General features: G+C 43.5%; 2 protein-coding genes, 1 long non-coding RNA gene and 1 pseudogene across 27 annotated transcripts in view; 1 reads left to right on the top strand and 3 right to left on the bottom strand.

The window, feature by feature from the left end:
* Positions 1-9699, bottom strand: part of Sp100 (SP100 nuclear antigen) — a 95884-nt gene extending 86185 nt beyond the window's left edge. For 19 of the 22 annotated variants that reach the window (XR_007349522.1, XR_007349521.1, XM_015481508.2 and 16 more), the window contains exon 1: positions 9552-9688. Coding sequence is in view for 18 of the 22 variants with exons in the window: in XM_015481508.2 (XP_015336994.1) it covers positions 9552-9583 (32 nt within the window). In the remaining 4 variants the exon portion in view is untranslated. Of the gene's footprint in view, positions 1-181; positions 281-8354; positions 8422-9551 lie in introns of all 22 variants that reach the window. The other 3 variants (XM_048808710.1, XM_048808717.1, XM_015481510.2) reach the window with 3 other exon arrangements.
* Positions 9700-9854: 155 nt separating this feature from the next.
* On the top strand, positions 9855-12783 carry LOC107138775. The gene is made up of 3 exons (XR_001503040.2): positions 9855-10400; positions 10704-10787; positions 11835-12783. It is a non-coding gene; the product is annotated as an uncharacterized LOC107138775 (long non-coding RNA).
* Positions 12784-18435: 5652 nt separating this feature from the next.
* On the bottom strand, positions 18436-68476 carry LOC107138419 (nuclear body protein SP140-like protein). 4 transcript variants are annotated; one of them, XM_048808704.1, is made up of 25 exons: positions 67091-68471; positions 66040-66208; positions 64194-64277; positions 63007-63087; positions 59564-59644; positions 58659-58739; positions 57356-57436; positions 56059-56139; positions 54889-54969; positions 47367-47453; positions 46834-46950; positions 45987-46040; positions 35790-35855; positions 33739-33858; positions 31009-31080; positions 29699-29803; positions 28315-28457; positions 27071-27118; positions 24250-24285; positions 23570-23605; positions 21327-21442; positions 20508-20613; positions 20139-20216; positions 19762-19905; positions 18436-18854 (listed from the first exon to the last, which is right to left on the bottom strand). In XM_048808704.1, exons 1-25 carry the CDS (start codon positions 67244-67246, stop codon positions 18756-18758), a joined length of 2322 nt encoding a protein of 773 aa, XP_048664661.1. In that variant the 5' UTR covers positions 67247-68471; the 3' UTR covers positions 18436-18755. The 4 variants fall into 4 exon arrangements, with proteins under 4 accessions (XP_048664661.1, XP_048664663.1, XP_048664662.1 ...); XM_048808706.1 differs by lacking the exon at positions 63007-63087 and having other exon boundaries at positions 67091-68476; XM_048808705.1 differs by lacking the exon at positions 57356-57436 and having other exon boundaries at positions 67091-68465.
* Positions 47460-62446, bottom strand: LOC125618282 (annotated as a pseudogene).
* Positions 68477-71479: the final 3003 nt, after the last annotated feature.

The following is a 71479-nucleotide window of genomic DNA, read 5'->3' as shown; positions in this document are numbered from 1 at the left end:
AATATCCCTGCAGTAATAGAGGCTTTTAGGGGACACTTCATATCCACACCATAACAGTCCACCCCAGCCCCCAAAAGCGCATATCCATATCACAATGCAAAAATGCATTTAGTCCACCTCTAAGAGTACCAGAGTCTTAGCAGTTCCAGTGTTTCCCAGAAGTCCAAGTCCAAGGTCTCACCTGAGACTCAAGGCAAATTCTCAGTTGTGAACCCGTGTGAAAGTCAAAAGCAAGTTGCATATATCCAATGTCCAGTGGCATGAAGTAAACATCACCATTCTAAAAGGGAGGAATAGAGGCATAGGAAGAAGAAATGAGGCCAAAGCAAGACCAAAACCCAGATGGAGAAACAGGTCCCCTAATTCCACCCATAATTCCTTGAACAGCACCTAGGACACTTGGCTTTGAGATGCTATTTCCAAAAGGCTTGGGCAAGCCAGGCCCAGTGGTATATGCCTGTAATCCCAGTGGCTTTGGAGGCTAAGGCAGGAGGATTATAAGTACAAAGTTAGCCTCAGCAACTTAGTGAGGCCCTAAGCAACTTGGAGAGACCTTGTCTCTAAATAAAATATAAAAAGGGCTGGGGATATGGCTCAGTGGTTAAGCGTCCTGAGTTGGAGCCCTAGTACCAAAAGGAAAAAAAAAAAGAAGGCTTGGGCAGCCCTGCCCTTTTGGCCTTGCCAGATGCAGCCCACATGGCCTTTCTTTTAGCCTGGCTCTCTGACCCTGCTGCACTTTGTCCTCCCAGGCCTTCCTTTGAATTCTCAGTGGACACCTTCATGACCCCGTCACTGTAGCAGTCTGAATTCCTGTAGAACCAACACCATGTGGATGACACCAAGGTCTGCTGCCAGCTCACATAAAATCTGGACCCCCAGAATCACAACTGCAGTGACCTCTGAGTCCCTGTGCAGTGCAGCATGGTGAGACAACTTCCTAGGGCCCCCTGCGTGAGTAGAATGCCCATGATCACAAAGGAATGTCCCCTTCGGCCCCTTGACCCTGAAATCCTTGTGGTCTTACCAATTCCTGAAAATACCCTCAAGGCATGTTTTCCTTTGTCTCTGCAAAGTATTTAGAATTTCTTTGGGGGGGTTAATCTCTTGAATAAGCACACTTTCCTTAACCCAGCTTTACTTTGTTTTGGCCAAAATGTGAGGTTTTTTAAAATATCATTTATCTCTGCTTTCTGCTTCTAATTCTTACAGTAAACCTGGCCCAAAACTGCCAGCAATATTCATGCCACTGACGGTGCTGCCTCTGCCAGATTAATTAGTCCAACACCTTTAAATGTGGCTTTCCCAAAGTTTCAGGACATGGGCAAAGTGTAGGCAAGTTCTTTGCCAGAATACCTCATGAGTGGCCTCTAGTCCCATTCCCAGTGGAGTCCTCATTTTTCTCTGAACCTCACAAACCCAGTCTGCATTCCTGTTGCATTCTGGTCTTTTGAGCTCCAGCAGAATTGCCCATGAAGCTCCACCTATCACATTCTATAGCTTCCCCATCTGCAACTAGAAACTTTTAAAATCCCTTCCACAAACCAGCAGCAATGTTTCTGAGTCACATGGTCAAGTTGCTCACAACAACGACCCTACTTCTGAGTACCAACTTCTGTTTTGGTTTGCTTTTGCATCCCTGGGATCCAAATACCTGGCAAGGGAGGTTTTCAAGATGGCGGAAGAGAGGAGGTTACTGCTCCATGAAGTGAAACCAAGAAAACCAACAGGCAACGTCTTAGCAAGGTGGGCGAACACAAAAAAGCAGGGGGACTTTACTGGAATTTAAAACTGAACATTCAAAGCAGATCAGCCCTCAGGAGTCTGGCTATAATAAAATAAGGAAGAAATCCCCAGTGGCACAGCTGCTGCCACAGCCGGGCTGGAAGCTCCAGCCGGAGCAGTCCCTCTTTGAGAACAGTGGAGGGATAAGGGAATGAAGGGGGTTAGGTGGGTTCCAGGTGGCTAAGGGAACAAAGCACCAGGCAGCCCACCATGTGAAAGAACAACCAATCAATCAGGCGCCGACAGACAGCAGTGATAACCACCTGTCAATCAGCGGGGTCTCCTGACCAATCCTGGAAGGACATGGATCTCAGCAAGATTCCCCATCCAACCCCAGGAGGACAAGGAACTCTAAAAACCTCCCTTTCCTGTCCCAAGCCCTCCCTTCCTGACCTAAGCCCAATAACATTCCAATATGGCTGAGCCTGTGCACGATTCCCCTGGACCCATTCTGATGGACTGGAGGGTCTCCCCGGGGAACGAATCTCAATAAAGCCTTGTTCAGCTGCTTTTAACCTGCCTCCTTTTGATCACCAGTGCCTGACCTTACAAAAGGAACCTGCATTTTGGGGAGGCCCAGGGCATATCTGGGTATGGAGCATTTAGAGATCAAGGACATTGCTGGTAAACCTGAAAGATGCACTGCATGATATCTGTGTGTAGAGAAGCCACCATCTCTCCAGGCAGCATGCAGGAGACTAAGGAAGGAACTATTTTGCAGCTGCTGTGTGTGGGGCCAGCAACTGAGGGGGCCGATTCCAGGCAAAAACAAGTTTGACCCAAAATACAGGCCCAGTAAACACACACTGCATGACACGGAGTGTGCTTACGTGCCCAGGAGAAAATCAAATGTGGAGACAGGTTTACACAGGGCACAACTGGTCGTGGAATCCCACCTGGCTCTCTCTTCCCCTCTAATCAAACTGCTTGCAAGACCAGCTGGGAAAGACCCATCTGGCTGGAAGGGCGGGTCAGGAGAAATTGTTTGGAGAATGAATCCGAGAACAGGAAATGTGGGGTCTACAGGTAACTTAGGGGGACTAAGAATTGGGTTCCCCACCACATGAGTAGATCTCAGGGGATCCCTGGGGACATCTTTCAGTGTGAACCAGCAATCACTGAGCCCTGGTGGGGCACTGATTTAAAATCTCCAGCCCAATTGGCATTCAGCCAAGAGCCTGGAGCCCACCTAAGCCTAAGCCCTACCTCCAGGAATTCTGCCTTATGGGATTACCTCTCCCACTCCAGCACCCAGAGGGCGGAGCATCACCCTCCAGAAGACCCCTCCTAACACTGCTGAGAAGAGAAGGTGGGAATCATCTGGACTCCAAAGGAAAGAATTCTTTAACTCTCCATCAAGATTCTTTTCTTTTGTTTCTTTTCTTTTAGTTCTTTTTTCACTAAGAACTGTTTAATTGTGACCTTAATGGTACATGGACATTTATACAGTCTCCTATTTTTTATTCTTATCATCTGTAGCATTTTCAAAGACAGTTATTTTGCATGGATTAGTTTTTTGTGAACTAGGATGGTTTATTAGTAAATTTTAGTTTTGTTTTGTATTCTTTTATTTTTAATTTTTTTTTAAATTTGCTTTATAAGTATAGATTTAATCCTGTTTCCTTTGATTCTCTCTTTTCTTCTGCTAACAGCCAATCTCTATTGTTCTTTCACTCTTCCTTTAATCTTTCAGTTCTTCTTCTCCCCTCCTTCCTCATGATCACCACATCCTGTATCACTTCTGTTCTCTCTCTGTCCACCATCTGAAAATGTAAACCCTTTTGCAAACTTGTTGTTTTTATTATAGGCAATAACTGATCGTATCATTTCTGTTTACTGAGATAATTAACATTGTAGACATCATCGTTGGAACTATTTGGTTTAATGCTTTATATTGTTTGCAGTGGTTGTTGTATTACTTGTCTCCCCCTAAACAGTGAGGTACTCGAAAACTTCAGGGACACTATAAAGTCCACAGAGTATAAACTCTACTGCCTCAGATCTGTGCTGTTAGATGGGTAGATACACAAACAACATGAAAAAGCTAGGGAACAAATATCCCCAAGCAAACCAAGTTTCTCCAATAACAGAATCCAACCACGCCACAGTGGAAGAAGTAGCAGAGAAGGAGTTCAGAATGTACATGATTAAACTGATCTGAGAAGTAAAGGATGATGTAAGAAAGCAAACACAGGTAGCAGAAGATCACTTCAATAAAGAGAGAGTCTGAAAAAAAAAAGAAATTCTTGAAATGAAGGAAACAATAAGCCAAGTTAAAAATTCAATAGAAAGCATTACCAGCAGACTAGACCACTTGGAAGACAGAACCTCAGGCAAACAGAGTTGGCCACAGAGAGAAGATATAAAGAAACCATGATCACAACTTCCAAGATCTATGGGATAATATGAAAAGACCAAATAAGATTTATCAGAACACTTGAAGGTAAACCAAAGGAGTGCACAATCTTTTCAATGAAATAATATCAGAAAATTCCCCAAATCTAAAGAATATAATGGAAAATCAAACACAAGAGATTAATAGGATCAAAATTACTACAGATGTACATCAAGCACACTATAATGAAAATGCCCAGCATACAGAATAAGGGTAGAATTTTAAAGGCTGTGAGAGAAAAACATCAGATTACATTCAGGGGGAAACCAATATGGATCTCAGCTGATTTCTCAACCCACACCCTCAAAGCCAAGAGATCCTGGAATAATATCTACCAAGCTCTGAAAGAAAATGGATGCCAACCAAGAATCCTACATCCAGCAAAATTAAGCTTCAAATTTGAAGATGAAATAAAAAACTTTCATGATAAAGAAAAATTAAAAGAAATTTCAACCAGAAAGCCTGCAATTCAGAATGTTCTCAATAAAATATTCCATGAAGATGAAAGGGGAAAAAAAAGTGAAAAACCAATGATGGAAGGAACTACACTAAAGGAACAGTCAATCAAAGGAGAAACTAAGTCAAATTAAAAACTAGAAATAAAAGCCAGGTGTAGTGGCACACACCTGTAATCCCAGTGGCTCAGGAGGCTGAGGCAGGAGAATCATGAATGCAAAGTCAGCCTCAGTAAAATCAAGGTGCTAAGCAACTCAGTGTGACTCTGTCTCTAAATAAAATACAAAATAGAGCTGGGAATATGGCTTAGTAGTCGAGTGCCTCTAAATTCAATCCCTGGTACCCCCCATACACACCAAAAAAATACAAATAAAGACAAAATGATGGAGAACACAAATCATATCTCAACAATAATCTTAAACATTAATGGCCTAAACTCATCAATCAAAAGACAAAGGCTGGAAAATGGATTAAAAAACAAGACCCAACAATATGTTGTCTCCAAGAGACTCACCTCATAGGCAAAGACATCCACAGACTAAAGGTGAAAGGATAGGAAAAAACATAGCACTCATATGGATTGTGTAAACAAGCAGGGGGTTCTATCCTCATATCAGATAAAATGGACTTCAAGCCAAAGTTAATTAGAAGGGACAAAGAAAGACATTTCATACTGCTTAAGGGAATTATACATCAACAAGACATAATAATCATAAATATTTATGCTCCAAACAATGGAGCATCTACAATACGTCAAACAAAGCCTTCTTAAATTCAAGAATCAAATAGACCACAACACAATAATACTGGGTGACTTTAACACATCTCTCTCGCTACTGGATGGATCTTCCAAACAAAAGCTAAACAAACAAACTATAGAAATAAAAAATACAATCAATGATTTAGACTTAACAGACATATATAGAATATTTCATCCATCAATGACTGCATACACTTTCTTCTCAGAAGCACACAAATCCTTCTTTGAATAGACCGTGTTATGTAAGCTATCACATATGTTGGCTTACAACTGTAATATTACCTTAATATATTTTTAGCATCTGTAGGGTTATTTTGACAGCTCTCTTTCCATTGATATTAATTTTTGTGTTCTTGCTTTTTTCTTCAACAGACTTGATTTTTATCAAATTTTAGCTGTATTTTTTCTTCTCTATTTCATATATTTCTGCTCCTACTATTATTTTTCCCCTCCTACTACTTAATTTGAAAATAATTTTCTATTCTAGCTTCTTTCTGACACAAGCATTATAAATGTTCATCTGAGTACTGGTTCATCCCAGAGATCCTGGTGTCTTAAGCTTTTATTATCACTTCAAAGCACTCTTTATTTACTTTACTTGTACTTTCTTCCTTGACCTCAGAGGTATTTATGAGTGCACTATTTAATTTTGAAATAGTTGATGTGGGGATGGGGTTCTATATAGCTTAAGGTGATTGATTTCTAATGTAATCATGCAGGAAACACAGTCTTCATGATTTCAGATTTTAAAAAAACAATGGAAATGTTTATTATATTGGTTATATTGGTTACATACATGTCAAAACTGATCAAATTGCATACTTCAAAAATACGCATTTTATTGTTCTTCAATTTTACCTCAATAAAACTATGGGGGAAAAAAAGATTGGACTTGTAGCTCAGTGGTAGAGCATTTGCCTAGCATGCGTGAGGCCCTGGGTTCAGACCCCCGTACTGCAAAAAATAAGCACAATCCCATTATGACATCTAAGTAAAAACAATTAATTCCTTAAAATCTTCAAGTATCTGGTTATCCAAACAAGGCCCATATCTTTCAAACGGTTGATGTGTTCTTTAATTTTTTAGGTGTGGAAGTGGGGAAGTACTGGGATGGAACTCACTGCATTACATCTCTAGCTCGCCTTAAAAATTAAAAAATTAAGAAACCTGACAAGAAGAACTTAGAAGAGGAAAGGTTTACATGGACAGAGTCGTAGTGCATGGTCAGCCGACTTCACCGCTCAGGTTCCAGGTGAGGCAGCGCATCATGGGGAAGGGCCTAGTGGAGGAAAGCTGCTCATGGTGGCGCAGGAAGTGGGGAGGGAAAAGGGACTACAGGAAGACCAGCCCATCCAGGACGCACCCCCAGGGACCCACCTCCCTCAGCCACACCCCGCTTGCCTATGGTTTTCACATCAGTCCATTTGAACCAGGGTGGATGGATTGGGTTAAAGGTCTCACAATCGAATCATTTCATCTCTGAATATTCCTGCATTAACAGACAGTTCTGGGGGGACACCTCATATCCAAACCATAACCACCCTCCTGCCTACATGGCCACTTGGCGATCACTCCATGGTGTCCTCAGAAAAACAGGTGAGAATCAAAACAGAAACTTCAAACTGAAGCTCAGGTGGGGAAACAATTCAGTCTCAGATAAGACAGGAAATGTGAAAAAAAATATTCAATCCAATTATATCTGAGCAAGCACGACATTTGGGTGAGCAACTTGGGGCAAATATCAGCGAGAGGCCTACCAAACCACAGCCAGCACCCGAAAAATGAACAAGCGCAGAATGCAAGATTCAGGCAGGATCAGTCTGGAACAATGACTCAGAAGACCAGGAGAACATCCCCCCAAGGGCTTGACACCCCACAAAAACCCAAGCAAAGCAGCGTCGTGTAGAGGGGTGATGGATTTAAAGGACCCAGCTAAAAGTGCGGCTTGTAGTGCTATGGGAAAAAATTAAGATCCTCTCCAAACACACACACACACACACACACACACACACACACACAGTTTGTTTGGTTTTTTAAAATTAGAAATTACAAGAAATAAACCTACTAAAAATTGAGTAATTGTCATGGAGGAAAAGCTGAAGGTGACCACTAGAAACATGAAGTAAAAGAATCAGAGAGAGGAAAGTATCCAGCAGCCTTTGGGCTGAGAAGGCTGAAGTTACTCCAGTGGAATATAATTTTGCATAAAATTGAAAAGGAAAAAATTGTCAAAAATGTTCGAAAAGGAACTTTCTCTTTTTATTTTCTTTTGCCCCTAAAAGTAGACTCTAATATGCAGCCAAAAAAGAACACAAGAACCATCATGATACACTGAGAGTGCTCATGGAATCAATCCATCAGTAACTTCCCACACCACTTTATTTATATCTTATGAAATCAATGCCATCATAGGTTGCACCTTAAAATGTAAGTTTTAGTAAGACGAAAGCCACCACGCACAAAGTTAGGACAAGGAAGCTACATTTATACTTTTCCAGGATATCCAGCTAAATCTCCCATATCATGAAACAAAGGACAGACACCCAAATAATACTGGCAAAGAAAATGAACCTGCAAGAGGAGAGGGAATCTAACAGCCGACAAACGAGAGAAACTGAGCCACCTCCTACCTAATCAGGAAAATACAAATGAAAAAACGCGCACCTCCTCATCCGTCACTTTGACAAAGTCTGGCTGGGTGTGGGGAGGTGGCTCGTCTCATCTGCTGTTAGTAGGAGAATACATTCATATTCAGCCTCTTACAAAGGCAATTTAGCTGAGCCTATAAACGAGTACACATTGATTCCCTTTGCCTCAATGATTCCACATTTTTGGGTTTTGATACAATTATGTAGAATTCCAACATAAAGTATATAATCATTATCACAGCCTCTTAGAAAAGTGAACAATTGAAATAACCTAAATGTCCATCAGAAGGGGATGGTTTAAATATTATGGTACCTAGGGCTGGGGATGTGGCTCAAGCGGTAGCGCGATCGCCTGGCATGCGTGCGGCCCGGGTTCGATCCTCAGCACCACATACAAACACAGATGTGTCCGCCGAAAAACCAAAATATAAATATTAAAATTCTCTCTCTCTCTCTCTCTCTCTTTAAAAAAAAATATTATGGTACCTATATCAATCTCGTGGAATAGCATTAAGCTGCTTTAAAAAACAAAGTTCATGTACATGTTTTAAGGTGAAAAGATCTCTAAGATTTCCACTTTTAAAATAAGTGGCAATATAAAATGCTGAAAAAATGTACAGTATCATCTCATTTATTATAAAATGCATTTATGATAACAAGTTATATAGACAAATGCACAGAAAAGAGAAGACGAGACCAGACTTCTCACAGACCTGGGACTGGAAGCTGAAAGTGAGTGAGAAGGGAATTTTTTCCCATTGTATACTTCTATGCTGTTTGAAATTTTATGAGCAAGGTTGTATAGTGTATTCCTTTTGTAGACATAAAAAAAAATTAAGTCTTGTTATTTTTGAGCCCACTACAGAGGAAAAGATAGAATTTCTATTGTTTTTCTTGTCAGAGGTAGGACCTACCCAGAAACAGAAAACTAAAGTGAAAATAAAACTCGGCCTGCACTAGCTTTTCTCCTCATGGGCCCTTTCTCTCTTTTTTTTTCCTTTGATCAGGATAAACAGAGAAAGACATCAGACCCCGTCAGCACAGGGACAGCCCCGGATCTGACAAAGCTGGTCCCCTGCAGGTGCTGGACCATAGCACCCCAGGCTTGCTCGAAAAGATGCCAGATGTTTACCCTGGAGCTTGTGTTGCCCCACCTACCCTCTTTGAAGTGACCTGTGAAAGGTGGAGGGAGGTGGGGGAGGACTGGGAGCATTCAGAGGTCATGGGAAATGGCCAATCCCTGCTGGGAGGGACAGAGTCCCCGCCACTGAGAAGCAACTGCAAAACAAGAAACTCGTGAGTTCGTGTGCTTCCTGGTGAGCTGCACTCACATCGACAGCCGTCCTGCTCCTTTAAAAAAATCCCTCTTCCTCTTTCTTAGCTCTTACTTCATCTAGTGCAGACCTTGCTCCCGTGGAGCAGGACTGAGCCACAGTACCGCCTTAGACCCCGGCTGAACTCAAGCAGCACACGGCCAGAGACAGAAGTCCAAGGGAGAAGAGAGACTCACCTGGTGCTCGGGTCGCCAGCCCCGTCTGCCATCCTCCTGCCCTGGACCTGCCTGGGTCTGGGAGGGTGACCCCTTGTCCCTCAGTCTCCCCCGCCTGTGTCCAGTGTGGCTGCCCGACCCTGAGCAGGAAGTGGGCCCTTGGATTGACTCACCAAACAGCGCTCCGCCCCGTTGGGGAAAAGAGAAGTGAAAGTATTTGTTCGACCTCTGATGGGCCACTGCCAAGCTAGTCCTCCCTCCTCCCTCGGCCCACGGGCTCCCAGCTCTCCTGAAGTGTAGCAGGAGGATGAAGGCCTGCAGGGCAGGGAAGGGGGCCCCAGGGACAAGCAGGGCCACTCCCAGGTGTCCCCTCTGTCTGTCTCTAGATGATAGTCCTTATCAATTGTGTCCCCTTCATGACTAAGCACGCCTGTGCCTGTGCCTGTGCCTGTGCCCGTGGCTGTTCCTTACAACCAGCGACTTAGTGAGTCCCAGCGTGTCTACGGCAGATGCTTCTTCCAGGAGGGAAAGCTGGAAACTTCTCTCGGGCCAATGGGGGAGACTGGACTAAACGCAGGAAGGTCCTGACGTTCAGACCAGAGCTGGAGAGAGCTGACGTGCTCAGCCTTACAAAGGAGGCCGAATACTCTTCGCATTCCTAGACATCAGTCAGAGGCAGGGGAGGTCTCTCCAAGCCCCTGGGGGCCACATGCTGAGCCAGGTTAGGGCTAAGGCTGACATTTTAGGTGCAAGGGTATAAGGTGCCTTGACCGTGAGCTGCTACACATCAGCAAGGGCTGAGGAAGAGACGCTGTGTATCAAAGAAGTCACTGGACCTCTCAGTGGAGGAGGATGGAGGAAGGAGCCCAGGTGGTCTAGAAGTGAAAGGGCAGGAGGACCCAATGGGGGGATCTCTGCCTCCCAGTTATGCTTGTTTGGCTGGGGCACGGTCAGGGATGCAGCCAGCAGCCAGGGTGTGCAGACTCCAGGGCCAGGATGGGATGGGCAAAGGGCAGAGGACTCAGGGGCTGGAAGTGGCCAGAGCTCGAAAGTGATAGTTTCATACCACGGTCCACCGAACCCGACTCCTTCTGGTGGTGAGCAAGGGTGCCTGACACTGTGGGGGGAGGACGGAGGTTCCTACCGTTGATCCACTTATCTTTCTTTCCCCAGAAGAGTGAGCACCAAACTGATGGGGCGGATTCCAGGCACTGATGAGGACATCTTTTCCAGTGGGCAGGGCCACTGTGCCTACAGGTACATACTCGTGCCAACAGGTACAGACACCGCCACCCCACATGCGCTTTCTCTCTGGGGCAGAGGGGCTGGTAAGCTGAGCCTCATTGGGCGCAGGTGTCCTCTGTCCGGTCTCTAGGAGTCAGGGTGGGCCACACGAGCCCTGGCACAGACTTCACCAGCCTGTCCTGGCGAATCCCCCGGCCATCCCCGTGTAGTAGGCTGGCCAGAGCCAGTGCAGAGCTGGGCGCTGACGTGAACATGCCAGGCCTTCTCTGCGTCTGCTCGAGATCCAGGAGCCTGGAAGCCAGGGAGCAGGAGAGCAGCAATTGAGGAGGACCCCGGGCAGGGGAGTGACAGAGAGATGGCTTTGGGAGCTTCTCCAAGAAGAGCTGGGACCTCCGAAACAGGGGATGGGAGGCTGATTCCCCAGCCTGGACACCCCTTGGGGACAAGAGATCTATCTCTGAGACAAGGAGTCAGCATCCCAGCCTGGAGTTTGAGGGCAGGATGCAACCCCAGCAGCTGTGGCCACTGGGACACAAGTTTGGAGAGTCTGGCCTCCCTCCTGTGGGTGGGCACATGGAGAGTGAGTGCGGGGGCCTCCCGAGTCTCCTTCTGGGAGGCAGCTCATGGATCAGCACGACACACCTGCCCCCTCCCTTCTTCTGGGGCAGATTCTTTGACTAGAGCTTGGTGGGTGGGAGTGTCCCCTTGTCGAGCCTCTCCATAGCCATCCACCTGCAGAGACTGGGGCTCTATTAACACCCCCAAGCTGGGTGCACAAGGACAGGGTCCAGCGTGGGGCTAGGGCCATGTGGTTGACTGGAGCAGCTTGAGACCGTGTAGATAAGTCCAATTCTGAGATTCGATTTGGGGAATCACTTTATTACCACACACCTAAGAACGTCCCCAATTCCACTTTCATCAGGAATGAAGGAGGTTTGTTGACCTCCTTTTTGCCCATCTCTCAATTGGGTTAGAACTCAGGTGGGGGAAAAGTATGGCATGTGGGGGGCCTCCTGCCCCTAAATATGTTTAGCCCATGGTCTGTGTCTCTCCCCCCAGTTCTCTCCTACCTGAGCCCCACATGGGTGAAGAGTCTGAGGATCAGAACCCCTTGCAACTATGTCACCATGATGCAATTATCCCCCTGGCTTAGTGGGTACTCGGCAGCTTTTAAAGACTGTGGTGAGACTGAGCCTCACTCCTTCCCCACCCTGCCCTTTGCTTGACAGAACTTCAGCGATGGGCTAAGGGGTGTAGAGCTTTGGTCACTCCAACCCGCAAAGTTTGCAAGATGCAAGAGGGATGATTAGAGGTGGAAAGGATTATTTCTATGGAAGAAGAGAATGTATGGGGAAGGGATGGATAGGAAGAGAGAGAGACCATTGCAGAAGAGGAACGGGTTGAGGGTGAGGGGTTCTGAGGAGTGAAGAAGGGAAGGGAAGCACTGGAGAATGTGGGAGGTCCATCTGGCCACCTTCTGAAGGTCTGGGGTCCAGCCACGAGAAACACCTCCACAGAAGCCCTCAGTCCTTGTGCGGCATAAGGGAGGAGGTTGGCCCAGCCACATCTCCAGTCCCCACCTGCGATCTGCATCATCACCCGCGGCCCTTCAGTTTATCCTCTGTTGTAGCCACAAGTGAACAAGGACCGCTGTATCCTGTTCCCTGATTACTGGTGGCAGATCTGGATCCCCAGAGTCCAGTGACACTACTCTTGCTTCTTTCCTATGGTCCCCAGGCAGCAAGGGTGGGCACAGACTGACCATGTGCAGCAGAGTCCCTCTCCCATCAGCCCACAGCCCACCTTACTCCTGGACTTGGCTCCAGCCAAGTCTACACTTCTCTCTAGTGGCCTAACTCAGTATTACAGTCTCCTTACACCTAGGTTCTTTTGTCCTTTGTTGGAAACAGAAATCAAAAATCTTTCTCTTTTCAAAAACAACCCAAATGCCTTGATATTTGTAGTAGAAGCTCTGTTATTTCATTCTAAATAAAGGTGAACCAACTAAGAGATTGAGTTCGGGAAGTTTTAATATTTGACAGTTCATGAGCATATCTGGGCTTGTGGTCTAGCAGAGACCTCCTGATTCAAATCCCGAGGGAGGTGCTGCCATCTGGGCCATCCATCCTTGAGGGAGACCTCTGTCTTCCCAGAAAGCTGAATCCCACCTGGGAGCACCAGGGTGGCCCTTCCTTCTCCACCTCCCTGGAGGCTGAAGCCCTCAAACCTGCCCACCTCCCTCCCCTGAGGCCCCCGCAGCATAATCCTGAGGTCCTTTCCAAACATGTAGATCTTGTCATTTAAAATGTGTTTAAAACATTCAATAAGCTGCAAAAACAGATGGCGCAGAATGAGCTTTTAAAGGAAGGCCTGAGAGGTTCTAGGAGTGGGTTACGCTGAGAAGTTCAGGAAATGCCTTGCCCAGTCCTGCCTCAAGCACCCTGGTCTCCCTTGGGGTGGCCCTCACCTTCCTCTACCATTCAGTGTCCTCTGACTCCTGAAGGGACGGAAGCAAAACGTCTTAGCTTCACCCAACTCTTGCTAACTTAGGGTCCTACCTCTCTGACTGAAAAACAGCAACCTGCTTCAGAGTTCATAATTTTTTATATCCTGGGGATTCCCCGGGGCAGCTTGCTGTGGTCGTGGGCACCAGTGAACACTCACTGCCAACACTCGGCGATCTGGATCAGGATGGCTGCGTGCTGTAGCACCCGACAAGAAGGAACTAGGGCTGCCAGAACTGGAGGAGGAGGCCGTTGGGCTGCACAACCCCTTGAATAAAAGTGAAGCCTTTTACAAAACGGCCATTGCTAATGTTTCTGCGAATCCCTCCAAACGTCCATTACTAAGAGTGGTGAGCCAGAATGACCTCTGGACTTATCGGATCCTGGGGGAGCCAGGTGAGGCGTGCGTGGTCAGAGATGGCCTCCACCAAGCACACGGAAGGAGCCCACTGGTAGCTGCCTTCCACTTGTTCCAGCTCGTAAGTGGGTGCTTTTATTCAAGTGGGGGGCATGTGGTAGGGACCTCAGTGTTGCTGAACAGAATAAAAGATGTGGTGGAGAAGGGAAGGGTAGCTTCATGAAGACTTAGTGGTTAGGGGGCAGGAAATGAACTGTCCTAAGGAGACTCGATCACGGAAGAGGATCAATCCAACTGTCCCTGCATAGAGGACTTGGCATCCTAAGAATATTTATCCTAAGTGTATTTCTAATAAGCGCTGATGTATACCTGCTGTCAGCATCTAGGGGAGATGTACGGGGAAGAGACGGAGGTGGCCTTACCCACGGAAGCACTTGCTAGAAAATGTGGTGGGCGGGAGCTGGCCAAGTTGGAATACCTGGGAACCGGTGTCCAGGGTCACAAAAATTCCACAGAGTATAGATTTGCACAGAGCATAAATTGGCCTTTATATCCGACCAACCATCACAGTTCTGGTTTAGGGAAACTCCAAAATAAAGCATAACGAGCTCTCCCGAAGGCCACAGAGGTCTCTAAACTACTGTACTGTTCCCCTGCCTGGTGCACGTGCTTCTCACAGGTACAACACTGCACTTGTGAAGCAGGTGGGCACCCAAAAGGGCCCCAGCACAGGCCAACCACTGGGTCTAGACAGGTCATGAAGTGGACCTGGGAACACAGGAGGGTGGCCCAAGGGCTCTAGCAGGTCATTGATGCCCTGCTGTGCTGAGCATCCTTGTCTCACATGGCAACTAGGCTTATCAGGTAAAGGCAGGCTCCAAAGCCAACAGGTGGAAGAGCTCCTCGGGAGCAGGTGGCCTCCAGGGTCTGCTGGTACTGTGGCTTTGGGGGGAAATGCTTGGCACAGTTGTGTTAGTTCTCAAAACAACGACATTCAAGTTGCAAACTCACCCATCTCACTTGCTACACACCCATTTTCTTGGAGTACTAAGGAAAAAAACAGTAAGTTCTCTGTCATCACGTGCCAGTTCTCAACCTCTAACCAGCTCAGGATGGCTGGCGGGCTCAGTTTACTTGGTGACTTGCTTCCTCCAGAGAGAATGGAGACCCGTCTGCCCTTTCCCACACATACCGCCTATGGCCTGTGGCTCCCTCTCCTATGGATAAATCTGGGAGGTTTTGAGCCCGTTGAATGTGGGGTCACGGTAAATGAGCGGCCCATGTGTATCCAAGGACTTGGGGTTGAGTATGACGACAATATGATATCCCTGAAAGTTGCCTACAAGAACCAAGTATTGGGAGTTGGGTTCTTACCACTGAGCTGTTTTGGCAGGAGGGGCCTGGATTTACCATTTATTGTTCAGACAATGTACAATGCAGGAACCCAAGGACTATTTCTTGTCTTTCCTGAATAAACACAAAGTAAATAAAGACAACCAGTTGGAATCTACAGAACTCAGGCCACACGTCTACATGCTACCTACATGTGCCTCGGGCTCAGTCTCATTCTCACAGACCCAGAGAGGATGAATCTAGAACACACAGACCTTGTCTGAAGCAGTGTACACTCTTCCAGTCCCATATACCATGAGGTTCAGGGCAAAATGTGAATGAAGAGATCAGGAGAGAAATTTCTAATTTTGATGTAATATAGAAACAGGTGGTTTCGTGTCAGATGAAACATTGTAGACCAGAGAATCTGAACGTGCCTATTATTGAAAGGTCTGGCAGCTCTGATTAGTTCATTGTTCTGTAGCCCCCAACCCCTCCCACCCCACCCCCCGTGTCCCATCAGCATCTACACTGACTGGATGGGTAGCTAATTGCCATCTCTTGCTTGAACCAAAACAGGAACTCTATTTTAGCAGGTGATTCTGGTGGTTAGGCTCAAACTACACTCTTGGTCTGTAGTGGAAAAAGCTCAGCCCCAGATCTGACAGATTTCAGTTTGTCACAGGTATCAGCCACAGACTAGGGAAGGGTTTACACACACATTTTCTATGACCCTCTCTTTTTGGACATTTTCCCCTCACTTCCCAGAAAGCCTGGTTACTCTGGGCTCTTCCCCTGGCTCTTCCAAGCAGAAAGAAGAGCTTCCTAACAAAGTTTTAGGCCACCAAGCAAGAGTGTGGCTGTTCTTAGAGGAAGAGGAAGTGGATTCACTACAGGCTGCTTCCTTCGAGTTTCGACTTCCCCCCAGAGTTTCGATTTCTCCCCAAAGCCCGCCTGCTTGTGTTCACCTTTCAGAAGCCTCAGGCAGCTGGTTTTTGAGTAGTGTCCAGAGTTTCTAGCTAGTTTGGAACTTTGGAGGGGAAATCCTAGCATGCTTCAAATCCTTGAGTCCCTAAAACTTACCTACATGTCATGTCTCTGAGTCTTGGTAAGGTTTACCTCTCACACCCACAGTACCTGTGATTTACCCAAGGCATTCAGAATACTCAATACTTCTTGCTCATCAGATCCATGACCACACTGTGATCCGTACAGTGGGCCAATGTAATGTGTTGCAGCAGCCAGAGGAGCTCTACTGTTACAGAAAGCAGGAGAATTTCTTTGCCCTAGTACAAGTATACTGTTGTCTGACCCACGTAACTGTTGTGTCCTGATGACACATTCAGGAGCTGGGAAAATGACTGCCGGCTGGATTCAGTACACCCATTCTGAGATGGACATTACCTGACACCCATACACTCTAACAAGGGGGCCAGGATGGCTCTGTGTCCCCAGATATTTGCATCAACTCCAACCCTGTGTTCAACAACTCTTGAAATATCTGTGTGTTTTTCTTTCCCTGACATGTGGTTATTTGAACAAATGGCCATAGATCCCTTTGGGGAAGAACTGAGGGAATCCTACTACTTACCCTCTCAAGGTTCTTTCTTCTGAAAACTTGCCCTCACTTTTATTGGAAATGAGCCTCATGAGAACTGGCTAAACTGAGGTAGCTATCTATCATCTTGTGCTCCTCTATTTCAAATCACTTTTGATGATGTATATGAAGTGGTATTCTCATTGGCTGAGGAACACAGTCACTTCCCAGATGAGTCTTTCCATTGTAGAGTAGGGTCACGCTAGCATGTCAATGTCCCTCGGCTTTTGTTCCCCAGAGCCTGCCACAGCAGTTTGGGCATCTCTACCTTCCACTTCATTTAATATGTACCACAGTTATTCTAAGCCTGAAATAGCCACCTGGGGCATACAGAATCACTACCATCATCCCCTGCCAGGTTGATTAAAGTCTGTGGCACAGAAGAGCTCTCCTGTATCAACAATTCCCCCTTATTTAGTTTTACATCTTACCTTTCTTGATCCAGGATCTACTACCAATCTCCTAGCTCCTGTTGGTAATGTTGGCCAACCTCCATCTCCTTTGAAATATAAACCCTCTTTCAACTTGCAGCCCCACCCATAGTTTGTCCAGTTGGGTCATGCAGAGAGGCCTCTGCATGCTTAAAGTCTTCATTTAAGCAAGATGGGAATGGGTGTAGTTCCCTCTTCCAACAAGGGGAAGGGGGATTCTTTTTCATGACCAGTGGTTCAGAGGGTATAGTCGTTCAAAATTCTCATGTACATTTACCTTGATAGCCCCATTTTGAGTTTCAGGGCCTTGAATTTGGCATAGAGACCACCTGAGCTTGGAATCCAGTCCTTTTTGGAGTTCTGCCATTCTTAAAACCAGGACCTGAAACAGGCCTTCCTTCCTGTCTGCCTTCCAGATGCAAATATAAGGGCCTCTTGGCTTTAGGTTGGCGATTAATAGATCTAAACCTGATATTTATGCTTATCAATATATTAGCAGTAGCCACCAAACCCAACATTTCTTATAGTTACCTTTTCTCCCTTCTTAAATGCCAAATTGTATCAGCTAGTGTGCCTCTTTTCCTGTAGCTCATCTGGCTTTCTACAGTAGAAAGTCTGGCAACTGTCCTGTTATAACATCCCAGGGACTACCAATATCCACCTATCATGGGGCTGGGGGTGTGGCTCAAGCAGTAGCGCGCTCGCCTGGCATGCGTGCGGCCCGGGTTCGATCCTCAGCACCAGATACAAAAAACAAAGATGTTGTGTCCGCCGAAAACTAAAAAAGAAATATTAATAAATACTCTCTCTCTCTTAAAAAAAATGTTAAAAAAATATTCACCTATCACCATTTTGCTAGACAGTGATCCACCTCCAGGATCATGTTCTTAAGAGTTTGTTTTCTGGGACCACTACTTAGGGTGGGTCCCTGCTGTGGTTTGGATCTGGAATGTCCCGAAAAGTGCATGCTTTGAAGGCTTGGCCCACAATGAAGCAATGTTCAGAGGGAATCACTTTGGAGAAGTGACTGGATCGCGAGGGCTCTGATCTCATCAGAGGATTAGTCAGTCGGTAACTGAATGGACTGCTGAGAGTGGGGGCAATTGTAGGCAGCAGAGTCTGTTGGAGGAAGCAGGTCCTGGGGGTATGGCTTAGAAGGCTATTCCTTGTTCCTGGCCCTGTTCTCTTTCCTCCTTCTCTCTCTGCTTCTGAGTTGCCACGAGCTGAGCAGCCTTCCTCGGCCATGTTCTTCCATCATGATGTTCTGCCTCACCTCAGGCCTGGAGCAGTGGAGTCCGCTGACCATAAACAGAAATCTCTGAAACTGCAACCAAAAGAAATCTCTCCTCCTCTAAGTTGTTTTTCTCAGGCATTTGTCACAATGATCAAGAAAAAAAAAAATTAACACAGTCCCCTAGAAGCAGAGTCTGAGATGAAGTATCTTAAGGTATTGGTTTATTGTGAAGCTCTCTCAGGAGAAGAGGAGCGAGGGAAGAAACATAACAAAGCGAGAAAGGTGAGGTCAGCTGGAAACTAGTTTCAGCCTGGTTCCGTGGGATCAGTAGCCACGGTGTCCCTGGTTCTACCTTAAGGCAAGGGAACCAGCTCTCAGGCTGGGAGGTGCCACCCCGGCTGAAGCTGGCTTTCTTTGGTACAGGGATGCTAGACTTAGTAAACGGTGTTCACTGCAGCAGAGGGTGGGGGATCTTGCCAGAAAAATAAATTGTACCAGAACACCAAGAGCAGTTACTGCACCAGTCAACTATTTTCATTTGTTTCCTGAATAGTGAACAGTCCCTTCAAATTCTTCTCGAATTCAGTCTCCAGTCTAATTCCCATTTGGCCACACTCACGGTACTGGAAAAAAATAATAAAGACAAAAACGAAAATCTCATTTTCCGTGTTGTTAGACATCTGGCCATTGAGAATGATCAGGACACTTGTTAAACATTCTGAGGCACACTAACCAGTTCAAACTTGAAAACTCATATAGCTAGGAGCAACTTCTGTGTTCTGCTAGCATAATTAGAAAGAAATGTGAAATCATTGCCATGTTGGGGGACCATTACTTATTTGACTTTGGTTGTTTATTAGAGTTCAGTAAGAGTTAGAAAACTGATCTATGTTAATAGAAGTCATGTGTGAGGTGAGATCAATGATCTCTTCCTTCCTCATCACTTCTATTCCTCTATTGGGGAGTCCCTGTTAACTGTATGGTCCTTGAACATATATAGGAGCCTTGAGTTTGGGATTTCTGAAAGTTTTAAGGAAGCTTGGGGGAAGATAAGAAGCACAAACTGACTTGAATATAAATTCTCTTTCTGGGCTGGGGTTGTGGCTCAGTGATAGAGTGCACACCTAGCACGTTCAGGACCATGGGTTCGATCCTCAGCAACACATAAAAATAATAAATTAAAATAAAGATATTCTGTTCAATTACAACTAAAAAATAAATATAAAAAATAAATAAATTCTCTTTCTGTGTGTATGGGAAAGGGAGGACTTGACTGTTCTCTCTGTGCTCTTGTTGGAGGGATGGCAAATGAGCGCTTGACAGCATGGGGCTTTCTTTGGTTACAGGGACATCTTCTGATTCACTGTTAGCTAAGTCTTAAACTAAAAGAATCACTCATTTCCAGAGCCTTGCTTGTGCAGGCTTGTTAGAGGAAGACAAGGGAAACTAAACTTCCCAGGTGCCAGAAAATGAGGGGTAGAAGCAGCCAATGGGAGAAAACAGAAAGGGAAGCAAGAGCGCGTTCCTTACCTTGTATGAGGCCCTGTGGTTCTGAAAGATGAGGCGTATGTCCTGCACAAACCCCTTCACTTGGGAGTAACCCTGTTTATTCAGCCTTTTCTTGATTTTGTCTAACCACATAGGTTCCTTCAGACTTTGACAAGTCTCCCTCATCTGCTGACAAATACACCAAGTTACTTAAGTCTTAAACTGGAAGAATCTGTGAGAGCTACTAGCACAGTTTAGTGTTTGACCTGCTATGGATTCTCATAAAATCCAATAGAGAGACAGACAACGTAAAGACAACGGGCTGCTGTCCCACTCCCAGGGACTGAGACCACAGATCCCATTTCAGAGTCCCCTCGTAGCCTGGTGGCCTGTGATCGAGGCTCTCTGCTGTTACTTACCCGATAATAACGTGGATTCTTGGCAAAAATGGAGCTCTCAGAACAGCAATAGACCTTCAAGAGGAGGAACTCACATTTCTACAAGAGAAGTAGGCTGTCAATGAAAAGCAGCTTGAAAAGAAGAAATCCATATGCTCACCCCACAGAAATGAGCATGACTCATGCCCCCCAGCTTCAGGAAGATTCTCCAAACATGTGTAATGGCCAAGTTATTCTTTCTGTAAACATGTTCTGGTGTGATATCAGCATAACAGAAGTGTGGATCGGAAGAGAAAGCTCCCTCTGAGATCCACTTCTCTGACCCCAGGCCTGTTGGTGTTTCTCACAAGAGAAGGGAAATGAGAAGGCTTGGGGATTCCACGGACTCACCAACTGTTCCTCGGGCTGCATCTGCCTCTCTAGGATCTCAGACTCCTGATGACTCTCTTGACTGTCTAAGGAGCCCATCCTGCAGAAAATGCAACTCCAAGGGATCCTGAGAGATTGTGCATAAAGTGAGCAGAGAACACGGCCCCTGGAAATAGCTACTGTTCCTATAGCTGCATGTCCTCCTTTAAGGAATAGCTGATACGCTAGTTAGAGAGCACACTCCCAGAGAGTGCAAGATCCCCACATGGGATCTTGAGCTGTCCACTCTGTTTCCATCTGTGGCAGAAACAGGATGTCAGTCCTTGGAAATTAGTGTCATATTGACTATTAGGATCTCCTTTCCCCCACTGGGAATACAAGGAGTCCTGCCGACGAGGCTCAAGTATAAGAAACGGGGCTTTAACTCCTGGTGATCTGGGGTCCATCAGCCCATTAAAGCGTAATGAAAAGTGGGAACCAGTTGTGTTTATTTCTTTCCTGACTAAGCACATAAAAAAAAAAAAAAAAAACCTGTCATTTCCCATTTCCAATCCATGGACATAAGTCCCTGCTGCAAAACTTTGAAGAAAGGACAATTATAGTATGTAGGCTAAGGACCCCAGTCACCAGTCTCTGCATCCCCAAAGAGGTATCGCTGGTCGCACAGAGAGTATTGATATTGCAGCATCTTTCAATAGCCCCCTGAATCATGCTGTTGGATCCTGGTTGCTAAGATCTCTGCTCACTCCCCATCGAGACCCAAGAGGAACACTGCAGGGCAAGTGTGCATGGCAGGGGGAAGGACTCCTAGCAGGAGAGAGAGAAGGAATCACATCTCACTCCTCAATCTTTGCTGGTGGAATGTGACAGTCCCTATGGAAGGCTCTGGAGCAAGTGTCACAGCAGAACAGCAGTCCCCTACGCCGACACACCTCACACACTTCCGAGTTTCCCATCTAGAAGAGAAAACAACAACCACGTCACTGGGATTGGCAAGACCCTGCGCAAAGCCACTGCTATGGGAACCCAGAACACAAGCCTCTGGGCAAACTTGCATGGACCCATTTGCTTCTCCCTGGGATAGTAAGTGCTTGGAGTGGAGAGTTCAGACAAGACATCTTCTGTTAAAGTTCAGGAAGAGGAGACCACGTGCCATACCAGAAAACATTTCCTCTCAAAACCAGAGATATAACACAGAAAGACCAACAGCAAAACAACGTGATGATTTTGAGGGAATCAGAATAATTTTATTACTAGCCTGCAGACAAAAGTTCCTAAAATAAATGTTGAATCCATTTGCTTATACAACATTGCTGAAATTGGCTCATCAAAGTGTGATTTACTAAAAGTTTATATATGAGGGAATAAACTTTTGAAATATCACTGCATCCCATAGCCTTGGCTGTAAGCTCCCAATGAGCTGAAGGAAAGGCCTGGGGAGGCTTTGGGCTGTGGGTTCTGACTATGGAAAGTAATCAAAGATGAAAAGGTGCTGACTAATAATCCTTTTTAGGTTTGTCTTGAGCTTTGGGATGAAAACACTTGTTAGGTGAATTGGGATCTTGGTCATTTATTTGATCTTAAAAATGGTCATATATGAGAAAATACTGGGCCCCTAAGGCTCCTGCTTGATGTCATGGGGGATTCTTATGCAGATCTGCAATTGGAGACTGAAACTGCTCAGACACGGAGCCTTGGACCCATTCTTCTCGTTAGTGCAGACTCATGGATTACCAGCATCACTGTCAAGAAATTGATGCCTCCTCTCCCCAAACAACAAGGAAATAATGGAGGCAACAAGTGTTTCAGAATCTTGCAATCATAATCCTTTTAACAAGATATTTGATTCCTTGACAGTCCATGGGAATCCTCAGTGGAGAGTACATAAACTACCAACGTCCTGGTCCCAACACCAGAGACCAAGTCATGTGGTCTGGGTTGAGGCATCAGCATTACTGTTCCTCTTTAAGTCATAGAACAAGTATTTCTGTGCAGCAGAATCATCTGAAGCCTTTGAACAAGTCCTAGTCCAAACTAGTTCAGAATCAGAATTTCCTCTGGGGGCGGGATCCAGGCAACAATGCTTTTTACACCTTTTCAGGTGATTCTGGTGTCAAATTTGAGATTCAGCCTGAGCCAAGTCTGGTTATTGAGGCCTGGAGATGTATATGTCAGGGTTGTTCGGCCTTAATATCTATCCCAGGAAACATTAACAGGGGAGAGGATACCTTTGCTTGGGTATGACCTAATCCTTTGTCTACATCTATCCCCAAGAAGCCACACAAATACTGGACTCCAGGGCTGTTTTGACTATTGAAGACGCCCTCTGTAGAACAAGGTAAAAACCAGTGTGAATAAGATCTAAATCTGGTTGGAGAATTGCTGTGGAGGTGTGTGTAAAACTACTTTGCTATGCCTCTTCTGCTGAGTGTCATGAATGGAAGACACTCTTTGCAAGTATTGACCCATAATTGAGTGAAAGCTAACATGGCCTAAAATCTGCATCTCATTGCCATGAAAGGAATCTAGATATGATTTAGCTCAAAGAGAGGAGTCATCCATGATTTCAGCAGACCCCAAAGCAGGAAGCCATATGGCAAACAGGGCCCATGGAATCAGAATGGTTTGTACATTATTAAGCACCAGCCAAACAGTTTGAATAAACTATGATTTGCTAAGTGGTGATGGTTTCAGTGTTAGCCAGCTCAGCCTCCTAATGGCTCCCTTGAGACTGGCTACAGTCTTTCTTTCCCTCCCTCCCTCCCTCCCTCCTTCCCTTCCTTCCTTCCTTCCTTCCTTCCTTCCTTCCTTCCTTCCTTTTCTTTTTGGTACTAGGGATTGAATCCAAGGGCACTTAACCACTAAGCCATCCCCAGCCCTGTTTTCTGTTTTATTTAGAGACAAGGTCTCACTGAGTTGCTTAGGGCATCACTAAGTTGCTGAGGCTGCTTTGAACTCACAAACCTCCTGCCTCAACCTCCTGAGCCACTGGCACTACAGGTGGGCACCACTGTGCTGGGTGTTCTGTGTGCATTTCTATGCAGGACTAAGAACTATGTAAGACTAAGGATGTTAGTACTTACATTAGGTTCAACATTGTTGTGAGTCTGTGGTGTTGTCTGTTGAAAGAAAAATATTCAGTGGCTACGTTGCATGTGATGTTTGAATCTATCACTTATTTAAACAATCATGTTTCAAGGGATTCAAGTAACAGTTATTTTAAAAATAAATTAATTAGGAAGTCAGTGGGTTGGGTTGGCTTCAGGACTTTAAGTTTCCACAGCTTGAACTCGCCAGTTGGGCCCAGCCTGTCCCCTCAGGGTGGTGCTGAAGACCATCTTGAGCTCCGCCTGCATCTGGGTGGACGTCACATATTTTCCTTACCACCCTTTCCATCCCCACTGACTTCTTTAAAGTGCTGTTTTCCTCTCAAATTTGCTGTATACCCCTCATCTTCAGGCCATTCCTGACCATCCCTACTTCAATTCTGCCTCTAGATCTCTGCTTCCCATACCCACTTGGAGGGGGGACGAGGCACGGGAAGTTTTCCACTGAAATATAAGGAAAGGGTACTTTCAGTGGAGACACCCAGTCTCAGACCCATGTCCCTGTCTTGGGGGACACACCTGATATTCTTTGTTCATTGCACACAGCAACATACTACAGTGAGTGAGTGCACTTCAGGGAAAAGCAGTCATGACACAGGAAATGTGCTTGGAAAAAGGTCCGCGGTCTGGGGATGCAGCTGGGAGTTAGTACTTACATCCGGGGCAACATTGTTGTGAGTCTGTGGTGTTGTCTGTTGAAAGAAAAATATTCGGTGACTACGTTGCATGAGATATTTGAGTCTATCACTTATTTAAACAATCATGGTTCAAGAGATTCAAGTAACAGTCATTTAAAAAATAAATTAATTAGGAAGTCAGTGGGTTAGGTTGGCTCAGGACTTTAAGTTTCCACATAAAAATGAGGAGCCCAATGTAAACAGTAAGGAGAAACTAGTGACTTTAGCAATTAAAAAAAAAAAAAAAAACTACCCAGCTAATCTTTAACCAGGGTCTTTCCATTCTAACCAATTAAACGTATCTTCTCTGTCTTACTTCCACCTTAGCCCATGAAAGTCGCCTGCTCACACTGGTGCATTGGAGCTCAGTGGTGTTCTTACCTGAGTGCTGCCCAACTCATGACCCCTTCATTGCTCAAATAAGCTCATCAAATTTATTTTGTCTATAAAGATTTTTCTCTCAACACAATAGGCCTTTTATTTCATACCTTTTTATGTTGACCTATGTATCTATCAGGAGAACAAGAAGTGCCAAAGAGCTCTGTGTGCCAATGCACATTCCCTTACCCAGCTCTTCGATTCAAAGTGGGCCTTCGTGTTGCCAAGAAGGGACCCAGGACCTGGTTTCCACAGACTGAATTGGAGAAATTTTACCTGTCCTGTTGCTTCAAGGGGTTCCCAGCCATTTTCCTTCAACTTGGCTGCCCAGGATCTGCCAGCCCACCCACAGGAGCTGCAGCGAGAATCAGTCTGAGGACTTAGCAGTCACAGCCCTCAATAACCACAGGGCTATTCTGGAATATTCCTGGAATCCAAGGAAGCCCACAGAGAACTCTCCTACTTTCTGAAGCTCTCCTAGGGATTATTCCTAAAGATAAAATATATAAAAAGTCCCCAGGACTGAAGTTCTTCTCCCTGAATGTCCCCCTCCTTGCTCCTCTATCCAAATCCCAAGAAGATGTCAGCTGGCTGACTGAATTTTCAGAGAAAATTCTAGATTTGTTTACATTGCCTTTAAACATCCAGTACAACGAGCTGGCATTCTTCCCTTTGGAGATATGTGCAAACTCAACTCTTACCTCTATCCCAGGATGGAGAGACCATAGACAAGTGGGACCTCAGGGACAATACCCTCAGAGGTGGCCATGTCACTGTCCACCTTTGACCAGCTTATTATTATTCCATTTTTACAATGAATTGACACAATCCTTAAGGTCAGGAATACAGTTTCAATCTTCTCTAGTGACCACTGGACACTTAGGATGTGTTCATTAATTATGTGTCATGTACTGGAAAGTTTTCTCCTGGTGCTAATGGTGACACTGAAGTTTTCAGGAGCCAAGTGGCTCTGAAAGCAAGGGACACTCCAAGAGGCCCTGAAGACCTATGGAAGTAGAAATGGATCCTGGGATCTGCCACTTTGGAGAGCATCTGCTCTCACCAACAAGGAGACACAATATATAGAGGCAACTGCAGCTTGTAGGCCAAGAATTGCACTCATGATAGGGCAGATTCTGTTGGTTGGAAATTTCCAGCTCATTCTCATAATGTGGTCTGAGTTACTCTTGACACCTTGGGAAAGTTAGAGCCACTTGTCTTTAAAGCACTCACCAAGTAGGCAAAAAGTAGTTTCCTTTTAGGAAACCCACTGGATGAAATATTCCAGGGGCTGAGAGTTCAAACCAGTGAGACCACTGATATTGCAAAGGCTGAGATCTCAAATTCTAACATGAAGTCCAGAGGTCAGTGATGTGACCTGTCTTAGAAGTCTGTGAATGTCTTGAGTGGCTCTTTCTACCTACAGTATATAAGAAGGGCACTTCTCCCCTTCGCCTCCTCTTTCTCAGGTTATCATTCATACTCAGTGTTGGAAAAACTGTTGCCTTGCCCTGATTCTACACCACACTCAACCTATTTGTTTGTTGCCTTCTTTCATAGAAGGACAAACCGCTTCTCACAAATAAAAGTTTGCATGCACAATCCTTCTGATGGAGCAAAAGTGGTGGTGTCCAGTTCAGCACATCTTGTATAAATGTACCTACCTTCCAAGACCTCCCTCTCCAACAACACTGTCCTTATTTATGAAAGGCAAATAATTTTCCCTTGAGAAAGATTTCTATGTGCCTATGTATATATTTAGTTGGAAAGTGGAAGAGGATGTGAAGGACCAGAAAAGGAATATGCTTTTGGTTGTATTACTCATAAAATGATATGTAATTTCACATAGGTCCCATGAAAACCTATTAATTCAAGCTTAACAAAATGACTGTGAGCAGAAGAAATAGCTCAGTTGGTAGCATGCTTGCCTCACATGCACAAGGCCCTGAGTTCAACCCCCAGCACTATAAAACAAAACTGACTATGAGCAAACTTTTGCTCCATCAAATTTTATTATAACTAGAGAAACTCTTGGCTTGAGTTGAAGATGACTCTATCACATGATTATGAGACGTTTTTATGTATTCCACAATTATGTTTGCCTTTTCAACTTTGATGCCCTTAAAACAATTGCAGTATTGCTAACACACTTCCATGAGGTCTATTTTGATGGCTCTCTATCATCTCCACTTCTCATGGATTAACAAAGAAGACCTAGCTTTATATACAGCATTGTACTCAAAAGTCACAACTCTGAAGGTGCATGTCCCCCCCATCCAAAATGAAAGAAAGAAAAAATAAAGGAAGGGGTGGAGGAGGTGTAAGATTAGTTATGATTACCCACTTGAGATGCCATAAATAAGACACTGTACAAGTAAAGTCATATGTGGTGAGAACTTGTAGAAAGTTATATAATGATCACCTTTTTTTTCCTGTGATATATTCTTGGAGGATGAGGTAGAAATCCTTCCTGCAAGATAAAAAGATTCAACTATATGGTTACTCTGGGTTTCTGTTTTGTGAGCCTGCATAGCCAACCTCCTCCCAAATATTTCTGCCTGCATGCTCTACTGCCAGTTGAGATTCAAGGTGTCTGAATGAGAATCTTTCTTTTCTCACTTGCCTCTTCCAGATTTCAACAAATGGTAGTTGGAAAGTCACCTGTAGAACCTTCTCCCTTTCTCTTGTCCTCTTTTCTAAGTCTCTGAGAGGCTTTCCTCAGACAGCCTTTACCTATTTCCATTCCCACAGGACGCTCAAGTTTGAATTCCTACACTAGGACTCTCCAGGCAACACACAATTATTGCCCAATATCTATTGGAACCTCTAATAGATATTGGGCATGCAAAGATGACACATGTATAACTCTGGAGAGGTCTAGAGAAGAAAAACAAACTCAAGGAAGTACAAATCTAAAATAACTGGAGAGGAATCTTAGTGGTGGGCTCAGAGAGCCCTGGGAAGGGATGATGAGGGGCTGGGACATTTAGGGAGGGGTGACACATTTTAACTGAGCATTCTGTGTTTGATATAGATTGCTGAGTGCAGAGACAGGGAAGCTGTTTCAAAGCAACATGGCTATGTAACACACTGTTTTAGGGGACTGAGGTGTAGCCCAAAGGTAGAGTGCATGCTTAGCATGCACGAGGCCCTGGGCTCAACCCCAGCACCCAAAATAAGACAAAACTGTTTTAAATGTTATTTCCAACAACAAAGATTTTGCCGATTCTATGTTGACTAAATTATGAATTAGAACCAATTAGCATAGTATTAGAACCCTCCACAAATGATCCCCAAAATATGTCTTATTGCATACAACTCATCAATCTAAATCCACAGTGCTATTTCAGTAATGCCTTTCTCTGGAGTGTCTTCTTGCATTGTTTGACTGTAGACTTTTTTTTTTTTTAAACGCAGAAAGTTTCTGCATTTACTCTAATTGGAATGGCCACCCCCCTCTAAGGTTCTGCATCTACCCTTTGCAACATTCATGTGCTGTACTCTCCTGGAGTTACAAATGTGGGACCCCTGGCTTTGAGTCAAAGGAAAAGTGCAGAGGCATCAGGGCTGTATCTATAACTCACAAACATTTGATGATGAAATAGTGACCTAATTATTAAGATGCAACAAGAGGGGTACATCTCTTGCCCTTTGTGAACGGAATACCTGCAGCAGCCATAGCAGGGGCCGCCCGCCACAGTACACACTCTGTTTCCAGTACTTTGATCTTGCGTAGCCTCCTTTGATTTCAAATTCACGGGGCGTGAGCCAGTCTCCAGTCTCACTCTGTATACACTTTATGGAGATTCCTGTAAGACCAGAGAAAGTTGATCCCTATTTATGTTTGTCCCCAAAGCTTAGACTACAGCCTCCCACCATCCAAATTGGGCTCATGGTCAATAGCAGAAGTCCCACCTCTCAGATTTCAGGGGACCCAAATCCAGCCCGAAAGTTCCCTGAAAGGAGATTTCTGGCAGGGTGTGTACATTTCTTTGATCTTCGCATGAAGACAGTAACAATTACCATGAAAAGCAAGCTTTTAAAAATATCTAGGAATCACCTACAAGAGGAAAAGCAAGCAATTCCTAAGAATGAGAGGATTTCAATTTGTTGTCGGGTTCTAGAGATAGAGAACATTGATTTGTATGCTCTAAATAGTGAACTGAATTCTATGTGAATGATATTTCAGTAAAGCTGTTTTAAAAATTAACACCCAAAGACCCATATTAAGAGAGGTCTGAGCAGTGTAACTCCACATCATATACAATCGCAAGGATGGAGGTTATACTCCGTGTGGTAGAATTCGTCAAAATACGTTCTCTGTCATGTATAACTAAAAAGGACAAATTTAAAAATATTTTAAAAGGAGAGGTCTGAGATGAAGTCCATCATCATGAACTATTTTTGAAAGGCCTTAGAAACTATGGTCATAAAATATGTTGTGTCAATTCTACTCATTAATTCTTACAGCAATACTAGGATGCAGGTTTTTAAAATCATTTTCCCCTTTCGTAGATAAAAAATTTCAGGCTCAGCAAGACCTCCTTCTCTCATGAGAATGAAACAGGGGCTGTGGATATAGCTCAGTTGGTAGAGTGCTTCAGCCTTGCATGCACAAGGCCCTGGGTTCGATCCCCAGAGCTGCTGAAACAGGAACTCAGGTTTCCTGATCCAAACCTAAATCCTGTGATCCTACCAGGTTAAGCATCCCACCCTGTGATGAAGATCCAGCAGGGGAGAGGGTATAAAGGTAGAGGCTGAGGTCTATCTCCAGCTATAAGTAAGATATTTTATTTCCCACCTCTGGATGGGATTTCCTGCACTTATCTTTGGTTCTTTGGGTATTACTATGGACAAGCCCACGTGAGAGCATCTAATATCTGTGATTTCTCGGTGTAAAAGTATCATCTTAAGAATTCCTTCCTCCTTCTCTCAAGTCAAACTAGAGACTCAGCTCCTTGAATGTTGAGTGATTCACATGACTGATTCCCTTCCTTCCTGGGAATCCTTCAGATAGTAGTCACAAATTAAAGAAGACAGTGAAACCCACCTTTTTTCAATTTCTCCTTATATAAAATTCCTTTCAGCTCACCACAGCTCACAGGAAGTAATGGAGCACAAAAATCCACAGGTTCATTTCTGACCTTTCTTGAACCTGCAAGAGAAGGGTCTTATCCCAGTTCACTTTCCAATTGCACATGCCCCCCTCCTCCCTTATTGAGGTCATTCCTGTAACGGCAGGAGGTACTTAAGGAAATTCAGCCCCACAAATCTCAAGAGTTTTTAACATCTTTTTCCAAGTGGTATTATGGATAGATAATAATGAAATGTCTCCCTTGATTTCACACAAACTGAAATGCTTTAGCAGAGAAACCAGGCTTCAATAAAACTGTTTTGATTCTCAATCTAGTGAGCTCCACCGACTCTTACATGAGCATAAAATACACAGTTACTGTCACTGTTCTGGTGAGGTCTCCAGCATTGCAGTTTTGCCACAGGTGGGAGCCAGAGACAGAGCCAGGGATGGTCGTCCCACTTCCCCATCTGAGCACCGACCAGGCAAGCAGAGGGAGGAGGAGGATGGAGATGGTGTCTGCTTCCTATTGTTCTCTGCTTTACTTATACTTCATTTTCCCCTTTCTCTATAGGTTAGGAGGGAGCTCAGGGAGTTCTAGAATGATTTGAAAATTATAGAGGGGAGGGAAATGGAGACCTGATTCCACAGAAGTGGGGAAGAAAAGTCTTGAAACAAATTCCGGGAGGATGAAGAGCTAATCTAGCTTCTGACCAATGTGGCGGAGGCATGATGGAGGGAGGGAGCGGTGTTTGGTCCTAAGACTGAATCTGGGACAGGTAGATGTCCAATCAGGACTGAAAGGTTCTGTGAAGGATGGCTGGCCCAATTTCCCCTTTCAATTAACAGAGGAGAAAACTGAGGCAAAAGACGTCAAGTGTTATACCCAAGTGCTCACAGTCAAAGGACAAGAAAACCCTAGGACAAGTCCTCTGACCACCATGTTGGCCACCTTGGTGTGCAGTCACAGACTGTTCCCTTGATATGGCCTAACTATTTGCACCCTTGAACGTTATCTGTTCAATGAAGGCAGCACTGCAGTAGCCCTGGGCCCCTGGAGTCTGGTTTCAGACATGGCATAGAGTTGCTCATTTTTCTCCCAAATACATTGACTAAATGGGACACATTTCTCAGTAGTTACCATTGCTACATGAAGTCATGAAGCAACTGGGGAAACAGGTTTATTTAAAAAAAAAAAGAAAAGAAAAGAAAAAAAAAGCAGAGTAAAGACCTGGAAATCAGATATTTAGCCATTGAAAATATATTGTATTCTTCTCCTTCTTTACCTCTTGATCTTCTTTGCCATGCGCCTCTAGCTTTCTGAGTTAGGTGGATTCTAGATCTGCCTCTCTTTCTCTCTGAGAAAACAGAAAAATATAATCACCACACTGAATATGTTGGCACTTTTTAAAAACTGCACTTAAATGTAGCTTCCCCAAAACCAAGAATTAAATGGCTAATCTTAGGCTCATCTTATGTTTCATTTTCATATCCCTACATCAATAAAAAACTAATTGAAATCAGTATTTCACTTGTATCTCAGGAAGCAGTGTGTTGAGCCTTAGTACATAACATTTATTCTACTATTTAATATTTTTATTCTACTAATTTGTTTAATTTTTGCAATAAATAAAGGTGATGATGATAAAGGTGAGATAAAGGTGATGATGATTAGAGAGAATATTAGAAAATATTCAAGAAAATTGAGACGAAACTAAAAGTTTAAGTGAAGACATTGTAAGTTTCTCTTAGTGGAGAGAAAAGAACAAATCCAGTTCAGTGAGTACAGGAAAATCTTTTGAGGTGTTCCAGGTGAGATACTTGCTTGTATATCAACTTGAATGAAGGTATCTGCACATTTGTTCTGAAAGTGACCATAAAGGGAACCAAAGGCTTTGTTCACTGGGGTTTGGACAGAGATATTTGGATCTGAGAAACTAACCAGGAGAAGACTAGCCAAGAAAATTGAGTCTTCTGAAAATTGTTTCAAATAGTAATTATAGCCTGACTTGGAAAGTGCTTCAGAAAGAATATACTTCCATTTACAAGTTAACTGGCTGTGGATGGGAATCTCAATATTTTCCATCACTCAAATTGTGTTTTATCTGCTAAAGAAGCAATACAATTTTTTTTTCCTTTCTTATATCCAAAGTTTACCACTCACGGACCACCATCTAGTGGTGCTAGTTGAAGTTATGCAGACCCCATGAGAAAAAACTCTCCTGACTATGCAGTCTTAAGTGCTGTCAACTCTCCCATGTTAGGCTGCAAAATTAAAAGGACCTTCATTTTATTCAAACCCAAAGTGTTCCTGGTACTTGGTAATATAATTCCACTTTCTGTTCTTCAGACTGAACAATTACTGTTATTTAAATCCATAATGGTCTGTGGGACAAATATTGGTAATTGGGCAACCTTATCCCAAGACCAAACAACTTTCATCCTTACAAACTATAACTCCATTAATATTTAATCAAAATACTGGGAGCTCAAACAAGAGTTCTAGGAGAGTTGGAAAAACTCATGGAAGAAAGTAGGGTATCAGCAGCCGAGGGCTAAGGAAAACTAATAAAATGATGGAAATGTAATCCTCAGGGAGAATATTATCTGCTTGCTCTCTCTTGCTTCCTCTCTCTGGCCAGCACATTCACCAGTCTCTCCCAGGGGCTCTCCTCTCCCCTCTCACCCAAGACACCAGTAGGACTCTGGATAGCAAGGACATCTCTGGGTGTTCCTTCCACCCCCTCCTCCTCTGAGGATCCACACTCAGAGCCCAATGAGAAGAGATTCAGACGTCTTATTCTTGCTTCTCTTTCTCCTCCTATATTCCAGCTAGGCTTGACATTACAGCTCTGACCACACCCTCAGACAGTCTGACAAAGACAGAGTTCTTTCTTGCTTTCTATCTATCTCTGTCTGGTTACATCTTTTCTGAGACCAGTAGCCATATTGTGTTTACCTTCATCAAACTTGTTTACGCCTAATACTTGTAGGAGAGAAAAAGCAAACATATTGAAGTCTACTCTAGCCCTTGGATCCTTTGGTATAAGGAGATTTGAAGCTTACATCCAGCTATCCCATAATATGGCACTATTGTGTTTTCTCTCAAAACAGAGTGGCTGAGCTAGGCAAGATTCAACTTATTGTGCTCTTAGGTTAAAATACCCATTTAATAATACTAAAATCCCATCACAAATTCTCTTAAATACAATATGGTCAGAATATAATTTTAAATTATCATAAAATGATTGTTATGGATGGTATTGATTAAACTCTAGAATTAAGTGTGACACAGTTGTCAATTTCCTCCTTTTTTTCTCAAAACTTTAGTAGACATCCCAATAGTTGGGAACAATTCAATAAGTGCCAAGTAGGGTGACCCACTGTCCTTATCTGCCCAGGACTAAGAAAATGCCCAGGACACAGGAGTTTCAGGGGAAAAACTAGAAAATCCAGGCAGCCAGGGTGAGTTGGTCACTCTAGTTCCAAGCACCCATATCCCAAGAAAATGCACCAGGTCATCTGCACAGTGTTGGCAGAACTGGTTGTGCCAAGTCACGTCCAGGTGGCAGAAGAAAGGCTGCATTTCTTTTGAAAGAAGTCAATTGTGGTGCCTGATGCCTCCGGGTCCCTCAAAGGGGAGCTGATGAAAGCATCTTCACTCCATTTCCAATGGCATTCCATGGCTGTGCGTGTCAAGCAAGACCCTTCCTCACTCATCTCTCCTGTCCTCCTGCTCCCCAATCCTGGATGGGCCCAAGCCAGCAGCTATTGAATAGGGGTAGAGTTTAGAGAGAACAAGAGAAGATGGCGACCACGCCACCCCTGCTTTACAATCAAAGAGGAAGAAAGGTTAGGCGGTGGGCAGATGAGAATATAAACACAAACAGTGTGCAACTCTGGTTCCAAGCGAGTTTGCTTTTGAGATTTCACTGCTCTCAAATCAACTAAGAAATTTGACTAGTAAAAAATGAAGGATTTAGATTCCTCGAAACTGTAGCAAAATCTGTACTGACCTGCAATGCGGAGGTAAGGTGCTACCACTTTCGTCCTACCCCTGATCCTGGCAGGGCCTGGCAGATTCATTGTCACTGCCTCTTTGCTGGAGGCCTTGTGGTCATTAGCTGTGCTGTTGCCTGTGGACAGACATGGGAAAGGGAGAGTTGGGCAGAACCACAGGTGACAGGTGGGAACAAAAAGAAGCGAGGGTGTCCTGGGTTTGCTTTGGACCCTTTACTCCACATGCTCAGACAAGCAAGTGAATGCCAAGCAAAGTCCAGCAGGGGTCCAGGGCGTTTTCTCTCTTAGGAGGGTCCACTGTTAAATGACACGCAAGATTTGTTTTTTGTTTTTTTTTTCTTTAATTTTTGGTACAAGGGATTGAACTCAGGGGCGCTCGACCACTGAGCCACACCCCATCCCTATTTTGTATTTTATTTAGAGACAGGTCTCACTGAGTTGCTTAGCACCTCACTTTTGCTGACACTGGCTTTGAACTCATGATCCTCCTGCCTCCGCCTCCTGAGCTGCTGGGATTATAGGCATGCGCCACTGCACCTGGCAATGTGCAAGATCTAATCATGCTTTGGAAAGAAGTCTCCTAGAATTTGTCTACATGCACATAGACTTAAGTGAAATGTTATAATGGCTTAGTCCAAATAATTTATCATTTTGAAAATACCCATTTATAAAATGGATGCAACCATTTTTTTCTTTTCAAACAAAAATGTACACATCCACCTATAGGGGAGCCATATAATTGTCAAAAACATAAGATATATATAGTTTGGTGAAAATTTTAATCCTTAATAGGATTTTTAAAATCTACTATTTCAAAATTGACAGTCATTCGGAAAACAAGGGTTAGCCTTCATCGTCTAGGAGAAAGGAATTCCTTAGACCTTTTATAAAATAAGATCTGGGGGCTGGATATTGTGGCTCATGTCTGAAATACCAGAAACTTGGAGGCTGTAAGTTTAAGGCCAGTCTCAACAACTTAATGAGACCCTCAAGCAACTTAGTGAGAACTTGTCTCAAAAAAAAAAAAAGTAAAAAGGGCTCAGTAGTAAAGAAGCACCCCTGCATTCAATCCGATGTAACAAAAAACAATCCAACAAACAAAAAACCTTCAAAATAATAAGATTTTAGGGAACTGATTATAAATAATATATACATTAAAGAAATTTAGAAAATAAAATTGTATGAAACATTACTATGTAGAGATAGTCACAACTAACTTGTTCAAAAATATTCTCTTTGCATGTATTACTTTTTAAAAATTTTAAAAATATTTATTTTTTAGTTGTAGTTGGACACAATACCTTTATTTTGTTTATTTATTTTTATGCGGTACTGAGGATCAAACCCAGGGCCTCACTCATGCTAGGCGAGCACTCTATTGCTGAGCCACTACTTTTTAAATAACGTTTTTGCATTACAAAAGCTGAACATGTTAAATATTTTAATATATACACATACATTTTAAAACTAGAAATAAAAATATAAATACCTTTATTCCATTGACCAAGTGTAACCAATGCATATAGTTTTATGGTTGAACTACCACTGATTTTTCTATATGTCCACATCTATGTCCCTATATACAGATAAATATATATGTACAGATCTGAATTTATAGACATTTAAATACATACTTTCATAAATATATATGTTTACATACATGTATTTTTTATAATGCCCATACATGCCCACATGCATATGCATACATAGACAACCTGCTTTGTTCATTTACGCTTCTTTGGGACATCTTTCCAAGTAATAAGAATTTCTCAAACTAGGAAATAAAGCCACATACTGAGAATGGCAACACCTCCCTATATTAACTGTGGATCATTTACTGCTGGATGAGTCAGTAACATGTATGAGAAATAAACCATTTTGTAAAAGCCATTGTATTTGGGGACCTCTTTGTTACAGCATCTTAGCCTACCCAATACAGTAGCTATGAAACCACTATGGCCCTCGGGAGGTTGCCCGCCTCCAAGCATACAATGAGCAGTGCCTTAATAAACTCGTAGGATGCCCCTACTTCACTTTGCCTGCTTACCTTTTTGAAGTATGTTTTGTGGCCTTTTCCTTCTTATTCTTGACCAGTTATGTCCTTTCTTTTTTCCTTCAAAAAATAATGAAGTGAATCATTCAGGGCTATAAATCGAAGTCTCCAAGCCTTATAGGTCAGTAGTATTCAAGAACTGTTTGCAATGGAGAAAAACTCTCAACACCCAATATAGCAAAGTGGAAGTTGATTAGAGAGTAAAATTTTAATCCTGCCTTTGCATTGGCTCCCAAGCTTGGGAGACTGTCAGAGACCACATTTCTTTGAAAATTCAAAGAGGAGGAAATAAACTCTTGCCTTCTAACTAGATGACAACTGTCACTGTTATTTATTAGTGTTTCCTTTTTAAGCGTTTTTCATGTAAATTCAAATGTGCAAGGAAAAGGCACATTTCTTGAGTCTGACAATGTGATGGGTAGTAGACTGTCCTGGAAGTTGGGGTAAGTTCTCAACTGGGATGTGGAGAGTCTTTGTTAAATAATCTCTATACTCTTGCAGTTGCAATGCAAATCCTCTCACATATTTAATCGAGCTCCCAAAGAGCCTGGAGCACTTTAAGGAACCACAGTGGGTTCTTTGTTTTGCTGTTGTGGCTTTCCTTTGAATGATTTGAATGCACAGGAATGAATGCATAAGACCACAGGCACTGAGCGAATGGAGACTGTATAGAATTATTGGCAACTATAGTGACAGCCACCTTCTAGAGTTTCATTTGCTAGAAGTGAAAGCATGACTGGAGGAGAGAGGCCTTGACTGCCCCACCTGAGAAGCCCATTTTGCGTGGGTCAACTCAGGCTCCAGAACTGACAAGGAAGGTTGGTTCAAAAACACCTTGCTCTTCAACTGGAAACGGTATTGTCAAGAACACAGGGACTTTGCCTAGTGGCACCTCTGCTTCAAGCCTGAAGCAAGCCTCTGGGTTGGTGGGGGCCTTGGCTCATTGAGATTCCCCTGAGGCCTGGGCCTGGTTCACTCATGCTTGGCGAGGCTGGGCTGCTATGGCTGTTCAGCCTCAGAGACAGCTATGCAGAGCCAAGAGTGGACGTGGTCACTCCTCCTGGTTGGCAGAACTTAGACAATTGGGTTTTGCTTCAATGGCTTACGTATTTGGTCTACCACATGGGAAACCATAGGAGTGGCAGATTAAGGGCACACTTCTCTGGGGCCATGAACTGTGGAAACAGTCTCTGGTTGCCGAAAGGCCTGGTGGGTGGGTCTCTCAGGGAAGTGCCAAGTAGTGCCTGGTCTCTGCTGTTGGCAGCTGATGCTGTTTCTCACATGGAGGCTCCTGCTGCCTACTAGCTTTGCGACTCCTGCTGAATTGTCCCTCTAGGGGGAAACCAAGGTGCTTTGATTGCTCCTGGTACATAGATCAGACCTTTGAGCCCCTCTTAGGGCTGTTGGCAGTACCTCAACACCCACCCCTCAGGTTGCAGGTCAGCTGACTTGGGCCACGCCCTTGCAACCATGGAAACTCACCAGTGTCATGCCTGGCGATGAGGACCATCTGCAGCCTGATAGGGACGTGCCCTTTACCAAACAGGTATGCAACAGTGTGCTCACTGCCTGACTCTGCGTCCCTCCTCTCCTCCTGTCCACATACCTTGCAGGGCAGTTTGCTCTCGAAAGGTAGCAGTGCAGAGAGGGACCACTGCCTTCCTGGATAATGACCAGGACAAAAGTGAGGGATGGAGTCCTTATAGGTGATATACGAGCCTCTCTTGAAAATTTAGGCCTCTGTTCTGACCATTGCTCATTCTTTCCTCCATAACTTAGTGTATACAGCTTTCAGAGTGCCCAGGGGAGTCTGGTTTAATTCCAGTTACATTGTCTAAAAATGCTTTTGCCCTGCTTGTATCAGACCCTTGTGGATGGAAGGTCTTGGTGAGAAAAGGAGATGATTAGAAAAAAAAGATGAAGCTACAGCCACTGGAATGGCACATACAGCTTGTGCGGCAGCAAAGTGAGAGCAAGACTCCAAGCATCAGAGAAGGAACGTCTCAACCCCTAGAAGGTAGGCAGGAAAGAGGAGCACTGATAATGTCTGCCTTTCAGAACTGCCACTAGGTCCCTTGTCCATAGGAAAACATCCTGGTGCGGCTCTCTCACCACTGGGGATGCAGAGATGAATGCCACCTATTGCCATCATGGACGAAGGGTGGATTGGACACACTGTCCTCAGTCAGTATCCTCCCAAATCAATGAGCAGAACAGGAAACGGAGGCTTACAGCTGTCCAGAGGCCATGCTAGAGGCACTGTCCACCTCCCCTCTGCCTAACAGGGAGGAGCTCAGTACTTGCAAACACTTCTTTTCCAGGGGACCATGTGTGCCCTGGGCCTTGGACTTCTTGTGTGAAAGCCAAGCTATTAACCTGCCCCCTCATGCCAACAGGGCCACTTGTACTTTAGAGATGGTTGTCAGAGACCTAAAGCAGTTGTGGTTTATGACATTTATTAAATACTGTGGGAAACAAATCCAATTTGCTCTGAGTCACCTTTTAAGGCTGGGAGTTTCCTATGCATTGTGTCCCTCAGCTGCCACAGCCCTGGGTGTGCGTCACCTGCTCAGGCCTCCCCTATAGCATGACCTTCACGGATCTGGGACGCACACCCAGGGGGAGAGCTGATACATCTATCCTGCGGCAGAGCATTTCACGCCTATGTATTTATGCAAGAGGTAGGAAAGCGCCTGGCCCCAGACAGACTTCTACAGGACATTCATGGAGGCTTTCTCATTATAGCTCAAACTGGAGACTTGGAGGCATCCGAAGATTGTAGACTGTATAGACAATGGTGAATCTAGACAATGCACACCACTCAGCAATAAAAAGAAACTACTGCCACACTCACAATGTGGATGAACCTCAAAAGCTTTATGCAGAATGAAGGGATGCTTATGCGAATGAGAACATGCTGTGAACCTTAATTATATAAAAAGTTTTAAAACAACCCAAATTAAGTTATCATGAAAAAAAAAAAAATAAAGAGTAGCAGTTGCTCTCTAGGCATGGGGCAGAAAGGGCATAGAGAATCTCCCCAGGGTGATGTCATTTTCTGCATCTTGAGGATTTCGATTGTACAGAATGATACAATTACCAGGATGCATCAGATGGTAAACTTGATAATTATGTTTTATTATAAATTGTTTTAAAAGGATTGCAAAAAATATTTGAACTCCAGGTAATGATATGTGTGTTGAAGTGTGTGCAGGGAGGTGTACTGATTTCTGCAACTTTGAGGAGTTAACAAATGGACAGAGAAACGGATGGATAGAAATGTGGTAAAGCCATAATGCAGGAATAATACAATAGCATCTGTGAATGCACGTGAATGGACATTCGTGTTCACCGAAATATTCTCCCAGATTCTCTGGATGTTTAAAAATTTCATGATTCAATGTTCATGGAAAATGTATTTGGAGAGAAAGAACAAATTACTTGCCAAGAATGAATAGTTACAATAAAAAGTACTTTCATCAGGCACACACTGAGTCCTGAAGGCGATGTGGTGATCACTTTACTGCACTGAGAAATACATGTCAACATCAAATTGTCAACTTAGATTTTAAAAACCTATAAAAATAAAGATAATTTGCACATACAGGATTTGGAAAAAACTTACTACTTAGAGATCACTTGCTAAAATACCTGAAGGATTTACTTCAGCTAGATAAAGAGTGGAGCCAAAGAAAAAAATAATTATTGAGTACACAAAATAATTTTAAAAATTTGATCTAAGTAAATATCAACCACAAAAGAATGTTTCCAAATTCATAAATAAAAGACAAAATATTAAATAACAACAGTTAAGTGGTAGAGGTAGAATGTTCAATTTCTAGTGAAACCACGGTAAGATATTTGCCATCTTCTAGGATTGGCACATGGTTGAAAAATTACAGAAATTTTACCTCTAATTTCCAAATAGCAGGGGGCTGGGGGGAGGGGAGGGGAAGGAATATATAATTTTTTTATCCATCTGTCAGAAAACAGGAAACACACACACACACACACAGAGAGAGAAAGAATGGTCAGCAAGAGTATAGAGGGTATGGATCCATATGAGTCAGGAATCAAAATAAGTGTAAACAAAAGAAACTTTATTAAAAGTCTATGATGATCATATACAATTACAAGAGCTGAGTGTTGTTATAAGGTACACAAAACAAAGCTGCACTTGAGAGGTTAACACAAAGGGAGTAAGAAGCACAAAAAACCCCAAAAGTTTGTGGAACAATTGTCAGCACTCCACAAAAGAGATGTTAAGCATCAGTTAAGATAACATGGCACATGGTTAATTGTAAAAGAAAAAAAATTCACTTAAAAGTTATAATGTCATGAAAAGCCTCAAAGTACTTAAAGTAAACCAACAGAATAAGCAGGAATTGGAAAACACACAAACCTCATGGGAAAACTTAACATATCTATATGAATCTAGTGGAAGAAATAGAACCTAACTTACCATGGAAAAAGATTTAAACAAGATGGCACTTGAAGAGGAGAGGCATATGAAGAAAAGCCACAGCTCAACATACAGCTCAGTTGGGTATTATTTTCAAGTGGCATAGAACATTTGTAAGTATTGACCACACATTAGAATGCAAAGGAACATTCAACAATCTTAAAGAATCCATGATCAAGTCTTTATATTGGCTTTCAGATATCCATTTCCCATTCCTAATTAACTGACAGAACCCCTTCAGTATTGGAAAGATAGATGTTTCCAGAGAAGACTCCACAGCTCGTAGCCTCTCTTGCAGATGGTGTGGCTACCAGCTTAAATCTGGCCATAAGACCATAGCAAAATATCACTGTGGAAGGAGGGAAAACTTGGGGACACTTCTGAAAAAAGGAATAAATCTCTGAGGAAGATAGTTTTTGCTCTCCATCCTCTCCTCTCCATCTAGTGGCTAGAATATGTATTATAGCTGAAGCTCAGCAGGCACCTTCGACAAGGATGTGATCTCAAGAGGGCTAAACTGAAAGGTAGAAGAAGCTTCAAAATGCACAGGGCTGAAAATACCCAAACGATTTTGAAAAAAAAAAAATCAGAGACTTACACTTCCTGATTTCAGGTATTTTTACATATATAATATATATAATAAAAGCCAGAAATAGACCCAAACACATGGCCAACTGACTTTCAACAAGGATGTCAAAGCAATAAATTTAATTCAGAAAGAATTCACAATGGTTCATCAACAAATGGTTCATATGGAAATTCATATGCCAAGAAAAAACAATCTTTCAATCCTTACCTCATACCATATAGGAAAACTAACCCAAACAGGTCATAGATCTAAAAACTAATAACATAAAACTTCTTGAACAAAAATAAAATCTTGAGTTAGGCAAAGACTTTTTACATAGTACCCTAAAATCACAGACTATAAAAGGGAAAAGTTATAGAAGGATACTTCATCAAAATTTTAAAATTTTGCTCTTTAACAAACAATGTTAAGAAAATTAAAAGGAAAGCCACAGACTGTAAGACCTAAAACTAACAAAAGACTATCTGCAATATGTAGGTCAATTAGTACTATCATGAATTTCTGGTGGGGATGTAAAAGGGAACAATCAATCTAAAAAAATGTTTTGGCAGATTCTTAAAATATCAAACCTGTATTTATATTCACGTGACCCAGTTGTACCACTCCTAGGTATCCAACCAAGAAAAATGAAATAATATGTTGACCCAAATATTTGTATGCATGTGTTCCTAGCAGCTTTGTTGTGATAGATGAAACTGGAAACAGCTCAATGATTATAAAAAATAAACAGATAAACTATCTCTGTGTATCCATACAATGGAACACTTCCTGGCAATAAAAGCAAGAGTAATTACTGATACATACAGCAAGATGAATGAGTCTCAAAAGCATTATGTTAAGAGTGAAATGAGTCAGATATAGATAATCTATTTATTGTATGACCCCATTTATATGAATTTTCATAAAAGAAAAACTATATGTATAAAAAGAGGTTACTTCTTGCCAAGAGCCAGGGGGTTGGGAGAGGGACACAAGAGAACCTTTGGGGGTGATGGAAATCTACGCTGATTGTCGAGGTATTTATATGACCACCCATTTGTTAAATGTGTACACATTTGTTCCATTTTACCCTAAAGTGGTGAATTTTAAAGCTGATAAGGAAACTAAAAAACATATAAGATCTACATAAAGAAACTATTCCCTTGGTGCCCTTATCAAAGATTATTTGACCACACACGTGCGGTTATATTTATGGGCTCTCTATTCTGTCCCATTGGTCTGTGTATCTGTGTGACAGTGCTGTATTGGTTTGATTATTAAAGCTTCATAGTAAAGTGTGTCAGCGTGTGATGGCTCCAGCTTTGCTCATCTTTCTCAAGATTACTTGGCTGATGTGGGGTCTTTTGTGGTTCCATATACATGTTAGGATCACTTTTTTCTATTTCAATGAAAAATGCCAATGGAATTTTAATAAGAATTGTATTGAATCTGTAGATCACATTGGGCATATGGACATTTTGACAGTATTAGTTCTTCCAATCCATGGACATGAGATATCTTTCCATTAATTTCTGCATTGCTCAATTTCTTTTACCAATGTCTTGTAGTTTTCAGTATATAAGTATTTCACCTCCTCAAATGAATTTATTCCCAAGTGTTTTATTCTTTTTGATGTTATTATATAGGGATTTTCTGGTTAGTTTGTTGTTAATATAGAGAAACACTACTGAGCTTTGTTATGTTGATATTTGTATTCTGTAACTTTACTGAATTCATTTATTGGTTCTAATTATTTGGGGGTAGAGTCATTAGAAGCTTCTATTTATAAGGTCATATTATCTGCAAAGAGTTTTACTTGTTGCTTTCTGATTTATACACTTTTTATTTATTTCTTGCCTAATTCCTCTGGCTAGAACTTCCAGTGCTGTGTTGAAGGGATAAGGTGAGATGCTTCTGATCTTAAAAGAAAAGATTTTAGCATTTTGTTTTTGAATATAATGTTAGCTGAAATAAACAGACTAGTGATTCGGAGTTGATTCCAGACACAGATCTGTGTATGACAGAAAAAGTACATTAAATGATATTTAATGTTGGGGTTATTTTTTATAAATACTATCTCACATCAGACACAAAAAGGTGAGTCTCATTACATTACTGGGTTATTGGGTCTAGAGTATGATATACTGATTTAAATTGAGGGAGACATAGCAGTATGGATAGATTTATTAGATAAACAGGATTATTTCTAAATGTGTAAATACAAATATTAAACATTGAAACATACTAAGTATTTCAATTACTTTAGAAGCAAATAAAAATATTTCCAAAGTCTCGAGGTAGAAAATATTCTCAATAAAGCTTATATAAAACCTGAAAACCATCAAGACAGAAGCTGAGAGATTTGACTACATAAATTTTTCAAATTTCTCTAGGATAAAGATGCAATTAAAAAAACCTAAAAGAATAACATCTAATGAAACAAAATATAGCAACATATGCAGGTAAAATATACAAGTAGTTCTACAGTTATTCTGTATGGTAAAGAGAACAACATAAGACACCAACAAGGCCTATGTTCCAGGTATTTGTAGAGAAGGAAACTTAATGGTCATAGCAAATGAAAAATGTACCCAAAGTAAAAGCACTGCAAATTAAAATAGGAATGAAATAAAACTAAGTAAAATATTAAATGGTTATTGGGTCTAGTGTATGATATACTGATTTAAATTGAGGGAGACATAGCAGTATGAATAGATTTATTAGATAAACAGGATTTTTCTAAATGTGTAAATACAAATATTAAAAAGATACAGGAAAATATACACCAAAGTGTGAGTGTATTAACATCAGAAAAAAAAAATAACATAAAGATATAAACCATTTAAAAAAACAAATTTATATTTTTAAAAATCTAATATATCCTAGCAACTACCACTCTTCTTGTCTCTATAATTTTAACTAAGTATTTAATAGAAATGAAATTATACAGTGAAAAAAGTTCAAATCTAATATAATTATATATGGTGGATTTTTTTTTTTTTTTTTTGTCTTTTGAATGTACTGGTTTTCCGTTGCTGTCATAATGAATTACTATAAACTTAGTGTCTTCAAACAACATGAGCTTATTGACTCACAGTTCTACAGGTCAGAAATCAGCTGTGGGTCCCGCAGTCCCACAAGGCATCTGTTTCCTCCTTGAGGCACTAGTGGAGAAGTCATTTCTTTGTTCTTTCCAGCTTCCCACAGCTGTCTACAACCTTTGGTTCAGAGACCCTACTTAATCTTCAAAGCCAGCTACACTGTGCCTCTCTGATGGTTCTCCTGTGGTCCTATGCCCTTAGGTATCCCTCCTTCCAAAGGAGAAAAGGATCTCTGATTTTAAAACTCCATGTGATTTGATTGCACCATTCAAATACTCCAGAATACTCTCCCTACCTCAGTATCCTTAACTTAATCCTATCTTCATTTTTAAAAATTTCTTTTGCAGTGTTGGGGATTGAACCCAGGGTCGCGTGAATGCTAGGCAAACACTCTACGACTGAGCCACATATCTCCAGCCCTTATTCCTATCTTCAAATTCCCTTTTGCCACCTACAGTAACAGATTATAAATTCTACAGAACATGGACCACATTGTTTCTCTTGCTACAATATTCTCAGAATCCTAGGGATCTCCCACATATGTCATGGGCATTCCATTAGACAACAGGCACCCCATAGATCTTCCCTAGATACCCATATATGTTTTTAACTTCTGATGAGATGACTGAATGGATCTATAGTCCCACACTTCCTCTCTTCATAGAACCTATTTTTGAGTGAACACTGCAACCTTACACGACTTCCCAGGCACTAGCAAAAAGCTTCACAGACATTCTATCTAGGTCACCTCTGACCACAGCACACTTTCCTGACAGTGAGTCTCCTAATCTGAGCATCTTTTGTAACCTGGACAGGATGGGAATTTTCCAGCTCACCAAGCCTTCATTTCTTTTCTTTTAGCAGTTCTTCCCTCAATTGATCCCTTTCCTCTTAAACTTTACTATAATTGGCAAAGATAGCAGGATGCACCTTCTAACTCTGTTTTGAAACCTCTTGACTTTCCACAGAGTGGCGGGACAGAATTTCACTAAGCCTTCTGCCACTATATAGTAAAGAGCCCCTTCCCACCAGTCTCCAAAGACACGTTTTTATTCCTTTCTGGGCCTCCCCTGTGATATCGGCAGCCTTCATACTTTTACTAAACGTCTGTTGGGTTTGATTTAGGCATTCTCTGAGACAACACAGAATTTCTCTACCATGTTCTTCACTCCCTTCTGAGTGCTCTCAAGCAGAGACTTTAGCATCCATATTTCTACCAATGATCTGCTCAAGACATTCTAAGCCTTTCTATCCTGCTATTTACAATCCTTCCATTCTCTACTCACTACCTAAATCCACTCACTTCCACATTTTTAGGAATGCGTTATGGTTGCACCCCACTTCCAAGTAGAGTCATACATTACTTAACGGTGGAGACACATTCTGAGAAAAGTGTTGCAGGTGGTTTGTCACTACACAAACATCACAGAATGTACTTACACCAACTAAGAGAGCTACAACTTCACTAGGTGATGCAGTCTTGCAGGACCACCACATCTGTGGTCTGCTAGTGCAGAAATGCCACTATACAGTGCCTGTCTGTACCAAAAGCTGATTTGCTCTCAATTGCTTCCATAACAATTACCACACAATTAGGGACTTAAAACAACACAAAATTATGATCTGATAGTTATATGAGTTAGAAGTCTCTTTCTGGTGGCTGTAGGAAGAATCTACATTCCTGAGTTTTCCAGATTCTGAGGCCAATCACATGCTTTGGTCCCTTCTTCCACCTCCAAACTAAGCAACACTGCACCCTTCCCACCACCCCTCCACAATCACACCTCCCTCTCTCAGGAAAGCCTCTCCACTTTCTGAGGCCGATAAAATTAGATTGAGCCCACCCAGATGATTCAAAATAGTTTCTCCCTCTCCAGGTCCCTAGCTTAACTCTATCTGGAAGAAATCAGATTACAAAGTCCAAGGATTCAGTCACAGACATCTTTGGGAGCCCATTATTCTGTCTACCATGGCATGGTAATAATGGTAATAATAATAATAATAAGCATTAAAGACTCATCTGCAACATTAGAAGCAAGTAAAGTCTCATTTATTCTTACTTCTTTTGCTCTTGGGTTTTCCTAAAGCAGCTTGGTTTCCAATATTCACAGTGTCTAGAAAATAACAAGAGATAATGAGGAAATAGAAATTAATAAATAAAAGTAAACAAGTCTTAGGACAATTTCTAATTGCAGAAATTACACTTACAAAAATGTCTGGATTATCATTTCGTTCTTCCTTGTAAAAGAATCCAAAAACCTTCTGAACTGAGAAGTAAGCGTTCAGGAGGGGCCCTGGGTCTTCTTTTTTTCCACAACAGGACTTTGAAAAACTGTTTCTTTGGTAATAGAAACAGATGCCCCTGCCCTTGCTTAGGCCTTCAGATTTTTCTACAGATTAAATAAGATTTTAAATTTTGCAAAATTTTCTAGGCAATCCCTGTGCAAATCAGTGACATGTTGGAGAATCTCAGTAGAAAACATGCCCTGGATTGAGAAGAGCTGGTCTGAAGCCTTTCCTCCTGCCAGTTAGACAGCAGGACTCTGCCTGTGGACAGACACATTTCCAAGGCTGTGGGAAAGTGACACTGTAGTCTACCAGCGGAAGTTCAGGTGGCTTCCTTGGGTTCCTGGGAAAATTGTGTTTAACTGTGGTAAAGAAGGTACCTGCCATTTTTAAAGAGTGCATTTTTACATCATGCTTACATGCTCAACAGAACCCATCCTGTTAAATGGGACTGTATAAAGATTTCTAGCCTCCCTGCAGTTCCCAAAAGCCTCAGGCCAAGCAAACACAGAGAGAGGGATTCTGGGGTGGACTGCATCACCAGTCGCTGCTTTACCGGGGCCCATGGTACCCACGAAGCCCTCCCAAAGCCCTCCCGAACCACGGCCCCCGCAGCCTTACCCATCGCATCCTGCGCTTGGCTGCTGTCCGCCCCTGTTCCTGAGCCTCCTGGCACATCTCTTGAGAAACACATGACACAGGTACACTTCTTATTTCCCTGTGCTGGTTGCTCTGTGTCTGGAACAAAATTATGATTTCTGAAGACATCTCATTTGCCTTGCCACCTTTTCCCCCACACCCTTTGGTCCCCACTTCTCTATTTCTTCCTCTGAAAAATTTCCCTTCATTATTCTCCTGTATCTGACTCTTCCTTTCAGTCTTACTTTTTTCCCCTCCCTGTCTTTCTTTTAATTTTTTTAAGGGATATGTACTTGTGTTTATGAAAAGGGCCCAAAACTTTCAGTAAAGCGTGAGTAGAAAATAATTATCGTTGGAAGGTAAGAATGTTTAAGCAGAAGGCTGGGTACCATTTTCCCTTCTTAGCTTCTGTGCCTTAAACACCAGGTAAAACTTGAAACCATCAAAAGTTAAATCATGTTTTCTCCTCTTTATCAAAACTGTGTCTGTTTTAATGATTTTTAAGTCCTAATTACCTTGTCCATCAGAGCAGAGCAGGTTGGAAGTAAGCTCTTCTGACTCTCCTTCTTTATTCGTTTGGCGATCTTCTAATTCACCAGATACTAATGAGAAACAAGAAGATTACAGTCCATGGATCCTGAGACAGTGACCAGGGAAGAGTCCCGGTGCTCCCACACTGAAGTTCTAGGCTAAGATGAACTGGGGGAGGAATAATATCTGCTCAATAACCACACCCAAGATCCAGCAGAGCCCTGCTCTTTCCATTTGACACCTCATTTGCCTTTTCTAAAACTTTTATCTTTCTACTTGTAGCCCAGAAAATTGTTTTTAAAAAGCTCTTTTCTTCCAGAAAATAAAAAAAAACCCACTAGTTGTTCTTTGGAAATAGTAAAGAGTACCCAACAGAACCATTTTCAAACTCATCCCAACTGGCCAGTGACTACTTACATCACTAACCACATTGCTCAAAGTCAGCCAGTCAGAGGCAGCCCTGCAGGATTGACATCAAGCCATCAGCCAACACCCCCTAAAAAGCCTGAACAGTGGCTAAATGCCAACATACTCATAAACACTCCTGCTTCTAGAAGGGTTGGGTCCTGAAATCCTTATTTTTCCAAAACTCATTAAAAAATCAGCAGTTTCCTGTTTCATAGAGACTGTGTCCCATAAGCACAGTGTCACCTCCCAATGGGACCTTTGCTTAGCAATTTCAGATACTGAGCTCAGATATTGAGTGATGAGTTTTCTCTTCAAATTTTGGAGTCCCCACCAATATCCTCTGGAAGACTTGCTTAAGAAGGTCCAATGGGATCCTTGGACCTCACAGTGGTCAATTCCATACCTCTTGGGCCTGGGCCTAGCTCAGTGGTCTTCCTGGTCCACTGCCAAATGAATCAGCATTAACAACACTTGAGCTCTGGGTTGTTTCCCTGGGCTTTTATTTCTGAATTTATCTGATTTAATTTGTTTCATCTGATTTATTTTGGTTTTGTTTAGATATTTTGGTTTGGAAGTACAGCATCTAGCAATTATTCCCTCCACTTATGTACTTATTCTCCACTATATCATTTGTTCTCACTTTTGTCTGTTTTAAAAAGTCTTGTATTGTCTGTTTCTGATTTTCCTGTGCTTTCTGAATATTAAAAGAATGTGATCCTGGGACTGGGGTTGTAGCTCAGTGGTAGATCACTTGCCTTGCATGCATGAAGCACTGGGTTTGATCTCAGCACCACATAAAAATAAATAAATTTATTTTAAAAAAAGAAAAGAATGTGATCCAAAGCACATATATGGAGACAAAGGTCTAATAAATCCTTAATCCAAGTCAGCCCCCCAAACTGATGGATGTGGGTTCATAGACAGTAGCCAAATTGTGCAAAGATGTTTGGTCACACTTTGTCTTGGGTTCCTCATCACAACCTTCAAGAGGGCAACTTGGTGTCTTGTCAGTTTGAACCACAAATCATTTATGTAGTATGCAAGCTGGATTAAGTTATTCTTGTGTCATTGGTCATGTATCTCCTTTTGAGTCTCTGGTTGGTGATCCCAGTGTTCCATGCCTGGGCCCCACACCATTCACATTCATTGCTGAATGCAATGGCCTCCTCGCTGTTTGTCACATGACTGTCTTCCTTAAAGCCACAAGCATTCCCTGACAAAACTTGCCCCTCCTTTATAGACTCCCTATGATTCTAACTCTTGCACCCATCTGAATAAATGGCAAGAAAGGGTAACTGGATTACAAGGAGGGACTTTTGACATGTCAAAAATAACACATTTCAGCTAGGCGTGGTGGCTGATGCCTGTAATCCCAGTGGCTCAAGAGGCTGAGGCAGGAGGATTGCAAGTTCAAAGCCAGCCTCAGCAAATTAGTGAGGCCCTAAGCAACTCAGTGAGACCCTGTCTCTAAATAAAATATAAAAATGAATGGGATGTGGCTCAGTGGTTAAGTGCCCATGGGTTCAATCCCCAGTACCAAAAAAGAAAAAAGAAAGAAAGTAAGTAACACATTTGGTAAGTACTTCTGTAAAAGAAGGGGGGAAATCTCCAGATGTTCCCATATCCCAACCAGAAACTGTTACTTTCAGAACAAAATTACAAAATATCTACATATCTTTCTTTTCTCTTTTTTTTTTCTTTTTTACTTTTTAATTTTATATCATGTGTGTTTGTTACAAATAAAAAAAAATCATCTACTTTTAAAAATACTTATTTGTTTGCATTAACACACTTCAGCAAAGAGGGGGAACTGGCATTCAAATATGGCTAGCCAATCATGACCATGTTAATTATACAGACTTTTCTTTCTTATTCTTCGGTGCTGAGGATTGAACCCAAGGACTTGTGTGTTCTAAACACACCTCAGCATTGAGCAACATGCCCAGTCCCCAAAGATACTTTTCTAAGCAAACATTTCTTACATATTACGAATTTGGCACTGAGTTAGGTGAAATAAAGAATAACTTAAATAGGACAGAATCAAATCCCTTTAAAAGGTGAAGTCAGTGAGGAGGAGGGAGAAGGACGTGAGTAATGTAGTAGAACACTGGAATTCTCTTCATGTGTCCATTTAATTCTGCTGTCCTTTATGGAGTTAGTTCATGCTTCTTGTCTTGACAAGTCTTAGAACTCAACTAGAAAATACATATTTTATAAATGAATTTGATTACTAAACAAAGTATTAAATATATCAATTCTAGACTATCTTTATATACTTCTGCAGCTCTTTCTACCCTCTGTTTCTGGGTTCTGTCATTTTTTTGTTATGAAAAAGAAGGCATGGAGGAGATCCTAAGCAGGTGGACTCTTCACATCTTTGCTCCATTTGATATGTGTCTGTGACAATGAAACCCAATAGGTAGCAGAGGTGCTAAAAGCCCCAAACAATGAGTGTGGGGTGGGGAGATCAGAGGGCATTTCACACAGCAGACTGGATAAGTTTCTAGTCCTTACTGAGGATGGAAGCATTAGGGTGGAGGAGGCAAAAAGATTATTTGCATGAAAAATGTTTTGCCTACCACTTGTTGTGATTCCCATTTATCTGTAGTTATGTTTTAAAAGCTGCTTCCTAAGGAAATTCTTCCAGCCATTTCTCAAAGTAGTTTTTTGTTTGTTTGTTTGGTTTCTTTTGTTTGTTTGTTTGTTTTTGCAGGAGGGAAGGGATTGTCGAAAGATTTAAGTCATCTTAAAGGACAGAGGTGTAGAAGCATTTCATTGTTGCAATGATCCAAACCCATATAGCTCATTTCTTCCTCAAAAATCCCACTTGGTGCTCTTGCCTGGCAGGGAGCATCGCTGGTGAGGATGGGAGGTGTAGGTGAACAGAAAGGGGTCTTCCTGTGGTGGATGGTAAGCGAGAGAAGGAACGTAGCTGTTGAAATCCACAGGCACTTTCTCTTCATAAAGCTCGCCCCCTGGATTTGGCCATAATGGGTGGCAGCTAGTTTTGGCAGCAGGTGGTTCCAGGGGAATCTGCTGGGGAAAGTTTTCCAAAGAATTCTGGGAAGGAAAGAAGTCACAAGGCCAGAGGAAAAGGATAATGGGGACAATAGTTGTCATTGAGAGGGCTTCTCCCCAAAGCAGCGTTTTTATTCCATGCTTGCAGATTGTCATAATCTGAGTAGACTCCAGAAGCAGAAGGCTGAAACAGGTCTCCACTATTGTAGATCCTATTACTGGAAAATCTACATTTTTCATACAGCTTAGTGGGGTCTAAGGTGGAAGTCGGGTCTGCCAGATCAGTGGTTCCCCCTGAACCATAACTCTTGGAGAAGGATAAGCAATCATTCAGTGAATTCTGCTGGGGAGTGTTAGCTATTAAATGTCCACTGTAACTGCCAGGCAATTGGACACCTTCCTGGAATGACGAAGTTAAAGGTAAACTTCCCTGACTTTGTGTTTCACCTGGAAGAGACTTCGATCCTGGGTTCCCCTTCAGCTTTAGGGAGACAGAGGCAGGTGCCCCATGCACTTTCTTCATTGCTCTTCTTGCCTCAGCTTCTAACTTGGTTTCTGGCTTTGGATGATCATGCTCTCCCTTTGATTGGAAGAATATGAAGCGTCCATCGTGTCTCCAGAAGTTGGTGACGGGGAAGCCCCCACGGCCTCGGCAAGGAATAAGCTTCAAAGGCCCATTACAGTTGGGACAACTTTTCTTCTGCTGCTTCTGCCGGGCTTTGACACAGATCGCAGGTCTTCTCAGGTAGACCTTGCGCCCCTCCTTGGTAGAGCAGTTGTGGCCGCGTACCACCACGCCCAGGCAGGACTTCTTGAGGATGCGAGAGTTGCGGTTGTTCGCGTTGCGCATGGCCCAGCTGCTCAGGTGCCGCTGTGCCTTCCTGTCCTCTGAGCTGTAGATGTGCTTCACATAGGAATCTGGCCACTCCTGGAACAGTCTTTTTCACATTCTGTGGCAGTTTCATGTCATTAATGTCCCAGTTTAATACCTCTTTGTCTTCAGAATCAAAGTCGTCAGGTTCCATGATAAAGTCAGGTCACCCACACGTTTTCCTCTATTCAATTTCCTTCAATTTGAACTTGAGAATTTGCTCTCAAAGGTTCTTGATATAAGTGAATTAGCCTTCTGACTTCTTATCCAGATGTAGACAATATTGTCAAGAACTCATCTCCCGTTCAGGTCCCAGTAAGTTCTGGTCACTTTCCTGTTCCCTATTCCAGGTCAGGGTACACTATGCTAATGAGCTCTGGCAACAATCCAATCAAAATCTAGATGCTCTCAGCTCAGGATAGGTAAAAGCAGCCTGTTTCTTCTCAGCAGCCAACAATGTAATGAATATTCTATGGTGTGCTTCTGAACTTTCTCCTTCTTTATGTTGAGGACCTTGTAACTGAAATGGACATTGGGAAGAACCTTGTGAAGAAGTACAGATGTCTTCCTTCTTGTTTCACAGGGTAAACCCAAACAGATTCAATCACTGTAGATCTTCATTCTCTTATCATTTATCCAGCCTGTCTCCTCTTCATTTGCCCAAGTTGCCGAAGCCTTGGTGCAGTGTGGTGAATAGGCCTTCATTCTGGAGCAGCAGAATGGTGTCGGAGAGCTATGGGAGGAGGCCCAACAATGAGCAATCCATATCCTTCTTTTCTTTAGTAATACCCCTACAGATGTACTGGGTAGAGATCTCTTCTGCAAATGGGACTGACAGATTAAAAAACATACACAAGGACTAATTTTAGAAGTTCCCAAAAAATTCTCCCATGCATGATCAGTTTATAGTTGATCTGAACATCGGCATTCCTCCACTACGTGTGATTTAAGATCTGCAAGCATTAAACAGAACAGCTACACTTCATTTCCTGGGCACCTAATCCATTTACTATAATCTCTTCAGCCTCGTCTAAAGACAGATTCTTTTCTTTCATACATTTATGTTCTACTTTCATTTGATGTCCCGTTTAATATTATTCTCTTGGGGAAATCAGTGGCTCATCTAGACAGTTATTTTCTCTGGGTTTTGTTAAGCACTGCTTGGTAGGCAGAATTCTACGAAGGCTCCTGGAGATTTTCTTCCCTAATCTAAGGAACTATGAACGTGAGGTGTTATTCCCATGATTAGGTTACGTTGTATTGCAGAGTTGACCTTGAGAAGGGGAGGGTTATCTAGGTGGGCTGGGCCTAGTCACATGAGCCCTTTAAAAGTACTGAATGTTTTCCCGCTGGCAGCAGAAGAGGCACTCAGAAGTTCAGAGCGTGCACAGGACTCCACACACTGTTGCTCCCTTGGAGATGCAGGGGCCATGTGTCAGGGGATGTGAGTGGCCTCTGTGGGTTGAGTAAGCCCTGGCCAAGAACCAGCAGCAAAGCTGTGACCTCAGCCCTACAACCACAAGGAACTAGTCATTTGATCAACTAATTACTAAATATCACTACTTCTCTTTTTTCTGTCTTCTTCCATAGGCTTAACACTCAGTCCAGCAGCCCTGTCACTCAGTGGGGGAGAAGCCTAGGAGTTTTAATCCAGTGTCCTCTTACAGAAAACATTTGGCTATGAACAATACCTTCATGGCCTTTCTTGCATCTTCTTAGTAGGGACTTCCTCATGGGGAAACAGATTTCAAAGTTCCTACACTCCTAGGAAAACTCATTATTCTTTGGCCACATGAACAAATAAAGCTAGAATCATCCCAATTAGTCAATGATAGCTTCCGTCCAGGACACAGGCCTCTGAAAGCCAGCCCATCATCACATCCCCAAGATTCTGACAGTCAGCAGAGATGTAGGGGCCATGCTCCCCTTAGCCTGCTCTCACTAAGGGTCAGCTAGTCCCCATGCAAGGCCACTTCCAAAGGTCCTCCAATCCCTGAGCTCCACACTCTCCCCAAACATTTCTCAATAGGAGTGCTATTTAGAAAAACTGGACTCATAAGCACAACTCTTCCTCGGTTAAAAAACAATGAATTCAGCCTTTGGTTGAATATGAAGTGGTACCCTCTTCTTTTAATACTGTACACATTTTCATTGCTACACCTCATAAAGGGCCTCTGTGCTTCTCCTTGACTTTCTGGATCTTCTCCCTGACATTTCCAGTCTCCATGATTATCTGCCTTTTTCTCCTTCGGTGATTCTCTGTGTCTACTTTTTCACATTGCCTCTGTGTTCACTTCTTCAGGCTCTACTCTTCTGGGTATCTCCTATCTCATATGGTAGATTACATTCACATATTTTCTGTGATTTCCCCCCTCCTCTCTCCCTAAGCATTCTTTATTTGCTAAATAAAATCTCTGTCCATTGAATCCTAGTGGATTTCTGGGTACCCAAAGGCCCCTTGGACTTCTGCTTTGGACATTGAACATGGCCCAACCTCATGCCAGCTTCTTAGAACCTGAAGCCCATGTGGATCTCCATTCTGCTTTTCTCTCTTGGGACTTCTCTTCCTTGCATCTTATATACATCTTATTTCTAGTTCCTCAAAACAGTAGCAACATCTCCCTGCCTGTGTCTTAAAGTTTTTGAGGATGGAAGAAGAGCGTAATTATTGAAGCACACTGAAAAAACACTGTGTAATCCAATGGCACAGGGAGAACACTGGTCCAAACCAGAATCTGGTTTTATAAATAGCTCATCTGAATTCTATCAATTAGATACTACATTAGTGTTTCTTTGAAGGCTTTGTCAAGTTTGTGACAAAACTGTAAAAAAATTATCAACCAGCAGAGAAATGCTAAGCTTTTTTTTTTATTTCCATAAAAGATAAGGAGTGAATGGGAACAAAAATTGTTATAAGAATTCAAATAATAATACTAACAGTGGTGAAAAGAGGAAGGCAAAAGAGCATTCTCTTATCCTAGTATTTTTCGACTTTAAGTGCATATACCAATACCTAATAACAAACAAAAAGACTCCTTAATCCCAGAGTTTCTCGAGATTTCTTGTCTCCCTGAATTTCCCCAAAAGGCCAAGGGAAAATGTGAAGAGTAACTGGATCATTTCATTATGAAGCACATTCAGAGTAAACCCACCAGGAAACACTAGCCCCCCAACACCCAGCAGCCATCGCCACCCCTCCCCTGCCTTACCTGGCTCACCCGCGGGGGGTGAGCCCAAGCCTTCCTGGGCCTCTTCTTCATCAGACATTTGGAAACAGCAACTGTTACCTTCTGCAGAAGAGAATGAAACCCTTCGAGGACTCCATGTTCAACCCCAGGATTCCATGACAGGAAAGCCCACACGGGAAGGCCAGGAAGCCCCAGGCAGTGCAAGTGACTCCTGGGGGACGTCCCTGGCCTCAGACCCTCCTGCCTTTGAATCCTCCCGACGTGGGGGCTAAGGCAGCTCCTGTCACTCTTACCAGAGGCAGGGGACAGTCTTCCCACCTTGCTCCCTCCCTGAACAGCACATTCTCTCTTATTTCTGACCCCTTACTTTGGCTCCTCTGCCTGGTAACTACAAGCAGCAGGGCGGAATGGGAGAAGACGGGGAGAAACAAAGATTCCGCAGTTGCTTGGGAGCAGACAGCACAAATGCCTTCTCCAATCCACAGTGGCTGGCTGACCACCTCCTCTAGATTGTCTGTGGGGGCCATCTGGGTAGTATCCAGTTCCCAGGAAACTGAAGAGATACAAGGTCACAACAGACCACGCAGAGGGACCCTGAAACATATCTTAGTATGCTCAGGTGGAGCCAGAGAGTTCAGAGAAAATATTGGACGTGCAGAGATCAGAATCATATATTGAATTTTTAGCATAAATAGGCGGGAAGAGTGAAGGGGAAAGGTCTAACTCGTTAAGGGTCATATGCTTTCCCTCATATGAAGAAGCTGGAGAGGAAAAAGGAAAATAAAAATGGGACTCGAATTCCAAAAAATCAAAGGGAGATCAGTTAAAGACAGGAACCACAGCGGGCTGGGGGAGGGGAAGCTGGGGAGTGATACTGGCCAAATTAGGTTGTTAAATCGTGTGCATGTACGAATATGGAAGAGCAAACCCCATCAACATACACAACTATAATGTAACAATAAAAGAGAAAGAGAGTCATTCCTTGGAACTTATTACTTCAACATGAGCAGGGAAAACGCATATTCGAACAATGAAGGCCATATTGTTCCAAACAGAATTCACAAGAATTTTTCCTTGTGCTTCCCAAAAAACTCCAGGATAAATGCAAAGACTTGCATCTGAGGACTAGCTGGAGAGTGCTCAGTGTGAAGCCAACAGCAAACGCCAGGGCTGGATCAGCTTCCTCCTTACCTGGTGCATGTCCTGGGGAGGAGCAGGGGGCTTCCTGTGGTTCCTCTTCCCCACATATATCCACACAGGCATTGCTTCCCTCTGCAGAAAAGAAATGACATCCTTCAGACGTGCCAAGGTACCCAAAAGGGGAATTGTGGAGAAAAACTCAGCAAAGGTTTCGGAGCTCCAACGTCTCCTGGGTGGGACGAATCCCCATCTGAGACCCTCCCGGTGAGTGCTTCAGGATCACCTGGCCCATAGGTGGACACACCCCGGGCATCCTCATCAAGGCCGAGAACCAGCTTCCCATTCATTTCCTCTCCTGAGCACCTCCTTCTCTCCCCCATTCCACAGCACATTGCTGTCTCTGCTCTTGTCTCTGACCCCCAGGTCTCCAGAGGCCTGACTGTGAATGTGCCACTGCCTCCTCCTTTGTCCCTGTCTGTGTTTGCTCCCTGCTTTTTACTGTCCTTCCCATCTCACATGGATGGGCAAGATGGAGGAGTACAAGAGGAAACAGGGCACTCGTCCTTCACCAAGAGAATCAGGCCTGGAGAAGCAGGAATTCTAGTGTCAGAAACAAGGTGTTGGTTCCAATGAGAAGGGTTCAGTTCCTGAAAGACATCCAGTGGAGAACTAGGAAGGATGAGCTGGCAAGACAGGCCTGCCCTATGACGTGCACCTGGGAATCTTCTGTCATCGGAGAGCAGGTGACGTTGCTGGAGAGAGGACCATTACTCTCAGTGTGTCCCTGGGCCACTCCTCCTGTGAAGACATTCTTCTTAGACCTCCCTCTGGAGAGGACCTTCTTCCGCAAGTCACTGTGTACACTGTGACTCTTACTTCAGTGCTCAGCCTGCCACTTCTTTCTTCCCTCCCTTGGATAGAGTTTTTACTCTTCAAAATGTGTACTTTTTAAAATCTTCATTTATTTTTAAGTTTTAGGTGGACACAATATCTTTCTTTTACATTAACATGGTGCTAAGGATGTAACCCAGTGCCTTGGCTAGGCGAGTGCTCTACCACTGAGCCACAACCCCAGCCCCCAAAATGTGTGTTTTGATTGACCTGCTCTCCATGGTTTGCTCAATGCTACCTTGCCACGTGGTTATGATTTGCTTTCATTCATCTGTCTAAAAAATTTTCCCTAATTTGGGCCTCTAGATCTTATTTCTTAAAAACATAAAGTCCTGGGTGAATGCAAAGACTTCCATCTGAGGACTAACTGGAGAGTGCTCAGTGTGAATCCAACAGCAAACGCCTGTGTTGGCCATCCCCACCCTGCAACCCAGGGCTGGATCAGCTTCCTCCTTACCTGGTACATGTCCTGGGGAGGAGCAGGGGGCTTCCTGTGGTTCTTCTTCCCCATGCATATCCACACAGGCATTGCTGCCCTCTGCAGAAAAGAAATAATGTCCTTCAGAGGTGTCAAGTTACCCCCAAAGGGGAATTGTGGAGAATAACTCAGCAAAGGTTTTCGGAAGCTCCAGCGTCTCCTGGGTGGAATGAATCCCCATCTGAGACGCTCCTGGTCTGTGCTTCAGGATCACCTGGCCCGTAGGTGGGACACACCCCGGGCATCCTCATCAAGGCCGAGAACCAGCTTCCCATTCATTTCCTCTCCCGTGCACCTGCTTCTCTCCCCCATTCCACAGCACATTGTTGTCTCTGCCCTTGACTCTGACCCCCAGGTCTCCAAAGGCCTGTCTCTGGATGTGCTACTGTCTCCTCCTTTGTCCCTGTCTGTGTTTGCTCCCTGGTTTTTCCTGTCTTTCCCATCTCACTTGGATGGGCAAGATGGAGGAGTGCAAGAGGAAACAGGGCACTCGTCCTTTACCAAGAGAATCAGGCCTGGAGAAGCAGGAATTCTAGTGTCAGAAACAAGGTGTTGGTTCCAATGGGAAGGGTTCAGTTCCTGAAAGACATCCAGTGGAGAACTCTGGAAGGATGAGCTGGCAAGACAGGCCTGCCCCACAGACGTGCACCTGGGAATCTTCTGTCATCAGAATGCAGGTGACATTGCTGGAGAGAGGACCATTACTCTCATTGTGTCCTTGGGCCACTCCTCCTGTGAAGACCTTCTTAGACCTCCCTCTGGAGAGTACTCTCTTCCGCAAGTCACTGTGTACACTGTGACTCTTACTTCAGTGCTCAGCCTGCCACTTCTTTCTTCCCTCCCTTGGATGCAGTTTTTACTCTTCAAAATGTGTACTTTTTTAATATTCATTTATTTTTAAGCTTTAGGTGGACACAATATCTTTCTTACATTCCCATGGTGGTAAGGATGGAACCCAGTGCCTTGGGCATGCTAGGCGAGCACTCTACCACTGAGCCACAACCCCAGCCCCCAAAATGTGTGTTTTGATTCATCTGCTCTCCACGGTTTCCTCAATGCTTCCTTGCCACGTGGTTATGATTTGTTTTCATTAATCTCTCTAAACAATTTTCCCTAATTTTGGTCTCTAGATCTTATTTCTTAAAGAGCATAAAGTCCAGGGTGAATGCAAAGACTTCCATCTGAGGACTAACTGGAGAGTGCTCAGCGTGAAGCCAACAGCAAATGCCTGTGTTGGCCATCCCCACCCTGCAACCCAGGGCTGGATCAGCTTCCTCCTTACCTGGTGCATGTCCTGGGGAGGAGCAGGGGGCTTCCTGTGGTTCTTCTTCCCCATGCATATCCACACAGGCGTTGCCTCCCTCTGCAGAAAGAAATGATGTCCTTCAGAGGTGTCAAGGTACCCCCAAAGGGGAATTATGGAGAAAGACTCAGCAAGAGTTTCGGAAGCTCCAGCGTCTCCTGGGTGGGAGGAACCCCCATGAGATCCTCCTGGTCTGTGCTTCAGAGGAATTTTGGAGAAAAGCTCAGCAAAGTTGTGGGAAGCTCCATCCTCTCCTGGGTGGGCCTCCCTCTTGGTCTCCCACTTTCTCCTTTTCTACCTCTGTTTCTGTTACTGTGACCTCCTGGATGCCGGGATTATCTCTATGATTTTCTATATTTGCCTCATTCTTGAAGCTCTCTTCTCCCAACTTGACAAAAGCCCTTTCGTTTTCACGAGATCCACAACACCAGGGACCCTGCCCTCATTAAATGCTCCCCAACACGAGTTTCTTAAATTGCAAGACTTCTACCACTGCCAAAACACAGGTCCATGCGCCGTGTGTTTCCAGAAGGAGCTGAAGCCATGTCCCCACCTCACCCGTCAAGACCTGCTGATATTGGGGTTTGGGGTGCACTTCATTCTATCACCCTGGCACTTGTTCCTTGGTGCTCAGCTTTACTTTGACACTCTCATCGCCCTAAGTTCTCAGCACAGGGCACCGTCTCCCCTCGGGACGTCCCAGGCCTTTATCCCTTATCTCTCGAAGTTTTGAAACAAAAGAAGATGGATAAAATTCCACCTCACCTTTGCAAAAATGAAGAGAGACAGGCAGGAAGGGGGCGGAGATGTTTTCCACACTGATTAGAAAGGAGAGATCTATTGAGGTCCCTGGGAACCCATGTCCTCAGGGCCCTGTTTCTCACCTGCTTGCGGAGGAAAAGCCTCCTGTGGTCCTCCTCCTCCTCCTCCGCGAGTCTCCTGGGGAGTTTGGGGATCACGGGGCTCTGTAAAGAACAAGGAAATGATGAACCTGGGGGGACGTGGTCTGAAAACACCCCAGTGTGCTGGCACCACCTATGAGGGGCACCACGTGTCTGTCCCACAGGCTAAGGGCCTCCGTCGGCCTCCACCTCTTTCCCGTCTCAACGACTCTCCTCCCCTCTCCCTCTGGCTGCGTGGTTCTACCCACTCATCCTCTCTCCTTCCCAGCTGTGGTTCTCTTTAACTGTGGGACTGCTCTTCCCCCGGCTCCTCCCATCTCTTGTTTCTTTATATTTTCTTTTGGGGACACTGTATCCCTTTCCTGTTTGTTGTCTGGTCAGCTGTCTGGTGCTGGACCTCAGCTCTCCTAGTGGGTGGCTCCAGTCCTACGCTCTCTGCACTTAGAATTTTCTCCCCCTCCCACCAACATTATTTCACTTTTTCTTCAAAGTCTTTTTTTAAAATATGTATATTTTTAAGTTGTGGATGAACCTTCATTTTTATTTACTTATTTTTATGTGGTGCTGAGAATCGAACCCAGTGACTCCCACGTGCTAGGACAGCGCTCTACCGCTGAGCCACAACCCCAACCCTATTTATTTATTCTGATTGATACATACATACATAAAATTTTTACTTGCAATGGGGTAGCAGGCAGTGTTCAAGGCAGGTATACACTGCATCATGTTTCAACCAAGTTAAACATATCTCCCCCAGACATTTATCATTTCTTTATGGTGAAACCTTTCAAACAACTTTCTTCTAGCTTTTTGAAATGCACTGTACATTGTAATGACGGTCACCACACCGGGCACTGTCACACCAGAGCTTCTTGTTCCTATTTAACGGCAACTTATTTAACTGTACAGTCTTACACAGGGCCTGGTCCATTCTGAAACCGGAGCTTCCTCTTTCTATTCTGACTGCATGACCGGCCCCTGACACCCAGTAACATCCCAGGATGCTGTGCCTGCTCTTCCTCTTCTACCCCACCCTTACAAAAATAACCTGCATACATGTCTGGGCCTTATTTTTCCATCTGTAGGAGAGAGGCTTCAATGGTGTGCATGCCTACGTCTGAAGCTTTTGTGAGGGGAAAGGGGGGTCTTGCATGATTCAGCTCTCTGATGGGGATGGTCAGAAATCCCACCCAGCTTCTCTCCACCCCTTTTTCTCATTCTCGTTTTCACCCCTTCCATTTGTCTCTGCCTCTTCTCCTTCCTCCTCTGGCCTGGCTGATGAGGTCCACTGGGACCGCTCTTCTCTGGCTTCGTTTCTTTCCCATGTTCGTTCCCAGTTCCTTTCTTCCCTGATGCTGGGCTTTGTGCTCTTTCCCCATCTCTCATCCTATGGCTCTCTAGAACCAGGGATGAGAAAAGACATCTCGGAGATCGTCATGCCACCTCACAGGCTTTCACCAGATTTGGGAGCAGGATGGAAAGTGGGAGGGGCCAAGAAGACGCGTCCAGGTGCAAGGCTAAGCATGTGCAGTGGCTCAGAGGGGAAGAGGGAATCGGAAAATTAAAATCACTCAAGAAGTTCCATTACCCTGAAGTAAGAGCAGGAGAGGCAGACATGAAGCTGGAGATTTGGGGAGGAAAATGGATTTAGCCTTTATGACAGCAAGCAGTCATTGACCTCAAGCAGGAAAGCAAAGTTATGCCAACTCACATTTTTCTTAGAGTCCTCTCATTGGGTTCCACAAAATGCATGTGATGGGGCAAGACGGGAGGGGAAATCTGAGCCTGGAAGTCGTTTCTATAATCTCAGAGAGAAGGGGGAAATGTTGACTAAGGTTTCTGTGTTGGTGATGGAAAGCAATGACTGGTGGGAGGTATGTGAAAGGTAGAATCAACCAATCTGGATGGTCTAAGTTGAGGGAGAGGGACCAGTTCTAACAGTGAACTCCCAGACACGAGGCAGGTCCCGTGTCAGGAAGGGTTGCAGGTGCGATTTTAGTTATGTCTCATACTGAGGCTCCTGAAAAGCATCTAAATGTAGACGACTCTAAGATTATCTGCATGAATGAATTCAGGCTCACAAATGAAGGAGGCTAGAAGACAAGCCTGGAGATGTGTCTTGGGATCATTCGTTTATAGGTGGGAGTAGATAAGAATGCCTGGGGAAGGCCAATTGCCTCTGAATGTATTGTGTCACATTAATAGCTGAAAACTCTGCTAAAGTGATCATCCTCGTGCCAGAAGTTGGTTCTGTCCAGTGACTTTCAAGCCCCAGATGTCTCAAACTGTCTTTTCTGGTGTGCAGACAATTTTCCCTTTCTGCTGACTTTTCATTCATTCATTCTCCATTACCATATACAGCAGGGTGCCCTCCCCCTCAGGCCCTGTCTTAGCACTCTCCCCCTCTGGTTCTCCCTTAATATGACTTTCTCCACCTTGGAAACGCTGCACCTTGCTGGATGAGTGAGCTTATCTCCTGGGGAAATGAAACTTAAATATAAACATTCAAATTCAGTCTTTCTGTCTTATCTTTCTCCCATGTCATCAAAGGCCTCATCTTTGCCATTGACACTGGAGCAGGGACCCTTCCCCTTACCAGGTCCATTTCAAAAGTCTTTCACAAGAATTTTTTTATATTGCAGTTATACTCATTATGTCTAAGTTCCCGGCACAACCACAGAAAGTAGAGTGGAAATTATCTCCTTCCTTGACAACATGCACTCCAACATGGTGACAGATGAGTTGCATGACTGCTTAGGTAAAATTGGCAATCACTTGGGAATTTATTTAATGGTTCTATCTGCATTTTCCATTCTCCCTTTCTTTATGTTCTATACACAAGAAAATCTCACCAAGTCTGAACTCCTCCTTCTTATGTGTTTGTGTCTTCTTACAAAAGCAGCCAAAATCTGGGCCTGGTTTGTCTGTCTGTACACAGGGGGTGTAAGGAGAGTGAATGGATGAATTGATAGATGGATGGATGGTGAATGGATGAATGGATGGATAGATGGATGGATGGATTGATGGATGGATGGATGAATGGATGGATGGATTGGTGGATGGATGGATGGATGGATGGATGGATGGATGGATGAATGGATGGATTAGTGGATGGATGGATTGGTGGATGGATGGATGAATGGATGGATGGATTAGTGGATGGATGGATTGGTGGATGGATGGATGGATTAGTGGATGGATGGATTGGTGGATGGATGGATGAATGAATGGATGGATTAGTGGATGGATGGATTGGTGGATGGATGGGTGAATGATGGATGGATTGGTGGATGGATGGATGGATGGATGGGCAGATGGATGAATGGATAGATGGATGGAAGCATAGAAAAGAAAATGAAAGAATAGATATGTATGTTGACAGAAAAATAAAACTTTAGTTAACAGGTAATTTAAATTCTTATTACCTTCTCTATCATAAGGTAATAACCTGGGCATGTCTTCTGATTCTCTTCCTTCATCCATTTGTAGAGAAGATTTCTGGGGCACTGTAGAGAGAAACAGGAACGTGACTGGTAGTTGATGGTGACCTGGACACCTGCCTGGATGTGGTCATGCTAGCCTCTGATGTTCACAGTGCAGTGCTGCTGGGGAGGAAGGTGTGTGGCACTAACCCAGTCTATTTCACTTCCTTTAGCACTTTCTAGGCCCCCTGGCCCCTTCTCCTCCTCTCTACCTCTCCTTTTTTCTGATTCTAACCCTGTTTTCACACACCACTGCATCTGTACCATGAAGCTATTTGTGATCTCTTTGACTCAACTTCCTCTTTCTGACTTGTACCATCTTTCTGCATTTCTCTCTCTCTTCCTCCATGATAGTCTTACCTCTTGGCACAATTATCTCCCTATTTATTCTTTGAGCTCCCTTCCATCTTGTCCCCCTATATTCTGTATGTCATTATTCCTAACACTCCCTAGCAAGTAAGTTTAAAATGATTCCTTTCTTCACCATCTGCCTCCTGCTAGTCATCACTCAACACATCCTGACATTTCAGTCAAGGACGGACCTCATGTGTGATAATGATTCCATAATGTGATGCTGCCTAGTGACACTGCAGCTGTCCTCTGCTGTAAGTACACTTTCTGATGATCATACAAGAAAGAAATCACCTAAAATCACATCTCTCACAATATATCCCATCATTAATGACACCTGACTGCATTTATATTCTCTATTTGTTTAGATTAAAAAGGGGCTACTGGGGGGGCGGGGGCTGGGGTTGTGGCTCAGTGGTAAAGCACTTGCCTGGCATGCGTGAGGCCCTGGGTTCAATCAGCACCACATATAAACAAATAAATAAATAAAATGAAAGATACGTTTACAACTAAAAAATATATTTTTACAAAAAGGGGGGGCTACTGGGGAAACTCCATTTGGTGCCCTTTAGTCTACATTTCTATTACTCTCTGTCCTTGGGTTCTCCACTCAGAAGCCCCTTCCCCAGCTTGCCTCCCACACACCTGGGAACAAAGCCACAGGTGAACACAGGTGTGGGTTTGTGTGAGGGAGAGGTGGGGGGGAGGATGGAGATGTCCCTTTCATACAGATAGACAAACACATCGGTGAGTTAGTCGGTGATTTAAATCATAATTACCTGCCCGGGCACCTGGATGCTGTCTGTCTGTGGTTTCAGCCTCGCCTCCACTCCAACTCCAGAGAGCCTGGCACTCACGGAAAACTGAAGAAAAACAAGGAAATAACTAACCAGACCCAGTGAGGAGGGAAGAGCCCGGGCCTTTGTGCGGATTCTGGCGTTCAGTGCACAGGTGAGCTTTTGGGAAAGGGACAGCGATTCCAAGGACCCCACCCAAGGTCCCCCAAAGCCTCCCTCTCCCCGTTTCCCTTGCTCTCGTCCCTGGGCCTTCCTTCTCCTCATTTCCTGCCACATGCTGTGGCTTCCACGCCATGAGGAACCCCACCCTGGGTCCTTGCCCGGCCCTGCTCCCTGGTCCTCTTTATCCTACTGTGTCTCGGCTTTTCCTCTGGCTTCTCTTCTTTCAGAGCTCTGGCATCCCACATGGCAGGCTCCACCCTATTGTCTCTGCTTTCCCCATCTTGGGACTGAATCCTCTTTTGAATGAGAGGCTCTCTGTGCCAGGCCCTGACCCACTCCCTGGACACCTGCAGAGCCCTGGATCTCCCTACAAACTCTGCTCAGGGATCCCAGCCACCCCAGCCCTCACCAGCCTACACAGCCTCCGTCACAGTGAGTCATCAGGGATGCAGAGCTTGACAACCCTGACCTGTAACCCGGGAGACCTGGGCACAGGGGCCAGGGAGGGGGCTCCCTGTAGTCCATGGAGAGTGTGATGGTTTGAATCTTAAGTGTCCCCCAAGGCTGCTGTGTGTGGAAGACTTGATCACCAGCTGTGGTGCTATTGGAAGGTGGTAGAACCTTTAGGAGGTGGGGCCTAGTGGAAGGAAGTTAGGTCAGTGGGGGTGTGGCCATGGCCCTTCTCTCTCTCTCTCTCTCTCTCTCTCTCTCTCTCTCTCTTTCTCTATCTCTATCTCTCTTTCTCCTTCCCAGCCACCCTGTGGTAAGCAGCTCTTTGCTCGCTAATAAACTCCCCACCGTAATGTTCTGCCCTACCAAAGGCCAAAGGCACAGTGCTAAGCAACCATGGACTAAAAACTTGAGCCAAATAATAATAATAATCTTTTTTTCTATTTAAGTTGTTTATCTCAGGTATTTTGTCACAGTGACAGGAAAGCTAACACAGAGAAGATCAGAGCCCACAGAGATATGCACAGTTTTCTCTGCAACTTTGAACTGGAAGGATCCTGGGTACAAATAGAATATCGACTTAAAATTAGTACCTAGATATTCAATATCCTTTATCCCTTTCTTAGACTTTGGATATATCATTGTATGGAAATGAGGTAGCTCTTATTTTAAATCAAGGTATAGTTTCCACAAACCAACACATTCCACTCTTCATACTGACTTCTAATTTTTTTCCTACTTAAAAATCCTTTATTGCTTTTTTTATTTCCAAACAAAACAAAATTTAAAATTCCTCAGCACAGGGTGTATCAGGCCCTCCAAAATTGGCTTCCAAACCCACCCTCCATGATCCAGTCTCCTGGTTCTGAAAGTTTTCCCTCCCTGCCACACACTGAAGCTTTCACCAGCTGTCCCTTGTGACTTCTCTCTCAGGAGAAGCAAGTGGCATAGGACTGTGTGTCTATAAGCATCAGAGAGGGCTTCCTCCTTCCTAAGAAAGGGCATCGCTCATGCCTCCCTCATTCAAATGCAGACTCAAACCCTCTGTTTCACAGCCCCCAGGTCAGGTCCTAGGGTTACTGGGCCTGAGTGAGCTCTGTGAGGACACAGGTCAGGTTGGTGTCTTCACTGTTGTGTCCATGCCATGGTTCCTCAGCAAGAGTGAATCATGGGTGACTGGACTTGAACCCCAAACACCACTGAGAGCTTTTGTTACCATTTAGGAAGCTTCTGGAAATCTCCACTAAGTCTGGGTAGGCCGTCAGATTGGTGTTGCTGAACAGTTCATTCAGAAGTGACAGGCTGAAGGTCTTCTCCAGCTCACTGAGGACGGTATATACCACTGCGTTCACGGGGACCAGGTTTCTACAAGCTTCTTGAAGATGCTGGAAAACGTTGAATGAGAATTATGTCACTATGGATTTGTGGATTATAGAAGACTCTTAGGTGGGTGCCTAGACCGTTCCTCCTCTCATGAATTGCAAGAATTTTGCATGTTTGGAGACTTCTTACATAAAAATAGTCTCTTGGTTTTGTGAACCTGGCTCTCTGAGAGGTTGAGAGGAAAGCCATTTTGAAGAATAAAAGTGTGTCCAAAGTCAAATGTTGTATGGGACTCTAAGAGCCAGATTGTGTGGGGGGGTGTCTTATAGACCATGAGAAGATGTTCTGGTGATTGGACAATGACCGCTGCTCTGTCCCCAGGACTGGACTGGCCTGAAAGCCTCCTAGAAACCAGGGATCACCCTCTCCTACTGTGATCCTAGCCAAATGACAAGGAACAATTCTGAAGACAGAGAGGCAGCTTGTCCTCAGTATCCCCCGGGAGACCCAATGCTAACCCTAACCTAGAGCTCCAGAAATGTCTAAAGAACAGAAAATGACTTGGAGAGAGAACGGCAAGCGTCTGTTTCCAAATTTATTCTAAAGTTGCCCTGTGAGTTGCAAAAATGTCATGCTCAAGGGTTTAAAGTAAGAGGGCCTGCAATGAAGCAGTGCTGGGGTCCCTTAATTTACCTTTAGTTTACGTTAGTATTTGCATAAAGCACCTAAGATGCTCTGCACTAGGAAGCATTCCTGCTCCCCAGCCTGCCCTCTCCCATCACCTCCCCACTAACAGTTACTGCAGAAAAAGCAACACTTTCTGTGATGCCTGCTTCTCCCACTGCCTCTTGACAGGATGGCACAGGTCCCCATTGCCACCCTGAAGTCTGACATCATGCAGTGTGGGGCTGGTTTCCGGTCCTGAGGAAATTCCCCTGACTTACGTCAAACATCTGCTCAGAGATGAAGGCGCGGTCTCGGAGGCTCATGAGGAAAGGAAACAGCTTGGTTATTGCACTCGCAATCTCCACCTTGTTTTCTTTGAAATGCCTGAAAAGGTGTTCGTGCAAAACCTGCTCCTCTCTGTTCTCGAACTCCATCTTGGGGAGCTCTGTGGCCACCCTACGAAACAAAGATACGACAGATACTGAGCTTCCAAGAGGCTGGTGATGATTTCAGACATGCAGGAAGGTCGGTGAGAGCCAATGTGTGGAATAAGGGGTCATGAGGGAAGACCAGCACGAATGCACTTATTTTAGGGAACAATCCAGGGTGCAAAGGAAAACGGGGATCTGGGGAAAGACCTGCACATGGCAAAAGGACTCCCCCTGCTCTAACCAACACTGAGCTGAGCTCTTTAGAAAAGCATCAAATTGATAAATGTTAAGATCTTCTCTGGTATTGACGTGATACTGTGCTGGTTGATTTCTCATGTCAACTTGTGGGCGGGGGCTGTTTTTAAATAAGATGAGCATTTAAATTGGTGAACTAGGAGTAAGACTGTTTGCCTTCCATGATGTGGGTGGGCCTTGTCCAATCGAAGACCTAAATAGAACAAAAAGACCAAGTGAGAGAAACCAAAACTGCATCTGCCTGCTACCCACACCACAGAGTCTGGACTTGCCAACCTTCATGACTGCGAGAGCCGGCTCCTTGCCATAAATCCCTTCCTCTATATACACATCGCTTCTGTTGCGCATAGAACTCTAATACAGTGTGTGTGTGTGTGTGTGTGTGTGAGTGTGTGTGTGTGTAAAGTTACAGACAAGAGAATTTTTTTTAAATGAAGTATCACAGAACCTAACACTGAAAGGCAAGTCTTATTAATCAACAACCGAGAGAGAGAGAGAGAGAGACATCAGAAAGATGTAAAGGAACTGTACCCTGCACCTCTCCCATCTCTAACTTCTGAAAGATTCTGCGTCATCAAACTGGTTCAAAGATTCTTATCTGGTGAAGTTTGAACAGTCACAAGAATATCAGTATACTTCTCTGGTCCAATTTGGAGACTTGTACAAATATTCAAAATGAAGACACATTATTCTGTATCCCACCTGCCTATGGAGGTGATGTAATGGAGACCTCTAAGACGGCTGGTTTTCATACAGTAAGACCATGCCCGGAAAAAAGTAATTTTTGAACTCAGAAAGGCTGTAACTCTGAGTCTCACTTGGTAACTTGTTCCCCTTACATGAAATTTCTTTCTTTCTTCTTTTTTTCTTTTAGTTGTTGATGGACCTTTATTTTATTTATTTTTATGTGGTGCTAAGGATCGAACCCAGTGCCTCACACATGCCAGGCAAGCACTCTACCACTGAGCCACAGCCCCAGTCCACATGCAATTTCTTAACAGACTTCCCTGTATTTCTAATTGATATAAAGGCTTGTACGGTCTTTTTTTTTTTTTTAATTCCACCATAAGAAGGTACTTCAAATGTGCACTAGGATAGAATAGTATCCTATTTCTCTGTCGAAAAAAGAAGACTTCTGGTTAAAGACGGTTGATTGAACACAATTGTTTTTCTCCTCTTTGCTAGAGTGTCCCCTAACATGACAGTCAAAGAATTAAAATCACAATAACAAAGAGGGAAATTAGACAAGAAATTAAAGTCTGAAAGAGAAAAAGTGTCAGCAGAGTCCCAATTGCTATGTGGGTGGAGGATGCTTCTCTCTGGTCAGAAAAGGGTCAGGGTGTCCTGTGGACTCCTGGAGAGGTGACAGCTGGAGTTAGCTTTTCGGTCCCCCATCCTGAAGTATGAATGAGCAACAGACCATTGGTGTTGGTGGAAACCCACATGAAGGACTAGAACCAAGATGAGCAAAGGACAAACTTACCCCAGCAGAAACAGAGATGTGGCAGAAAACAGAATTCTAAAAACCAGAACTGTCACACAGACAAGAGAAGGCCTTGTGCCCACAAAGCCATGCAGAAACAAATATCCAGAAAGTAAGATGGAGAGCCTGGAAATTTGAAATGATAGTTGAATTTTTTTAAAAAGTTAACTAGAATGGCTTTAAATGGGTTGGGGAGGGAGTTTCCCTGAACAAAGGGAGAATGCCCTAAAGGGAGAAATTAAAAGTAATTTCGAAACCTTAAATGTCAAAAACAGTTATGAAATTCTACAGACCTAGATGTAGAAGGAAATGACAAAAAATGTTACACCCTGATCCGTTATTCATATAGGAAGACAAAATTGATATTTAGCTGTGCCAGGACCACCTGCAATCTCCAACTTGTTTTCTTTGAAATGTCTGAAAATGTGTTTGTGCAAACCAGTGAGAAAATATCCCATTCATGCCCTTTTCTGAGGCTCACCCATTTCACGATGTACTTTCCTCCCAGGAAAAGAAAGATTCACCCCTCTGCCCTGCTCCAGGGACGATGTCTCTGGCAGCAGAGTTCAGGCCAGGCTCTGGTTAGACACTCTCTGGTCCTCTACCATTCCAGATGGTGTGATGCATTAGCCAGAAGCAGAGTCTAGCAGGAGGGTCCTCAGGAGCAGAGGCACCGTGAGACCCCACTGAGATCTGAGAGTCATTTGTTCCTATTATCTACTCAACTCTTACTGACAAACTGGGGCAAGCAGTAGATAGAGCACGCTGAGGTTCATAGCCAGTATTGCAAAAACAGAAAAAGAATCTAAAGGAATTTGAGAAGCACTGTTCTAGAAATAAAGGCTATGTACTGCATATAATAATAAAATTATAAGAATTTCAATCTTAAGGTTATATGAAAAAAATTTAATTGAGTGAGTACTAGTAAAAAATTCAGTGAAATGAATTTAAATGATATTGTTTCACATTTGATACTATAGACCAACTAGAGATATAGAGAGAATTAACTAGAAAACTCAAGAGTAACCAATGGAGTAAAAATGAGACTACAAAGCTTACAAAATAATGAAAAAATGAACATGTTGTTTTCTCTAATGCAGAAAACAAAAGAGACATAAGTTATAAGAAGGACCAAAAAAATTCATAGGAAAATATATCATTTAAAACAGATTAATTTCCATCTTAAAGTATAAATTATCAAAATAGAATCTAACTACAAGAGATACAACAAAGATTAGGGAACATTAAAAATGTTAACAGTCAAAAGCTGAGCAAGTTCCACTGGGCAAATGCAAAAAAGATTTTTAAAAGATAGACATTCTGTCATGATTGCTAAGACCAATTTCACTTCCAATTTAACTCCTCTAGTACATAAAAAAAGATCAAAGATGTGCAGAATATGTTTCAAAAATTAGCAAGATTGACTTATAAATAACTCTTGATCCTAAACACTTATGAACATACCATGTTTCTTGCTCTGAATTAAATTCCATAAATACTAATAATGAGAAAGTTTCCAGGTTACATGTTCTGACTATAAGATAATAGTACGATAAAACCAAAATTTTAAAACAAAAAAAAAAGTTTGTTAAGAGACATATCTAAACGTAACAGAGATCTGAAAGTTCACTAGACTCTGAATGCAAAAACCTTGGAAATCATCACTCCTCTCCTACAACAAGAAGAAAGCAACCAAAAATCAAGGGCTTTTCTTGTATCTATGAAAGAACTGAGGTCTCAGGGGAAAACTGCCAACCCCAAATCTGGAGAGACTGATAAATCTCAGCCAAGGTGAGCAACCTGGGGCAGAAGCCACCACAGCCATAGACAGGGGACATTTAAATTGTAAGTTTGGTGAATTGCCAGAAGCCGAGTGTGGAGGGAGAAATTCCTGGGGGCCAGAGTCTTAGGGCAGCCCCCAGCCTTTTGTGGCTCTTCCCTCCAAGAGCACCACCAGGTTCTCAGTGTAAAGAGCCAAGAAAACTCCCCTGCATTTCTGTCAAGGGAAAGGGAAAAGAAAAAAATTGTTAAATAACCAAACACTCTACCCAGGCTTTATGGTCCTAGGGGTAGGGCTGCTGTACATCCAGCCCCTTAGCATTGTCTATTCTAAATGGGATGGGAAAGGGGAATAACTAAGAATACTTGCACGAGTTATAGTCCAGGGATACAGTCCTACTAAATTGTTTGTTGAGGGCCACAGCCGAGTCGGGATGACGCATGGCATTTTTGCCAGAAGTAGTGGTTGAGAGGTGACACTAGTGAGCCATTAAGATGATGACTTTTGAGTTCTGGCGGAGTTCCCATTGAGTTCCCCTTGAGCTCTCACGGGGATTCCCGGAGAGTTCCCATTGGTTGGGGAAGTGCCGGAGGAGGGATTTTCCGGTTGCTGGTTCCTGGGGAGGCGGCGTGGCGTTCCGGGGAGTTGCCGGGAGCGTGTGTGGAGTGTGCTGGTGGAGTTCAGAAATAAAGTTTGTTCCTGCTTCAGTGGCTCGTGA

The sequence above is a fragment of the Marmota marmota genome, unplaced genomic scaffold (genome assembly GCF_001458135.2).
Source record: "Marmota marmota marmota unplaced genomic scaffold, marMar, whole genome shotgun sequence".
NCBI classification, from domain to species: domain Eukaryota; kingdom Metazoa; phylum Chordata; class Mammalia; order Rodentia; family Sciuridae; genus Marmota; species Marmota marmota.
Note: the sequence above shows the minus strand (reverse complement) of the source record. Positions and strands in the feature narration are given on the sequence as shown.

Coding starts and splice junctions, on each gene's coding strand:
- LOC107138419 (XM_048808704.1), bottom strand. CDS start 67,246: ATGGAGTTCGAGAACAGAGAGGAGCAGGTTTTGCACGAACACCTTTTC. Junction 46,041..46,833: donor CCAAGCGCAGGATGCGATGG/GTAAGGCTGCGG, acceptor GTTATTTTCTAG/ACACTGTGAATATTGGAAAC. Junction 29,804..31,008: donor ATGGCAAAGAAGATCAAGAG/GTAAAGAAGGAG, acceptor CTTCTCTTGCAG/GTTCAAGAAAGGTCAGAAAT.